This window comes from Chenopodium album, chromosome 13 (genome assembly GCF_948465745.1).
Source record: "Chenopodium album chromosome 13, dcCheAlbu1.1, whole genome shotgun sequence".
Taxonomy (NCBI): Eukaryota; Viridiplantae; Streptophyta; class Magnoliopsida; order Caryophyllales; family Amaranthaceae; genus Chenopodium; species Chenopodium album.
Window position 1 is genome coordinate 47963488 of NC_137846.1, and position 60948 is coordinate 48024435.

At 35.1% G+C, this 60948-nt stretch overlaps 3 protein-coding genes and 2 long non-coding RNA genes across 5 annotated transcripts; 2 read left to right on the forward strand and 3 right to left on the reverse strand.

Annotated features, from left to right (window-relative positions):
• Positions 1-4143: 4143 nt before the first annotated feature.
• Positions 4144-11798, forward strand: LOC145576760 (putative hexosyltransferase MUCI70). The gene is made up of 10 exons (XM_081634473.1): positions 4144-4316; positions 4632-5072; positions 5819-6082; positions 6511-6724; positions 6901-7010; positions 7091-7290; positions 9013-9116; positions 10522-10709; positions 10823-11022; positions 11327-11798. The coding sequence occupies exons 2-10, from the start codon at positions 4808-4810 to the stop codon at positions 11531-11533; spliced, it is 1752 nt and encodes a 583-aa protein (XP_081490599.1). The 5' UTR covers positions 4144-4316; positions 4632-4807; the 3' UTR covers positions 11534-11798.
• A 10041-nt stretch (positions 11799-21839) lies between these two features.
• Positions 21840-23286, forward strand: LOC145576761 (uncharacterized). The gene has a single exon (XM_081634474.1). The coding sequence runs from the start codon at positions 22434-22436 to the stop codon at positions 22866-22868; it is 435 nt and encodes a 144-aa protein (XP_081490600.1). The 5' UTR covers positions 21840-22433; the 3' UTR covers positions 22869-23286.
• Positions 23287-28567: 5281 nt separating this feature from the next.
• Positions 28568-29243, reverse strand: LOC145576762 (uncharacterized). Its single transcript, XR_014098546.1, has 3 exons — positions 29114-29243; positions 28958-28999; positions 28568-28858 (listed from the first exon to the last, which is right to left on the reverse strand). It is a non-coding gene; the product is annotated as an uncharacterized LOC145576762 (long non-coding RNA).
• Positions 29244-32459: 3216 nt separating this feature from the next.
• Positions 32460-33637, reverse strand: LOC145576764 (uncharacterized). Its single transcript, XR_014098547.1, has 3 exons — positions 33480-33637; positions 33049-33096; positions 32460-32769 (listed from the first exon to the last, which is right to left on the reverse strand). It is a non-coding gene; the product is annotated as an uncharacterized LOC145576764 (long non-coding RNA).
• Positions 33638-38741: 5104 nt separating this feature from the next.
• On the reverse strand, positions 38742-57525 carry LOC145576765 (vesicle-fusing ATPase-like). Its single transcript, XM_081634475.1, has 21 exons — positions 57251-57525; positions 56262-56357; positions 56088-56172; positions 55782-55832; positions 53702-53869; positions 53369-53523; positions 53174-53282; positions 48779-48878; positions 48553-48608; positions 47137-47202; positions 46973-47055; positions 46742-46875; positions 45351-45561; positions 45026-45157; positions 44885-44945; positions 44735-44794; positions 44256-44314; positions 44081-44168; positions 40550-40672; positions 39453-39518; positions 38742-39265 (listed from the first exon to the last, which is right to left on the reverse strand). The coding sequence occupies exons 1-21, from the start codon at positions 57406-57408 to the stop codon at positions 39122-39124; spliced, it is 2205 nt and encodes a 734-aa protein (XP_081490601.1). The 5' UTR covers positions 57409-57525; the 3' UTR covers positions 38742-39121.
• Between the last annotated feature and the right edge of the window lie 3423 nt (positions 57526-60948).

A 60948-nucleotide genomic window follows, 5' to 3' on the forward strand; every position in this document is an offset into this window, starting at 1 on the left:
TCTTAACACACCATGAAGAAGTTTGCTCCTCTCAATCATCTCTTTATCTTAAACCCTAAGAGTACATAAGAGCAACTATGTACAAAAGGCTGTTTCTCTCTCAATATCAATCTCTCGTCATGAGCTAATAATGAGATAACATGAATATACATATAGTGAATGCAAGATATAATAAGCAATCCTACAGGCGTGCAAAGATATTAAGCCACGAAGTAAAACTCATAAAAACAGATCAAGCATGTGCGCGAACTTGGGCTTTGCACATGCCTAAGTCCTAACCCTTGCGCGCAAGACGACCCCCTTGTTGCATGTGCAGGGCTCCTTTCAGGCTTCAAGTACCTCACTTTTGTTCTTGTAGCGGAAACATTGTTCGGACTACACGTGTGCATATTCTCTTTCGTGTGCAACACCCTCTCTTTCATGCCCTTTTGCTAGCAACCATATACCCAAATATGTGCACTAGGGGCTCGTGTACTGTTTGACCCTACGTCACCTATAGAAATTATGCGTACAAAGTTTTAGTGCATGCGCAAACATTAGAAATGTGATTGGGTTATTTTATTGAACCTCCATCCATCATATGAGTGAGGGTAGGGGATGATTGGAAATTTTGATGGCTAATGAGCTGATGATGGGAAAGACGCTCAATGCTCTTGTCAATGTTGTTGGTGGTGTAGGTGTATGACGTACATGCCCTTCTAAGTTCAACTCGAAATCCACTAGTTTTAAATATTCTATTTATCTCATGTTTATAAATTAATTTTTAAAAATGTGAAATTTAGTAGATAATTTAAGCAAAAAAATAAAATAAAATGCAATTATATTAGTATAATCTACTTTTACTTCTATTTATTTATATGTGATTATGTGTTGATATTCAAATTTAATTTGACCTCAAGAAGGTGAAATTTAAGACAATTAATTTGAGTATTAAGTTGGTGTGGATATTTAATTTGCTAAGACAATAATGAGTTGGGATAGTGATATTGTATCCATTTTGTAATAATTGCATTATGGCAACCATTTGACTTTTGTACTATTCATTCATATGTTTACTTTGACTATATATATATTATATATATATATATTGATTATTAATGATCAAAGTTATACAGTACTCTCTGTGCCAAATCGTGAAAATATACAATACAGAGGGTAGGGGAGAAAGTTCGGTATTCGGTTTGGATTTTGACCCAAATCGAATCCAAACCGAATTTATTCGGTTTTGAAATTTTCAAACTGAGCTAGATCTGAAACCGAATCAATCCAAACCGAAATTTAAAACCTTAATTCGGTTCCACCGAAAATCGAATTTCAGAGGGTTTTTTTCCAGATTTTTGAAGAATTATAATTTTTTTTTTTAAAAAAAAAAACAACCAAATTTATGATGAATAGATCTACAAAAAAAAAAGGTAAAAAAGAAGTAATACACTAACACAACTATAATAATTAATAAATTATATTGATTACAACAATAAAAACTACAACTATAGAGTATATAAAAGATAACCAGGAAAAAAATGTACAACGAAAACCTCGGATTTACCCCCTTCCCTTGGTCATAATTAGGAGTATTTTTGGCTCTTTAGAGTCACTTTTATTACTAACATGTGCTTTCTAGTGTTTTCGTAGTTTTGGTATTATTTTATAGAAAATTGCAGGTTTTGAGCATTTTCCCAGATTTATTTGGGGCCACTACGAGCATTAGAGAAGCACGACCACCTTTCATAGCCAAAGGCCGGTTATAATCATCTAACCGGTGATTAAGGGCTCGGCATAGAAGTCCCCAAGGAGGAGATACGAGTTTGGGCCAAGTTAGTAGCCCAAAACGAGAAGTCCAAGCTTGCTATGAGCTTTGCCTGACCGGATGGAGGCTCACCTGAAGGCGCGCCCGGCCGGGCGGAGCGGAAGAAGGAAAAACGTCTTTTCGCCCTGTCTCGTGCCCGACCGGGCGCGAAAGATGCATACCTCAAGAAAAAGGCGGGCCCAACCGGGCAAAGGTTCGCCCGATCGGGCGCGTGTTTTGGAGAAGCTTTCTTGATGATTTTTACTTAGATTTTAATTAGGATTTTTAAAGGTTTGTATAAATACGTTTTGTTTAGTTTTGATATAATTATCTCTTTTCATTAGCTAAATTCTCATACTTAGTTTTAAGCTTAGATTTCCTCTTGTTTTTCTCTCTACTACTCTTGGTTTATGCAATTCATTAATTTCGTTAATTTTGGTAACAATTTCTTCCCTTTTTATTTCCAGTAACTTAATTGCTTTGATTTACCATATTTGTTTAATTGCTTTGTTTAGTTTAGATTTTAATATATGTGAGTAGATTATTTTCTAGGGTTGTGAGGAACCATAAATAATATGAAAGGGTAATTTATTATTGTTGATTATCAATGCTTGATTAATTTCCTATTGATTGATTTAATGTTATGCAATTAGATTATGCTTGGTTTAATTGTATGAGTTTTGCAATATTGATTTGAGATTCGAGAGATGAAAATTGATGTTTATGCTTAGTTTCAATAGGCAGATTAATTTATAAATGGTTAAGTCAAGATTCGAGAGATGCGATTTACTACTGCTAGATTAATCCTGTGATTGTAATACGTAGCAAAAGCCCTTTATAATCTGATTAATTATTGCATTGGTGATTGATCATTATGTTTTACCCTGGAATCTAATATATATATATATATATATATATATATATATATATATATATATATATATATATATATATATATATATATATATATATATAAAGGGGAGTTTTTTCCCGAGTTTTTAGAGTGCCACGTATGATTTAATTTTTTCAGCACGCCATATAGAATAATAAATTTTTAGTGGTAGCCAATTAAATACGAGATTATAATTTCTTTTAGAATTAAATAATTTAAATGACACGTCAGCAAAATTGATGAATGAGATTTCCCAGTTTAAATTAATTAAAGATAAAATATTATCTTTTGATATTAGGAATTTTATCTAAATATGTAACAAATTTAAGCACATAAATATATATGTTAAAAAAATTATTTAAAAAATTCAAACAAAACGTGCATCGCACGGGGTTCATCAAGTATTGTTTATTGGTGAACCTGTACCCTAGGCTTTTATTTATTGATTTCTTCCTACTTTTATCTCCCTTAGTTTAATTCATCATATCTATAATTTAGTTACTTAATAATTTAGATTATTTTAATTAATTAGGAATAGAAAGACTTGTTTCCCTGTGGATTCGACCCTACTTCCATATCTGGTGATACGACTTTAGTCTGTCAAGTGGTGAGGAAGCGTGAACACGAGCGGTGGCGGTAACCCACGGTGAACACGAGCAGCGGTGAATGAACCCACAGTGAACACGATTAGCAGTGAAGGAAGGTGAGAAACCGTAACTGAAGTAGTGACGGAGGTGGTGACCAGACAGAGGGAGGTGGTGTCGTGGTGATGATGGAGGTGGTGAGGGAGAAAAGGGGGAAAATTTGCAGGATTAGAGTTTTGGTGAGGTAAGATCTCAGAAGAGTGAAAGAGAAAGTGGGAAAGGAGGGGAAATAATTTTGGGTTTTGGTATATACGTAGAGGAAATGGGCTTATTTAGGTTGAATTAATTTCGATTTGGATTTTTGGTTTTTGGAAGTCCTAAACTAAAACCGAACCCAAACCAAAATCCATATCATTGCAAAAAATTCAAACCGATCTATCGAAAAAAACCAAACCGAATTGTTTATTCGGTTCGATTTTAGGTTTTTATCCAGATTACTTTTACCCCTAACAGAGGGAGTAAATTTAGGTGGGGTTTTTGCATCTGCCCGCCTGCGGCCTGCCTGCCCATCACTAGTGACATGGTACCGGCTGGATCTACCATATAAGAGCCGTTGAACTTGTAAGGGAAATGTAGAGAAAGTGCAAAATAAAACAATAAATGACATATCATATGATATTTCATATCATTAAGATATTAATTAAAACTTCCCTTAAACAAAAGATTATAATCAAAACACATTAATTATAATATTAAATGAAATTATTCCCTGGCATACCTGTTTAGAATATCACGCCTATAAAATTTTGGTTTTAATCCTATCCAAATTCTATACTAATCTTTCTTCACCATTCTTATCATTTCCACCCCCAATAAAAAAAAAATAATAATAATAAAATTAAAAAAAAACCCTATTATTTCGATCCTTTTCGCAAGAACCCTAGAATTTATTTTGATTTTATTTTTTTTTGCCGAATTCGATAATCTAATCTTCCGAATATCCCTGGTTCTACTACTGATTGAGCGATTTGCTCATAATTCTGCTTATTTTGAGGTAATGTCGCAATTTTATGAATTTTTGATTGTTGTGATTTTTAGCATTGTTACTCAATCTGTAGTTTCTTTTGAAATTTTTGATGCATTGCAGCATTGGTATGAAAATTTAGCGTTAATTACTGAAATCGATTAATGTTTTGTGATTCAGATTACTGATTAAATTTGTGCTTGGAATTACATTGTTGACTTATTGATTTATTATTTGGTAAGTGATATTCTATCTTTGAGTTGAATTGTTGATTTGATGAATGTATTGGGTTGTGTAAAATGCAAGATTTTTTTGATGTTGTTGGATTAATTTTTTTTGGTTCAGATTATTGAATTGCGTAGTTATTTGGGATTGATTTACGAGTGAATAAGTTGGTGAACTATAGAAAAGTCGGAAGGCATAGCAAAATTTGCATAGGGGAGTTAGTGTTTTTCATTGATGTGAGAAGGGGTACTGGGGAATAAGGCAATGAGAGGTCAATTTGTGGGTTTGAAGATACAATGACCACTAAGTCATTGGGATTACGTACCGGAAGTAATGGATCACTGCAATTACAGCAATCGAATGGCGTATTGCAGAGTCATACCTCCTATGTCTTCTCACGGAAGTCATCGAAAGTGCAACTTTCAAGTTACCGGGAAAAGGAAAGGGAGAGGTGCATCCCATTTGTTTGCAGATACTTGTGTCGAGGAAAAATTGGAATGGTGATACTGTTTGTCTTTGCCCTGCTGATTTTTGCTTCAGGCTTCTTTACAGTTAACAAAGGTTTGTTAAAGTCTGCTTTATTTTGCTAAATTATCCTTCAGTAATCGTGCTATTTAGCGACTTGCGTTTGACCCCATTGTATGATCTCTTATACAGTATACAAGCTGTCTGCTTTTATATTTTACAGATGATTGAAAAGTTTTTGTTCTTATATTGCTAGAATATGTTGCTTATTAGGGCATGCTTGGACTGAGGGAAATGTATTACTAGGGTAATAAAAGTCAAACTAAGCAAAATGAAAGTAAATAGAGAAGGAGGAGATAGTGATGGTGGTGCTTGTAAGAAAAATTATGTAGTGATGGTGAGGTATGGAAGAAAGAGGCTCATTTTGGGGGTAATAGTTACACTAGGGGAAGGTGTGTAACTATTATGAGGGTAATAATTCCTCCATTTCTCTCTTTTCCTCATGGAACAACTACCTTACCTCCTACAACACCACTTCTAATTACTTATATTTTTTCGAGTTTGACTTTTATTACCCCTTAATATATTACCCCCAATCCAAGCATGCCCTTAGTAGTATTATTCTTCAGAAGGATTGAAGATGAAATTATTTTTGAGCATTTTATACATGATAGTTTTCCTGGCTTCTGTATCTCTCTCTCTTCCCCCCGTGACTTTTCTGTGCTCTACTATTTGAAGTTCTTGATTTTAGGACAAGATATTTTATCTGATGCAACCAAGATAATTATGGCATTACATTGTGTGTTTAGCATTGGTGTAACCTTTTGAAGTTCTATGTGTAGAAACAACTGGTAGCAACCATAAAGGTTTTCTTGAAGCTCTTCAAGAGACAAAAGTTCGTGGAATAAGTGTTATTAGTTCCCTATCTTCAACTCCTACATCAAAGAATCTTACGAAGGATGGTGACAACTCAACATTACAAATTACTGGGAATAGGAACAGTGGAAAATCTCTTGCGTTTATCATAGATCCTGGGGTTCATCCATGCAAAAACTTCACTTTTCCCCCTCCTCCTCCACATAGCACTAAACGGATCGGACCAAGACGTAAGGCTCATGAATCTATTGTATATTACCTCTGATTTTTGCATAGAAGTTAGATTGAGTTTCTTAGTTTTGATTGACCATATATTGATCGAACCTCTCTGGTCCGTATAGCTTAAATGTATGATTGATTACATTCAACAAGTTATGAAATTTTTTTCTTTACACTTAAAGTTGTGAATTGAGATAGAAAAAATCACTGCAAATTTGGCAAAAGTACAAAGTTTCTAATTGTTTTATTTTATTTGATTTATATATCGGCGATTGATGAAATTTGAATTTAACTAAAATTTATAGTGTTTTTTAAAAACAGAAATTAATTATATGTACTGAAAGAATTCTTCTCCATTGAATTCTCAATTGTCATTTTTTTTTTTCATTTTTTGATGTTGGTCCGTGGTTAATGTTACTTCTCCTTTTATATTTAATAGCTTGTCCAGTATGTTATCTGTCAAACAAGCAAGCTGAAGCAAGTATGCCAAGTTTACCATCAGAATCTCCAGTGCTTCAACATTTGACTTTTGTGCAAGGGGAGAACTCTACTAAAAGTGAAACTCATCGAGGTTCAGACTTTGGTGGATACCGTTCTTTGCAGCAGAGGAATGACTCTTTTGACATAACAGAGTCAATGACTGTACACTGTGGGTGAGTACTGGCCATTATGGATTATTTATAGAACTCGAATTCTACTATAGAAGAAAGTAGTCTTTCAATTGGCGACAAACACAGATAACTGATGTTGCTGTTTTGGTGTCGCTTAAGTATTAAATGTAGATTAGATGACAGTTTTGCTTTTTTTATGATGATGTGTTCTGTTGCAGGTTTGTTAACAGTAGTAGGCCTGGTCGTGGAGGTGGATTTGATATTGACGAAGAAGATCTTCCTGAGCTGGACAAGTATCATGATGTCATAGTTGCATCTGCAATATTTGGTACATATCTACATCTCCATGATTTGTAAAAACTGTGTGTATTATTCTGACTTTCCTTTGAAATTTGTGGTCTTATGTAGGAAACTATGACATTATACAAGAACCAGTAAATATTAGCGAGATTGCAAAGAAGCGTGTTCCATTTTATATGTTTATTGATGAGGAAACTGAAAATTACATGAGAAATAAGAGTATCTTAGATAGCAGCAAGATGGTGGGCCTTTGGAGAATTATTGTTGTCCGTAATGTTCCATACACTGATGCAAGGCGCAATGGAAAGGTAGAACATGCGACAGTGTATTCTTGTCAATTTTGTAGAACACTAGAGCATTAAATTGGCAAATGAACCTTTGAACAGTGATAGATTTTCGAGTATTGTCAACATTATAAGCCTTTTGTATTACCCAACTTATCTTTTCATTGCTTGTCAACAACAGGATTCTAACCTTTTAAAGCTGGCTTACCATAGCTAAAGCTTATATGATAACCTCTTGGTGAATTGCCTCTTTTAAGCATTTCTTGCATCTAGTCTTATACATGACCTGAAGCAAATAAGTGAAGTGTGGCCAACAAATCATATAGAACATGACATCTTGTCTGAAATTCTCATTAGAGGAGTCTTCTCCCAGCTACTTAAGGCTCAGTTAAGTGCTTCTTTGTGCCCCTCTTAATTGCTCTCTATCACATATTTTTCAATCTGAAATCCTGAATTAAGAAAGAAACTAGGAAGAAAGAGAGATAACTTGATGATTTTCTTTCTATGGTTAAATCTATAGCAATTAGAAAATCAGGAAAATGGGAGCTTGTTAAATAGATGATTGATGTCCTGGGATGGTGTTTCTACAAGGGATGCATAGCACAGTGTGTTGGCCCAATATTGTTGTGAAATTATATCACTACCATGAGTATTTCACTGCTACCCTTTTTTGCAGTCTTCGGTTAGGTGCACATGTTTAGCAGTTTACTTAGCCTGAGTAGCCAATCAATCAAAGCCTTAATCCCATAAGTGGGTTCGGGCCTCGGCTACATGAACCAAAAGTGATTATTCCGTATAGTCATTTACAAAAATCTTCCTCCTCCATCCCTTACAATCAAATACCTCATTCTCAACTACTTAACTTGAGTAGTCAATTTTTTTAAATTTAAATATTAGTTAAATTTTGGTAGACGCTAACTGTAGTCCACATATGAAGTAGTTAACGTAAAGTACCATTACTTATTTAATTAAGCCAGTTGCACAAGAAAGTTTGGCACAGGAGGCAGTTACACCTTCCATTATGACTCTCTCTCTCTCTCTCTCTGAGTTTTAGTATACTGTCAGATTTCCATTGGGTAGAATTCCTCTGGCAAGGTTCTGGACTTCATTTGCCGTTTGGATCTTTGCTGATAATTTATGGAACTGTTATAGATTTCATATGTCCATACTGTTTACAGTTGCTGTTTCACACTTTTGGATGAATTAGCTCTCCTTTTTTCACCCATTGCTACTGCTGTGTACTTGAAGTGAGGTCTTATAAAATGCAGACATTATTACCTTTTGATTGATCGCAGAGCCAGCCTTTTGATACTCTCTTACAATTATCCAAATCAATTGTAAATGCATACCATTATACATGCTCTTAATAGTGGAGCTTAGGCCATATTAGAAGGATTTAAATTACTTGCCCTTTGATTATTTGATGTCAAGAAAAGTTTTCAGGGATGTGGTGCTATTTATGAGCAGGATTTTGATTTTGTTTCCATAGTTTTAAAGTTTGCACAATTTTGATAACTTAGTTGATCATCCATTTTATGTTCAGTATGTCTATATTTACAAGTCAAATTGCTTGCTTCAGCCATAGTATGCTGTTCTTCCTCTAGTCAAAATAATTTATGCCCTCCTTCCTTGTCTTGCCCTTTCTGGGGTATGTATTACACAGAGCAGGGTGAGCAATACAAGTAGTAGACTATTTTATTTATATTATTTTATACTCTTGCTGATGATGAATATATTTTTTTGCAGGTTCCTAAGCTTCTGTTGCACAGACTCTTTCCCAATGTCCGATATTCAATTTGGATTGATGGAAAACTTAAGCTTGTACGGGATCCTTATCAAGTTCTTGAAAGGTAATTGTATCTGCAATTAAAGACTTGTGCATTGTGCCCACTTCATTTTCTGGATGATGACATGTAGACAAATAGTTTTTGGTATTCCCTGTGCTGTCATTGATGCTAAACGTATTTGTTAACCTCATCATAAGGGTATGTAAAATTTGCTATTCATTTTTTTATGTATTGGAAATGAAGGCTATTATTGACAATATGCCAGACAACAGTTGCTAAAAACAATCTACCACTCTCCGTACGATAGGCAGCATATATAAAAATATCAATACAAATTTTTAGATCCTGTTCTACATATGGCTTTGGGTCTTCTTGGCACCCATGTTATGGCTCAATCTTAACCATGAATTATCGTTGATGTAAAAAAAAAATAAAAAAAAAAAAAAAAAATTGATTTTCAAGGAAATTTACACATTATGTTATGTAGCAAAATAACCAGCTAATCAGACTAATCTCATAGAGAGAGACAAATTACTGAATCACAATAACATCAATTGATTGGTGGCTGAGAATGGGAATAAATTTAACCCTTTTGTTGATGGAATATGTTCCAGAAAGGCAGATCCCCATGAAAGATTTCTTTAGATGAAAAGTGAAAAGAAAGCAAATGGCCTTATAAGACTATTTGGAGTGCTGAAACATTAAATAATTTAACCCTTGTGTTGATGGAATATGTTCCAGAATGGCAAATCCTTGAGAGCTTTCCTTCTACAAAAAGAATAAGCATTAACAAGGATGTGTAGTTTGCTGGTTTTTATCTGAAGTTATAATGGTTTCATAGTTTCAGATTTTGTTGCATTCTATCCTCAATAGTAAATCAAATTACACGAATGACTTGCTTAAGAATAAATGGCATTTTATCAACACAACCCTTTTCCTCCTATTTTTTAGTGTTGCATTTTGTCAGTTTTTTTTTTTTTTTTTTTTTTTTTTTTTTTTTTTTTTTTTTTTTTTTTCATATCAGGAAAGTTGATGTTTTCTGATATAATAGGTGGAAGAGTGGTACTAGGTCATTGAGTACCTTTCAGAATAATATTAAACAAAAATATTGAGTTATCATCCCTTACTTCTAAGACAAATAGATGAGGCCAATTTGGTTAAATTCTCTTAAATGAGTTGTTTAAAATATGATAGGTTTTTTTTGTTTGGGGGGGGGGGGGGGGGGGGGGATTATCATTCTTTTTATGATTTCTTCTGTGCAACCTAGCAGGAATTCGCTCATTTATTACAATTAAAATCTGCCGACCCTCATCCAAAGATTTTTTTTTTATGCACTTGCATTTATCTCAACAAATGATGCAAAAGTAACTGGGTGCATTTCTTTTTCCATCACCTGAATATGATTTGTCTAAATACCCTTTGCCTATCTTACCGTCTCATGCTTTCAGTTAATATATGGCATTATCAGGTTCTTGTGGCGTGAGAATGCAACCTTTGCCATTTCAAGGCACTATACAAGATTTGATGTGTTTGTAGAAGCTGAGGCAAATAAAGCTGGGGGAAAATATAACAATGCCTCTATTGATGAGCAGATTAATTTTTATCGTGACGAGGGTTTGACCCCATATACTGAGACAAAATTTCCTATTACTAGTGGTGCGTAAGTCAAACTTGCTTTCATCTTCTTTTTCTAGTCTGGAGCATACATTGTTTTATTAAAAATTATCTACTAATTTTTGAGTAGCAATGTATTGATTGATTTTCTGCAGATGTTCCTGAGGGTTGTGTGATCGTTAGAGAGCACATTCCAATTACAAACTTATTTACCTGCTTGTGGTTCAATGAAGTTGATCGTTTTACTTCTAGAGATCAGCTAAGCTTTTCCACTGTTCGTGACAAAATAATGTCGATAGTTAACTGGAGTATTTACATGTTTCTTGATTGTGAAAGACGGAACTTTGTGATACAGGTAATCACATCATAATATAACATAGTCTGATCACTGTAGGAAGCATTGATATATGTTGGGCTGCTGAAGTGTGTTATCTATCATACTTGCCTACCAATTTTTAAAAATAATGATAAATAAACAATGTTAAGGTAAACCATCAATTTTTTTTGGAAGGTTTGCGTTGATGCAAATTTAACCAAGCGTTATGTTGGGCTCTCTTCCTGAAAACAACTAACATGCTAGAGTATGTGTTTGATTTTTAAAGAATGACTAGGGTCCAAATTCATTTTTTTGCTGATTTTATAAATTAATCAATGTGCAGGCATACCATAGAGGAGTTTTAAAAAATCGGCCCCCTCCGCCACCTCGTAGAATCATAGTACATCGAGAACCATCGATACGAATGTCACCAACTATAAATAGAGAAGTGGGTAGGAAAATTCCTTCAAAACGTGGAAAAGATAGGAAGTCTGGTTCAAGGCGTCACCGCAAAGTTGTTGCAGGTAGCAGGGACAGCAATTTTTCCTAAGGGGTTCTTCCATTTTATGTCTTTCTCTTGCTTGTTTCATATTTTTTAGTCCACTTGATCTCAATATAACCTTGAAATTGAAAATTTTTGCACTGTGAATCCATTACAACATGATTCATCAACAGTATAGATAGTAGAGTAGACATACTGCTTGTAGGACAGTTAGGAAGAAAAGCAAAAGAGAACCCATTTGGTTGAAATGTTGAATCGATTTGTCAATATCGAACTCACACAATTTTTCTCTTGTAAATACATTTTAATGAAAATTTTTCATACAAGTTTCTCTTATCTACTAAGTTCATGGGTGGTGGTATTGTGACTATTTGTTGCTTGGCTCTTTATTTATTTGTTTACGTAGTTAATTTTTAATACTTTATGAGACACTACTGCCATTTTTCTATATTTGGGTTCAAATCTAATTCTACAGTATGTAATCTAATTTGTACCATGAACCTTGGTGTGTTATTAGCCTAATTTAGTAATTTATACCATTCTACCAATGTCCTTTTCTAGTACTTTTTTTTTTGTACTTCTCTAGGATTTGTCATTAGCTGTGACAGTACCAGATGTTCTATCTAGGGATCAGTATCACCGAGGTTTATGTGTGAGAGTTGCCTCTGCTAGTATATGCAAGAGGAAGTATGGGCCAATACCTGGTATGGACACCCTCTACCCCATACCTGAATAAAAAAATATTTTTTTTATATTTTTTAAAGATAAATGAAAATGGCAAAGGTAAAAAGGAGTAGGGTAGGGTAAAAATAATCATAAGTTTAATAAAAAGAAAAAAGGGGAGAAAAGTAAAGGGGGTAAAAATTTGGGTTAACCGTACCATTTCTCCATGAAAAAACACTAGAGGATTAGAGGGAGTTCCCAAAATGGCATCATAGCTAGTGGCTATTCATCGGAGATCTGGAGGAAAATCCAAATATGGTGGCTATTAATCGGGAATCTCGAGGGAAAGTCGAGCTCCCTTGTGGAACGAAATTAAGCGCAAAGCTCAGATCTATTTCCATGGAATTTGCAAGCTTTTGTAGATAATATACAAATCAGGTAGGATGATTATTCATCTAAGCTTTGAATGTTTGGGGTTGAAGTCGACGACGGAAATTATTTGGCAGTCATATCTATTATTGATGTTACACGGTTATTGGGAGGGTTATTGTTAATTGTTATACTGTTATTTTTTATTAGTATACTGTTATTGGCTGATTAGTATAATTACAAGTTATTTTATTTATCTATGAATCTGGGTTTATATGCTTTCTGTTTTTTGAATTATCATGGGTTTGATTTAAATGTTATCATTTTATAAAACTTGGTTTTAGGTTAAGTTTGTACTGTTATTGTTAATTAATAAACTGTTATTGTTGATTGTATACTACTACTATTAATTTGTATACTGTTATTGGACATCCGATAGTGGTGGTGGTAAGGCGATGCAATAATCTAAACCATCATGTAATTGATGAAGAAGAAGAAGATGATAATGGTGATTTTCTTTCTCTGGTATGGTTGAATTACTGTCTTTGGTTGAGAGGAAAGCGGCAGTGACAAATTGAAAGTTTGGAACTGACAACAGTGGTGGTATCTTTTCCAAAAGTATGAGAGAGAAACTCTTTTTTACAGTCAACTCATGTGGTAACTATTAATGAAGTTACTATCCAATATATGTTGAATGACAAACATACCCCCAGGTATTAGGCATGAGAGTCCCTACCTGGTAGTGGTCCATCATGCCTCGTATATTCAAGGGGGCTGATTCTGTAGTCTGTCGCTCTCAGATATAAGTACATTCTCACAAAATTTGTCTCTAAAACCTCAATCTCATTATTCGACAATGGATGATGACAATCTCCGCTTTTGGATAAGTTTTGTGTCATCAATGACAAACTTGGCAATGTTTTGCTTGGTTATTTTCTCATCCATCTTCTTTACATACCCCTCTTAATTTTAACTTTGGGCTTGTTCATTTCAGTTTAATTTCAGTTCAGTTCAGTTCCAATCAATTCAGTTCATTTCCTAATTTCCTTCTCTTATAAAATATTCAATTTAGCTCAGTTTAGAAAATGTGAATAGGCCCTTCAGCCCAATACTACATTTGGACTTGACCTTGACCATGACCACGACCATTGCCTTAACGACATTACGGTTTTTAGTATCACTTCTGGCTTTGTAATCCAATTGTAAGCACCCTCTACAAGTCTACAATGAAGCCGATGTCTCAATGTTATACTTGCACCATAATGTCCATAAGCACCAAATTTTCGCTTTCTGCAATAGTCCTGCAATACATTCTTATCACCTGGGTCACTGTGTGCCTGCCACTGTTGTTTCAAATGATGGCTTGCACTGCTTTCTCTTCTATGGTTTCGGACGTCAAGTGCTGCCAGCTTAACCAAACTGTCAAGCTCACGGCGGACAAAGGTTGGACTATTACTTGCCCTCCAAGCTCGAGGTGACGTGCAACCACATTGTGGTCCGTCATCTTCTGGCTGGGCTTGGTGCTTCCATCCCTTAATAAGTCTTGGAAAGTCCTTTGAATTTAAGGAGTATTTGTTTTAGGAAAATTTGTTAAAAACCATCTTATAAAAACCAAATTTTGTTGAAAACCATCTTATAAATTTTTTTCTGTCAAAACACACCTGTTTTAAAAAAAATTTTGTCAAGGCACACCTGTTTTAAATTTTTTTTTTGTTAAGTCCCATCATTTCTTCGTGTTCCGACTAATTACTTATATTTCCGGCGTTGACTAATCTGTGCACCTCACGTGACCCACTTAACTCTACTTTTCTTTTATTTTTCCCCCCTTTCCCTCATTCATTCCCCTCTTCGTCAATCCTCTTCATCATATTTTGGTTTTTATAGCCTTTTATATAATTGCACGGAAACGTAAGTGACGAAAGGGGAATGAATGAAGGGAAAAGGGGGGAAAAATAATAGAAGAGTGGGGTTAAGTAGGTCACGTGAGGTGCACATGCTAATCAACGCCGGAAATGTCAATCGATAGTCGAAATCTGAAAAATGGTGGGATTCAACAAAAAAAAATTTAAAACAGGTGTGTTTTGACAAAAAAAAATTTTATAAGATGGTTTTCAACAAAATTTGATTTTTATAAGATGATTTTCAACAAATTTTCCTTTGTTTTATTTTATTTTCTACTTCACTTTTTTGCCAAATTAAGCCACTTGTTTTGTGAGGATATGTGGTTAGTTTTATGGATGGATTGATGAAGTTTAAACAGGGTGCAATCTAATTGTTCAAGTAGGATCCATTTAGGTCTATTATTATTAATTGTGAGTGAAACACTTCAAAGTTTTCAGCGCATTTAATTTCAAAGCAAGTCTACTCAAGGCTGTTCACTTTCATGTAGGAGTTAGACCTTTCAAATAGGTTCATTTTGTTAAGATTATCTGTATGACTCAATTTCTTTGAGTTAATCTCTCTTTTCGTTCAAGTCCATTCAGTTAAAAAAAAATCTTTCTCTTCAATCTCTTATCCCGCTATATGAGTCCACTTGGATAAACTCAATTTGGGCAATATCTCTACCTATAATACCTTATTATTATTTTTTAAAGACAAATATGACAAACTCAATTTATTAAGGATTGTCAAAGTTTGAAAATTTTAAGGGAACGAATTCATACATGTATGTTCTTAATTTATATCCGTATTCTACAAAAGCTTTATTTGTTTCTCTTGATAGTTTTAGAAAAATTGTTATGGTGAGTTTTTCTAAATAGGTAAAATATATTGAAAGAATGCAATGAGAAACTAAAAATAATAATGTTCGAGAAGCAATACAATATTAGATGGACCAATAATACCAAAATAGAAAATTGGTATATCTACCCGCAACCTTGAAGACTATATCATAAATATGTGGGATAGAGGATATGATACACATGTTTTTAAAGTTACAACTTTATCATTCCCAAAAAAGACTAATAAAATATCTACCATCATCATCTATACTAATATATTTATGAAATATTTAAAGTACAGTCACTTGTACCTTGCTTGGTACATACAAAAAACACGAAAAGAATATATAGTTGTTTTGTAAAGAACATACAACTGTTTTATAAAGAACATATAATTGTTTGGAAAAATTGAAAAGAATAATCCCACCTTTGGCACATCTACTCAAAATATCCCACATTTGCGCATTTAAGAAATAATCCTACCTTGTACCCCCATTTTTCCAAAATGGTTCTTTTTACTTTCAACCTGTAAAACAGGTTAGATTTTTTTTTTCTTTTAAATTTTTTTTCCTTTAATCCCTCCTATCTCACCTTACCCCTTCCATCACTGTCAACCACCTCTACACCACCACCCACATTCTTAATTCGACAGCACCACCACCGCACACCAACTCCCACGCAATCACCACCACACAACCACTTGTCCCTGCTCCACCTCCACGTTTAACAACAGCAAACCACAAATCACTGCTAATCCCCACCTTCTGCAGCCCCCATACGACCATACTCAACCCCAACACAGATCTCCAACTCCAACAGCCCTGCCTTCTCTTACCAACGTGCACTACTTGCGAGCTCAGCCACCACCAAAAGCTTACCCCCAACCGTCGCACAACCCCGACAACCGTAGCATTCACCTCGCCATTCACCCAAACCAACGGCTGAAATTGGGTTGAATTGGGCTGCAAATGCTGAAATTGGGTTAAATTAGGGCTGCAATTGGGGAAATTAGGCTGCTGGAGGTGTTGGATTGCCACAGCGTTGGCTGCGATTTTATTGTTGTTGGTTTGGGTGAATGGTTCATGGGGAGTGACGGGGAAGGGGAATTGATTAAAACTCCATCCCTATCCTCATCCTTACCCCCAAATCTGCTAACAACGTTCTCACACTTACCCCCACCACTGGTGACAGGCTAAAGTCATATCACCTAATCAAAAGTATTACCTAAATCTTCTAACTAAAGTAGATAGGGAAGTAGGGTCGAATCCACAGGGAAACTGGTCTTTCTACTCCTAATTAATTAATATAATCTAAATTATTAAAGTAACCAATTTGTTGTTTGTAATGTGAAATTATACTACGAAGATTAAGTTTAGGGAGAAAGTCGATAATAAGAAGGCCTAGGGTCATAGGTTCACCAATAATTAATATTCCGGGATAAAACATAACAATCAACAGTTAACATTGCACAAATAACATGATTAACAGGCTCTCGCAATTTATTAACCAACATAGATCTAACAGGCTCTCGCAATTTACTAGATCTAAGTTCCTATTGAAAATAGCCTTTAATATCAAATTAACATCTGCTCGATTCATCAATTCAATATTGCTAAACATTCACAATCAATGCTCGATTCATAATCTAATTGCAAAGAATTAAAACAATTCAATAAGAAATTACCATGCAACATCAATAATCAATAATAACAAATTATCCCTTCATATTAATTATGGATCCCCATAAACCCTAGAATTAAACTACTCAGACATAATTAAAACTAAACAGAACATAATAATTAAACAAGACATGAAGAAATTGAATGAATAAAATACTGAGATTAATTAAGAGAGAAATCGTACCAAGACGGCGGAATTACAATGGAGTTAAGGAACAAGAGAGAATAAGTCTGGAGAGAGAAAGTCTAAGTAGTGAGAGAAAGAATTAAAATCTAGAGTAAGAGAAGTGAAAAAAAGTATCTAATCTTGCCTAATAAAATCACATTAATACTAAGCAAGCACTAATCGCTAAACAAAGCTGAACGGAAAGTAAAAACTTCCTAAGCCATACTCGCGCCCGGTCGGGCAGTGGCTCGCCCGACCGGGCCCGTCCTATTCTTCAAGAAGCTCCTTCTCGCGCCCGGCCGGGCACGTGCTCCGGGCGCGGGAATTCTTCAAAGGCTTCCTCGCCCCGCCCGGCCGGGCGCGCCTTCGGGCGGGGCCTTGTGGATCCGGGCGGATCTCTTGGGCCTCGAATCTTCCTCCCTTGGGCCTCCGAACTTGGCCCAAGGCCTTGAATCTCCAAAACTGAGCCCTTATTCACCGATTTGCTACTTCCAATCGGTCTTGGGCTATCGAACTGGGTCGCGGTCTTCCAACACTTGTAGATGCTCCTTGAAAACCCGGGAAAATGCTCCAAGTACGCAAATTCCTACATAACTCAAGCAAAACTACCAAAGCACTGGAAAACACAAATTAGTAATAAAAGTGGCTCGTAGGAGCCAAAAACACTACTAATTACGACCAAGGGACGGGGGTAAATATATATATAAAATGAACACATCAACTGGTTTTAATGGGCTAGGGAAAGGGAGGGGTCGTTTGTCCGGCGAGGATAAGGGTGGAGGTTGCTGTTTGGTGGGGAAGGGGGAGTTGGGTAGGAAGAGGAAAGGGGGAAGGAGAATGAATTGGGGAGGGAGAAGGAATCGGGGAGGGAGAAGAAATCGGGGAAGAAAGAAGGAGGGAGGTGACTGCCATGTCTGCCAGGTTGTTTTAGCGGTGGCAGGCGGTGGCGGGCCGTTTCAGTTCGGCGATGAAAGGGGTGGTCGTACACGGGCTGGGGCTGGAGATTTTTTTTAATTATTTTGTCTTTTTAGTTATTTAAAAATAGGACCAATTAAAAGGTGATAAGTGTCAAGTCACCTTCTAAAACAGGTTACTGATTTCATAAATCGGTTGAAGAACCATTTTGGGAAGATGGAGGTACAAGGTGAGATTATTTCTGGAATACGCAAAGGTGGGATTATTTTGAGCAGATGTGCTAAAGGTGGGATTATTGTTCAAATTTTTCTAATTGTTTTGTAAAACACATCTAATTTTATGTTTTTTTTTTATTTTTATTTTTTATATCTAAAGAACATTTGCAATATTAATAAAGAACATGATAATATTATGTAATGTACATTATTTATATATATCCACCATAATTTAAAAATAAAATTCAAAGAACATTACACAATAAGTAATGAACATTATATCACAAATAAAAGTACATTACACTGGCAATCAAAGAACATGGACATATGTTCTTTTCACTCTTATTTGGTGCAAATATGTTCTTTTTACTTTAGGTATATGTTCATTACATTTTAATAGTTCTTTACATTTGTATAATATGTTCTTTCTACGAAACGTCTGTACGATGCAAGGTACAGACACCTGTAGGAACCACACACTGATATATTTAAGAGTTCCATTGCTATTGTTAGGAATTAAACATGTGACCATGCCAACAATATTTTTTACAGTTATAAATTTTCTTATGTGGTTGGATATATCGTGTGATTAGGGTTACTTATTTAGAGGTAATTTCTGACCGACCGAGTAACCCCTGACTAAATAGATCCCTGACCGACCTAGTAACCCCTGAATAAGCAACTCAAGTCACACGGCCAGCCAGATAGAAAACACACCGAAGGTATAGTTACAAACGATGCACATGTTTTAAAGTGTTAGACAAGTAAATATCTATTGTTGTAACAAGCAATACTGTACAGCACCTCAATTCATTGCAGAAATTATGTTAGTATAAACTATTTTTGTAATTCCAAAACCTTTAAGAGATTTTGCTTCGAATATCAAGCAGCTACTTATCATGTTATGATGTCAGATTTTCATTAACAAATATGAAAAAAAAATTAAATTCAGTAATTCACTATTTAAAAATTATATCAAGTTACGAAACACGCTCAATTAAATTCAATATTTAGAATTAAAGAGAAATCTTTAAATTATTTGGTGATATATAAGAAAAGATAAACTTAGGGTCTGTTCCCTTCAACTTAATTTCAGTCCAGTTTATCTCTAATCAGTTCAGTTCAGTTCAGCTCCTAATTTCATTCTCTCATAAACAATTTATTACAGCTCTATTCAGTTCAGTTCAATTCAATTAAACTCCAAATCAGTTCAGTTCAGTAAATCAAAACAGGCCCTTAGTCATAAGTAATTTGTGAATATTAAACTTGTAGTAGAATTTAACTAATACTTGTATTTGGGATCATAGGGCTTAAAGAGAGTAAGGAGAAAACTATTAGTCTATTATAAAAAATAAAAAAATAAAAAAATAAAAAATAAAAAAAAAAAAAAAAAAAAAGAGAAAAATAATACCGGAATAATTCATATTATGTGGACCCAAGTCAAAGGGAATGAAACTTTGTTTTTTTATAGGATAGGAATTATGTGAGATGAATTAGATGGTATCTTTTTATTTGTTGCAAGCAGTTGGTATTTTAATATTTTTAGCCTCTTAGGTCATTCATAATTCATGATTCTTAATTCGAGGTAGTGTATTTCTCGTGAGATTTTTTACCCCTTTAAATTATTTTCACCCTTGATGTAATTAGTTGAGATAAGAGTAAGATAATCCAATTTTAACAATTTAACTTCATACAAAGTTATATAAAGTGAAAAGGTAAAGTATAAGAATGCATATTTGTCTTTTAGGAATGGAGTAAAATTAGACTTGACCAAACCAAGCTTGGTTGAGCAAGACCCAATTTTTCAAAAAAAAAAAAAGGAAAAATTGCCACGATTAATCTCAACTTTGCTCCATCCGTCGATAATAATTCCAACTTCAGTTAATTCCTATCATTCCCAACTTTGCACCCTATTAATTTTATCACCCCAACTGACTTGCAACCTGTTAATCAAATTAACATTTGTGACTTAGATTTTTTTGCACACGTGTCACCACGTCAATGGTCAATTTTTTTTTTAAAAAAAAACCACCCTTAACGGCAGCCACTGTTAAAGACAACCGGAATCGAGGAGGGGAGGGGGTGGCCGGATTTTGACGAAGAATGTAGTAGGGTGGTTGAAATTGAATGGGGGGAAAGGAAGGAAGGGCGGAATCCGCGCGTGAAAGGGAATAGAAGGGGCGGAAACGGTGGGGGAAGGATTGGGGGATGTTGAAATTAGAAGGGGATGAGAGGGATCTGGTCGGAATTCGATGGGAAAGGTTAATGAGGGCGGAAATCGACGGTGAAAGCGGCGGAAACAGAGAAGGAAGGGAGATCAAGGGTGGTAGTTGATGGAGTTGGATAGGGATGAGGTGTTGGCAGAAACGGAGGGAGAAGGGAGATCGAGGGTGGTGCAGCATCAGCAGCAGTGGCCGTAGCAACTGCCACTGTACTGCCACCACCAAAGGCGACAGCCGCAGTAGCAGCAGTACGTGGCTGCAGCAACCGCCACAACCAGTAGGTTCGGGCGATTGCCAGAAATGGACAAGGGAGGGGAGAGGGAACGGAAGTGGGCCGGAGGAGGCAGGGGCTGCCATCTGTCGAAGGTGCAGGGGCTGCCACTTGTTGGGGTGGGGGGTTTTAATTTTATTTTAAAAAATTTATTTATTTATTTCGGACCTATCACGTGTTGACACGTGTCTGGTAACCTCATACATCAGTTTGGATGACCGGTTGGGGGTGATAAAAATTAATAGGGTGCAAAGTTGGGAGTGATAGGAAATAAACTGAAGTAGAGATTAATTTTGACGGATGGAGCAAAGTTCGGATTAATGGTGACAATTTTCCCAATAAATAAATAGGGTTTAGGCAACCTAAAAAATCCATTTTTAATTAAAAGTTTAGCTCAAAAAATCCGCTGTTTTACAAGTTTGGGCACAATTTTCCAGCTCAGGGCAAAGGATTTGCCTGAATTGAGCCTATTTTTCAAGGTAAAACCTTAGCCGACTTAGCCTGTAATCACCTCTAAGTAACATAGAAAGAAAAGGTAAAACATCATATTAACAATCAAGGATGATATAGTACTAATTCAATCTTTATAGGGTAGAAAAGGTGTGGATTTAATTATTGGTTAATCAATCCATGGTTGGTAGTAAAAATAGAGATCCATCAACTTTTTTACAAAGAAAAGACAATTATTGTCTTATTGCAATTTATTCTTAATGTAGGGTGAAATAACAAATTTATGGATCCAATGCCGACATACCAAATATACAAAAATCTTCTACGAGTACATTGTACATTTAATTATTATTTTATTTTTTTGACAAAATACATTTAATTATTTATATTTATTAAATTATTAAATTATTGTTACTACTTGTATAAAATTAATCAATAGCATTGTCTTCTAAGATCCAAAAGGCAATCGTTTTCTAAAAGAGGGAACCAAATAGCCAGTGCCAACAAATCAAATTAATATCAAAATCAAAGAGATGGCCCCTCAATCAATCTTCCGTCCTCATCCCTATATTTTAATATTATCATGTTTTATGTCATATAAATCTTTTTCTTTGACCCTAACTTAATAACTTATAACACCCCAACATTAATTAATTATTAAATCAATGTACTTAATTATAGTAAATCTCTTTAATTAGAAGTTTAGAACAAACACCATTAACCTTGATACCAAATCCAAATTCATTAAATCCCCAATTTTTTTCCTGATTTCTTCTCCAACCCATTTAACTTCTAACGTGCAAAAACTCTTTCATGCCCCCTTCAATTTTCTTAAATGCAGAAAATTTATTTGTGGGTCCAAGATTAAAGGTTTCAGTCTTTCCTTCTTCTCTCTTCTAGTATTATAAGTTGAATTAATGGTTGATTAAACTTGTTGATTTCATATTTCTTGATCAAGTTGTAATCTTTAGGTGCTTAATTTTTTTGGGTATTGATCAATTGGTTTTGAATTGCTCTTATTTGTGCATATAATTGTAGAAATGTAAAATTGATTTTAGGGTTTAGGGTTTTGTGATTATAATAATTAATTTTTGTTGGGATTGGTAATTGGAAAATTTGCAGTGAAATGGGTATATTTTAGGAATTCTGCAGATTAATCTTGGGGTTTGAGAAAGAGGGATTGAGTAATTTGTTTAGAGGTTGAAGATTAAGTTTTGGTGTTGTTGAATTAATTTGGTGGAAAGTTGGATAATTCAAAAATTGAAGGGTTTTTAGGAAATGGGTTCTTCTGGTTTTCCTGTAATATGTCTTCTACACTCAGTAATTGCTCTTGCTTGTGGAGCTATGATGATGTTTTATACGAAAGAAATCGCGGTATTTGGCCATGGTAAAGAAATTGGTAGTAAACTTCAAGGATCAACCCCTCATGATGAGCTATTAATCCAAACATCTGAATCATTTTCTGGGTTGCTTCTGTTTGTGATTGGCTTTCTTCTGTTTATGGTTGCATTTGTTAAGGACAATAAGTTTCAGAGCTTTTTTGCCAAGGGATGTGTGCTCTTACACCTTTTGATGGCTGTTTGGAGGGTATACTTTGAGATGAATGTCGAGGATCTTGCCCATGATTTACCTAGGCAGGTTGTTGGTGATGTTGCATTAGCACTTTCATGGGTTTTCTTTCTCCTCTATTCGTGGCGAGAGAAGTATGATTGAGTGTAATGGTAATGGGGGTTGTGCAAAGTATTTTTTTTAGCTTTTACAATGGAAATTGCTGATCACTACAACTATTTCACATTCTTTGGTTGCACTTTTCAGTGATCCAAAGAATATGATTTGAAGATCAACGTCAACTAACGAATTCTTCAAAGGTTTTTAATGCTTTCTGTGCTGCTAATTCAGTATTGAATTAGGGTCAAATTATTGTAAAAGCAGAGCTCAAATGCCAGTTTCATGTGCTACCCTGGTACCACATCCTGAATAAAATTGGCCTGTGTGTTATTGAGTGTCCTATTCCCTGTAAAAAAAATGATAAAGCTTGTCCAAAACTGCTAGCTTGTTATCTTCAAAATCTATCCAATCTGTTCAGCACACAATGTAAATTTCGTAAATTAATGTGACTTATCATTGTAAGTATTGTTTGGTTGTATATGATATGATCTTATACGCATGACCATCTGCAGTCTTCTGTTAGTTCTGCACTTAATGGTTGTTATTATAGAATCTTTCGATGTCTTATTACCAGTATAATTTGATTCCTCTGTTGATATTGGAAGACCTATGATCATATCAAAACTAACAGCTGAAATCTTGCTCTTTTAGCAAGTAGAAGGAGTTCATTATAGGCAGTATACGAGACAAATCATAATCTCCTTCTACTGCTAAAATAGTCTTAACTTCTAAACGAGAAGTTTTTCTGATGCTGAATTATGTATCTTTGGATGACTACTATTAAAGCTCAATAATCTTCGATGTTACAATTTGATACATCCTAATGTGGGTGAGATAAATTACCAGTTTTTGGTGCTAGTACTACTTTGGAAAATCGGATTTGTTCAGTGCTTTGTCCAGGTAGCTTACTTATCTGCATGCTTCAGATTGTCTTACGGAGTTTAAATCAAGGTTTGCACCCTGCAATTTGGTTTGCAAGTACGTTAGACATGTCCACAAGTGGCATATGTGCCATTTTTATCTTACACTAGTTCAGGGCTTCAGGCCACTATTTCATGGGTGACACAGCGAATGTGGAACACCCTCTTGTACTGATTATGCCTGTTATCTCATGGATGTTTAATAGAAGTTTGGGATGCTTATCGAACCGTGTGTTTTGGTTCCTCTGTGATTCTATTAAAACCGAGAGCTAGGCTTATAGCAAGCAGAAAGATAATTTTAATTTTCAACACTAATATTTTACCTTATAAATAAGAGTAGAGTGAACCATATTGAGTGGACACAATATAAGTGTGTTCAATATGCATGAATAAAGGCTATAAAGCCAATAGCGGAGCAATTGTCCTCAATACTATTGAAACAAAAATAAATTTCTATTATGGACCGGTTTAAAAACAAATTCCCAAAGTACCGTCCATGTAGGATTGGTCTTTGGTTCAACCTAAAACCACTAATGTCAGTAATAAAATTTAGTTTCTTCGAAATTATCAATCTAAATGTAGACGATCTCTCCTACAAGTACCTGCTTAAAATTCGTGCCCATTTCAATGTGTCAATTAAATGGGAACGGAGGAAGTAATTAGTAATAACTCTAATAAATGGATACTCCTTTATGATTCATATGAATATCAAAAGTCGTACTTGTCCCGGATAGGGTAGTCAATGAGTCCGGAAGCACTATATGTGTATGGGCTTGTTTGGTAAATGACTTTTCATTGGTTTTTGGTTTTTTCATTTGGTCAAACATCCAAAATTTGTGTTTGGTAAATGGGTTTTTCAGCCAGCTGAAAAGCTAGCTTTTAAGTCAAAAATAAAAAAGCTACCTGGAGTATCTTTTGGCTACCTAAGTTACTAATAACATCCAACAACCAATTTTACCAAACATGTTTTTAGACTAATAAAAAGTCAAACAACCAACAAAAAAGCCAATACAAACAGCCAGTCAAATTAGCCAATCAAACCAGCCGACAACCAACCGCCAGCAGCCAATTGCCAAACAAGGCCTATATGGGCTGGACTAGATGAATATCATGAATTGTTCCAATGATTGGGCTTTAAGTATATTTTGAATTATTGGGTCAAACCTTATTACGTAGTTACCCACAAAACAGTAGTACATACGGTATTACGGAGTACACCAGTACAATTTGTACAAACGCCCGAAAATAAAACACGTCGTTTCTGAATTTTCTTTCTCCTCTCAACAATTCATCCTTTTCTTTGCGTTCTTACACTATTCTGCTATTCAACTTCATCCTCATTCTTTTGCTGAATTCTAAGGTATCATCTTCTTCAATTCTTAATCCACTGTGTTATATTTTAGATTTTCAAATTCGAAAAAATAAAAACCAGCTAAATTATCCAATTTAATTGCTGCAACAATTGGGTGTTTCTTGAATAAGAAGAAAAAGGGTGTTTTTCAAACATAAATCCAATTTATTGTATGAATATGGTCATATTTATGATTTATGTTACTGAATCAAAGTTATATGTTCAACCCTTATGTTAGTTTTTTACTTTATTGTTGCATTGCTAGTGTTACATTAGATTGAAGTAATTTAAGTTTTGCTATTTTGATTTTTAGATTATTAGAGGAATTTAAATTGTACCCATTTCTTGTTTTTTTCTGATTGCAGTTGGGAATTTTCAGAATTTTTAGGGGGAATGACTGAATTATTATACAAATTTGTAAGAAATGTGGATTGAATGTTTTGTATGTGCTTTTCTGTTCAGGGTTTTAATCATGGGAGGAGTTGCATCCTCTAGTAATGGTGTGCCAGTAGAACAAAAGAACCCGGAAACAGTTTCGAAAGCTTCCGAGCAAGATCAAAAGCCGAAAAAGAAGATATGTTGTGCTTGCCCTGAAACTAAGAAGCTGAGAGATGAATGTATAGTACAGAATGGTGAAGATGCGTGTACTAAGTGGATCGAGGCGCATAAGCAATGCCTTCGTGCTGAGGGATTTAATGTTTGATGAAGAATTGGAATTGGATGTATCGAGTTCTTGAAATTTTGCCAAATAGGTAGTTCTTTTTTGGGTTATACACTTGTTGATCACATTTATGTGAATAAAAGGTATCAAACCTATCTGAGATGAGTATGCTGTCTTGCAGTTAGATATCATATTTTTGTGATAGAATCATTGAAATTGATCATATAGACATGTCATGATATTGTATGCTACAATTTGCATTCTTGTTGACAAATTTAACTGGATAGTCTGACTCTTCTATCTGATGATTGCTGACTTTGATATGAAGCCTAGCCCATCTTTTGCAGTTATTTTGCTATCGTAATTTATCGTGTGATTTCATTGTCCATGATTTATCTAACTAGGATTGCAGGCAGGGGTTTATTGCTGTCAATACAAGTGTGTTTTGTCTGTGTTTCATGTAGCCGAGCTTCCAAAGGGATTGATTGGTTACCGCTTACCTGTCCTTCTAGAAAGGGCACTTCTTACAGTAATAGGATACTGTTGTCAAATGTATGTGCTGTTTGTATGTGTTGTATAATGTGCCAGGTAGAACTGTAGACGTGTTAATATGGTTCACTGTAAAGAATTTGGGGGGCTGCAAGCTTATGAGAAAAAGCTCTTTTTTCAAGAGCCAATTCCTCTCAAGAATAGAGTTTATAGCAGTTTACTAGTGACTAAATTCAATTAGCAAATTGACAATGACATGATTCATTAGAGAGAACAATCAATAGATCTGAGGACTAATTATGGTTAGAGACTTAAATTGGTGTTTTGTTGGTGTCCAGAAGTTGGTTGCTTGATGAGAAACTATCTTATATAACCATAGAAGTTAGGATCTGAACAACAGCTCCGTTGAAAATGTGGTCACATCAATTGGGCCTTCTCACCCAATCATACTTGTTGAGTTGGCACCTTAAATATGAGAGACCAAGCATCCATATTAAGTTGCAAACAAACTATTCTTCAGTGGACACAGAGGAAGTATTAGGCATTTAATCATTTGGCATCAATATGAGTGTAATTTTGGCTTGTGAGATTTTGCATGATTTATAGTTCTTTTTTGGTTGATTCATTTCCTGAGATCACAATTATGTGAATATTAGGTACCTCAACAGTTTTAGATGAACATGTTGGTCTGGAAGCAAGATCTCAAACCTGTAGACTCTTGCCATCTTTGTTATGGATTTCCAGAAGTTGATGGTATATACATTTTAAGATGTAGTATGCTACATTACGTGTTGCTTTTCCTTATTATGATCCATGATTTAAATTATATGGTCTAAATTTTCTGTTTGACATTTGACAATTGCCATGAGGTCTAGAAATAGTTATGCAGTAATTATGGTCTCATTTCTTTTTAGTGGATAATCATTGCTTTGGATTTTCTTAACTATGGCTACTAGCTAGGGTAGTGGATAATCATTGCTTTGGATTGTCTTGACTATAGCTACTAGCTAGGGTGTATTGCTGTTAGATAATGTTTTGTTACCATCTTAAGTAGCTTAGCTGCCTAAGATGAGTGAAGTCAGATTATCGAGAATAAAAGCTTATACAGAAGTAGTATGCAGAATGGGAGGTAAACTACATAGCCACATTGGCTGTTATGTAAACTCTCCCTTTTATGTTCTTCCTTGATGAGAATCTTACTTAAGGCCAGAAACGAAATTAAGGAAAAGCTTTGTTGCAGTCTTGGTTATGTCAAGGAAAAATACAAAGATCTGAAAGCTTGTGTATTCTTCCATGAACACGTTAGTTGGGTTAGAACAAAGAAGTGATTTGGGATCTTCCTACCAGATCCGGATAAGATTTCATTTGTTGGACCACCATATATGTGATGTTTGATATTGTAAATCATCTTTTCTTCAATAACTCAGATTATATTGTTAGGTGAAAGTTCTTGGTTGTTTTTGTGGAGCATCACTACTTTGCTAGTAGGAGATGGAACTTTGTGAAATAGATTAGATGGTTTATAAAACACACTATTAGCCAGAAGATGTATGATAAGAGTTGGAAAGGTTGTGTTTGCTGCATCAGTTTAATAAGGGATGGAAGGAAAGTAATACTTGAGGTTTTCATGGTAGCTTGCCTACGAACTAAACATAATTAAATAATCTTTGGTTGAGACCGTTGAGTTTCGTAAATTAAATTGTACAATGTGCAATGATGATGGTTTTGTTTTCTTATTTTATCTATCTTTCTCTTTTTGCTCCTAGTCATGGGGCAGTTCATTTTGGGCAAGAATTATGGTAGCCAAGTCAGACACTTAGATGCGTGTTCATGTTAGACTTGAGTACCCGAGTGTGAGTAATATGAGTCCTAGGAGGTTCTTTCCCCTGGATTTTGATCTTATTTTTTTTGCTCCTGTAATTGTTCTTCTTGATATTTGTGGGTGACAAGATACAGAGCAATGAGGAAAGAAAAGCTACATGACCATCTACAACTGTCGTAGATCCATTGTTAAATTCATTATGTGACCATCTATCCCAATTCTTTTGGGGCCTTGGGAGCATCTCAAAATTTCCAGTCTTTTAATGCTAAGCTGCAAATAAATTATGTCATGTAACATTGAATAAAATTTAACCCTTCATAATTTTAGGTTTTGATATACTCATCTACAGTTGTGACACAGAGTTTGTTCATGATGACTAGAAGAAGAATGATTGTTTGGCATCGTGTTAAGTGTATAATATCCTTCTGTTTTTAGTTGAATAAGAGAGAGAGAAAAAAAAAAAAAAAAAAAAGCTGAAAATAGTTGTGTATTAGAGAAAAATTATAAACAGCAAAATATACTATAATGATATTAGAAGCTCATATGAGTACAGGACACAAATGTGATCCTCAGGTGTCGAAAACAAAGTTAAACATATCTCTGCAGAAATATGTCTTTTATTGAAGTACTATATCATCTATAAATAGCTTATATATATCCTAAGATCATATGAGCTACTATAGGTAAGTAGTAGGTGCTCAGTGAGGACCGCACTTGCAGTCAATGCATCGGCAGTTGCTGCCGCACTTGCAACCATGCTCGGGACCCTCTGTCATCATGAACTCCGAGTACCTGCAATGTGATGACCATATTGTTTGTTAATCGATTGGGGGGGGGGGGGGTGTTGTACACCTGTACATGGAAAAAACCGAATTAAGCCATTGAACTTACTCAGTCTCGGTGACCACAAAACCATATTGGTTTCCCTTCTTCCTGCAAGGACAGTGAAAGAGTTGTCAATCTTAATCTGATAGGAATTTCACTATGCTTTCAGAAAACTAAGTAAAATAGAACTAAAGTCTATGAACTCCATAAAACAAAACTTACACACACTGGCTCCTGTCAGCACAGTCACAGTTTCCGCACTTGTCTGCCATTGTTGATTGAGAGTGAAAGACTACAAGTTTTGGGATTCAGCGGCGTATGTCTGTGAGTTGCTTATAATTTGAATTTGTGCTACGCAGGTCAGTATTTATAGAGGAAGAGCTAGCTTACGTTTAGGTTCGATATAAGGGGTTGCTCTAAGAGGAGCAACACGACACGCAAGAGGGGCACCATTCAAAGGGAATCGGATGAATTGACGGATTTAAGAAGATGGTGGTGCCCTCCCAATGTGGGGGGTTTTGGCATTCTATTCTTCTCTCGAGTCTTATGTTATCTTTTCTTTTATGGGATCTATCAATCGTTTTCTTATCATCTCTTTTGTGAGTTCTAAAGCTTACACTTGGAGCTTGAGACGAACTAAACCTTGTCGAGTAGTGTTAATCAATCTCCAATAATCGACGAACCTTAATAATGTTAATTTGTTATTTTGGGGGTGTATGCACGATTTGCCTAAGTCTTAATTTACCAAAATTACCACTCTGTTTTCAATTAATGTTGAAATTCACCTATAATTGTATATTGAAGAAAAAACAAGTACATTCCTATACAAATAATTTATTTGGCTACATATTCTAAGTTATTATGCATAATTTCTTCCTTGCATATGGAGTTGCATTTTTAAATATAGTTGATAATTATATCTATCACCAGAAATTGAATCGTCTATTATGTTGCTATTGAAGCAGTTTTAAGAATCGATAGTGGTATTTCTCTTTTATTGAGAGAAGGCAAGTAATTTTGTCCTTCCAAAGTTCCAACTTAAAATTGGGAACAACTTTTGATTATGTATGTAATCGCCAATTACCCTCCATTGCATTTTTTTTAAACCAAGGATCATGTAAGAATTGATCAAAGCCGGTAAAAATTAACCAAGGAGGCAACTAGGGCATATAGACAGAGATGAGAGATTGAGAGCATTTACGCATCATATCATGAGCCATTGGCTAAACATCAAATTCATCACTACCCGTACTTATGTATGTTCGAGAGCTAACACTTCATAAAAACTAAAAAACTTGTACGTAACCTTAATCAACAAATGCTCTTTGGCCCATTGCATCTATGAGAGATCAAATTGCTGTAAAAGGAAAATTAGAAATGGACAATAGAATCAGAATAATTTGCTTTTTTTAACTAATGAAAGGATAAAATTTAAGATTGAAAGTAGATAACAAAAGGCCCCTTTAATTAATTTTGGATGGCTAGCATTACAATTGCTTGTTGCCATGACCGAGAATCTTTGATGTGGAAAGTTTAGTCTAGTCTACACTTTTATGGTCTTATTATTATGGTGCAACCTTTTTTATCCATGCAAAAACAAATAAAAACCAAAGTAGTACACAAATTAGGGATTATTGTCACATCTATTTTATCAAGTGCTCAATCTATAATATTCTTCCTATCAAGTCTATGTCATATTAAAGCCATTTGGATGTATGCTTCTTCATAAGAATCTAAGCTTTAGCAATTGTGGTTCGGCCAACTTGTTATCAAAGTGAGTCTAGATGTTGATGTCTTGTACTTCCTCGTTGCGTAATGGATTTGTTTGATTGTTGGTTCATTGGGTGGTTCGTTTAATCTGTTTAATTTGACTAGCTGACTTTATAGTTTAGTTTAGTATTTGCTGTCATCGATTTTTATATCACCAATTATAGTTCACGAAGAAATTTACTGATGTTTATTTTTTTATTTTTTTAAGAAGCATATAGAGTAATAATATCAATTAATAGACAAAGAGTCCGACTATACTATACATACAGATTAATCTCAGAAGGGCGGTCATGAGAAAAATTTCACCAGAAGGTTTTCATGAGAAATTTCACCTAGAAACTTTTTCATTTTGGCCATGAAGTAATGAAGCTAACTTTGTAACTAGTACGTTAAAAAACTTTATACCAAACTTGATTTTTTGGTTGTTTAATAAATTAAAATTAGTGCAAAAGCAACTAAGTGTTTTTTCTTTTTTAAATGAGGCCTCGCATTCTTAAACTAATTAAAATATACTCTGTATAAATCTATCTTAATAATATTAGAGAAATTTCTTCAATGTCATTTAAAGTTTATATTTTATAAATTGCAGTCATTTAAAAAAAATACAAATTACAACTCGAATGTACTAACAAATTGTAAATTGTCACCCAATTTAATTTTTTCACTGATTTACATGCCGAAAAATGTCTCGTCAAGGTTTTAGAGGTTATTTTAGTTCTTATGGACCGAATTGAGCTCAAAATTGGGAAAAAAAATAACATAAGTGTCTCGTTTTACGCATCAAAAAATGTATTGATTCGCGTGCAAATTTTTTTCGCCGTGAAAATGAGGCACTTTCGTTAATTATTTGCTGCTAAGAGCAACTCCAATGGTGGTAGGTAGGGACTTGCTTGCAATATTAAATAATCCCTAGCTACTAGCTTAACCATTGAGGCTAAAAAATGCAATTAGCTTAGCTAGACAAATTAGCTTTGTCAAGCTAATTTGCTTAGAAAAAATCTTGCTAAAATAAAACAAATCAAAATAAATAAAATGAAATTTATCAACGTAAATTAAGAAGGTGTGGTCCATTTAAATAGTAAGCTATTAGCTAGTCATTGGAGCTAAAATGACAATTAGCTTAAAAATTTATGTGACATAACAAGCTAATTTGGAGTTGCTCTAAGTAGCTTTAACTCTTTGCTCCTCTTGCATCTAGTTTTCACTTTCTCCCAATTTTTTATTCAAACGACAAACTTTCCTCTTTTATCAATCATGCAAATTACTTGCATGGCATCTATTAAATCCAAAATATTCCCCCATTCACTTTAGTTGTAACTGTTTATAAGGTCGATTACGGACTTACAGTAACTTGTAAAGTTGGCTGATTTATATATACTTTCATCGTTATTGTAAAGTGACTTAATTATGTTTGGATGACAATAGTGAAGTTTCTCTTATTTTAAAGATAGACAACATATACTATCATAATAGGCAACTATTGAAGATCAATGAGATTGAGGGATAGCTCAAGTGGTTAGAGCTTCCCTCCTAATTTCAAGAGATCTTAGGATCGATTCTCATGTGGCTCTAAAAATATATATATATATATATATTGAAGATCAATTAGGTGGGATTAAGTTATCAAATACTTAAGAACTAGCTAAAATGACGTACTTATATTTTCAGGCGTAAATTATGTGCCCTAACCAAGCACTTGTCGTTGAATTCTGCATTATTGCCTAGTTTTAATTTAATTGGGTTTTTTTCGGTTGCACACAACATAATCTCAAAATATTAACAAAATGAGACTGATCAATAGCTAATAATAAATTCGATGCAATAATATTGATAGCAAATATAATTAGGCACAGGGCCATATTACATAGCATACAAAGTAACAAATTATTCCAATAATAAATAAGTCTTCTTATACATAATGTATAAAGTGCATAATTAAGTAGATTAGAAGCTCATATTAAATACAAGTAGATAATATGATAAGGCCTTCCATCTAATGAGGTTGCTTTGCTTAGTGCGAGCAGCATGAGCAGCTGGTGCAGGCGCAGCTAGCGCCGCACTTGCAGCTGTCGCAGTTACCGCCTTCCATCACCATACCATCGTAGGAGCTGCATAATCGAAGCCAAAGAAGAAGCAAGTTAAACACCATCAATGATCTATTTGCTTTATAATATAATAGATTAGATGTTAATTAAGCGTTATTACTCTACTCCCACCGTCTCTAATAGTTCAACTAGTGTGTACGTTTTGACTATTATTTTAAGATAATCACTATTCAACTAGTTAAAACTTTTAGAGATACTAGGAGTAAATATTTTGTTACGTTTACGACTTTATATAAAGTGATCCCAATAAGAAGAAATAATCGTGACATTTTTGGAACTTACATGACTTCTTGAGCCACGGTGTCAATTCCATACTGATTTCCCTTGTTCCTGCAAGAGTACAAAATTGATCAATAATATTAAAAATATAAAACAAATTGCTCATTTTAAGACAAACAAATTGGTTTCCCTTGTTCCCTTGTTCGATCATTTTACTAAATTATTATTGTATTCTTTGTTAATACATATATTTTTCACATTATTTTATAATACAGAACAAAAATCATGTTCAAGACCTTAACTTTTCAAGTTGAGTAATATATTGAATGATATCACACGTAATTTTGTAGCTGCCATTCGTTTAACCCCTTAGATTATCTAAATTTGTAACACATCAATTTGTAACGAATTATTAACATGTACTAATTTGATATGTACAAAGTTTGATTAGGCATAGTTGAGCATGAATAGTTAGCTAAATAAAATGCACTTACACACACTGGGTGCTGTCAGCACAGTTGCAGTTTCCACATTTGCCAGACATGTTGATAAGTTGATGAATTTGAAGAAAACTCTTAAGAGGTTTTGAGCTTAATAAGATATTTGTAGATATGAGTTTGTTGTGATTTTATTTGATGTAATATGGCTTGCTATTTATAGATGAAGAAGAGTTGAACAATTGCTTTAATTTTCCTAACTTTAGCCTTTAGGAGATATTTATGCAATGTGTGGGTCCAATGGAATACATGCACATTTAGCGGATCCTCTTAATGTAGCGTTTTTACAAGTGAACCAACCAAAACGAATATTTTGATGAATTTTTCAAATGGTAAAAGTGGTCTACGACTCATATCCTCCTCCCATTTTTTATGCTCCTTTTCTTCTTATTATCTTTATCTATGATATTTGAATGTAATGTATTAAATAATAGGGTTTTAAACTTTTAATAGATACCTTCTTGGTTAATTCAAGGTGAGACAAAAATGTATATTGACACTAGTCTATCAAGATTTAGACCATATTAAACCAAACCCGGCCCTAATAAACAAATCAAAACATCTTATTACAAACAAACAGATCATATTACAGGTAATATTTACTCAAAATTTAAGTCGTTGGAGGAAAGAAGAGGATCGGATTAATTGGATCTCAAACCTGATTAGTATGCGAAAATATAAGGTACACCCGAAAGTTGTACCTATGTTTGAAAATATAAACAGAAATGGAAGTTTGTGCAAGGTGTAGTGGGTTGTGTACGAATGAGTTTTTTAGCTTATGATCACCTTGTACTCTCTCTATCCCACTTGCCATATATTCCTATTTTAATTGTCTCATCGAATTTGTCTCATTTTCTTTATGGTATAAAGGGGTGTTTCAAAGGAAAAAAAAAAAAAAAAACATAATGCCTCCTTTAGTGTTCTATGATTGATCCAATTATGAGCCTTTCTTTTTGTATAGATTGTTGCTACTGTAACGTTATGCTCTTAGGCTTTCGGCACATGAGGTATCCATGAAAATATGCACGGTGGAGGAAGTCAATGAGCTAAAAACCCTCATTAGAGTCTTCCCTATTCGCCCAAGCAGCTCATAGACCTAGCAAGCAAACTCCATGGATAGCAAACTCCATGGATCGATAAGCACTAAGGAAATCAAACATCTTGCTCGATCATTTATAACTTTCGACCATTTTCATAGCTGTCTGGACTCCTATACGTATCGTTTACTATTTCTCCTAGCATCGAGGATCAATGGCTTGTCATTTTTCCTAGGTGTTTAAATGAGGACAAGAATAAGGCTTATTAATGTCCTTGCTGATTGCTAGAATTGTCATAATTATACTAAGCCAATGAGCCATTACTAAGATCTTCAGTGCTGAAAGAGAACAACTTTGCCTACACTAGAACGCCGAAGAGCAAGTCTAGTATAACTAGCCTCGTCGGGGTAGGGGTGGCCATGGAAATTTCGTTAGCAACAATAATGTTTACCTTGGCGAAGAGTAAAGTCGGGTTTCTGCCTACAAATTGCTTCTTCAATATGATGCACAGTATACATTATGGTTTCTGTAGTTGCTCTTCATGCACCTGTTGAAGAAATTACAAGATACAGCATACCAATTGGTAAGATATGCATACATAAACATTTATTACTATGAGTCTACGAGTAATTTCAGCTATTGCCAAGTTGCAGAACTAATTTTAACCAACTCAAAAAGTTATAATCAGACAAATTGTTGACATATTCCAACATATAAAAAAGTTCTGTTAATATTCAAGAATTAAGGAGCTGCATGCCAGTAACATCAGAAATTAGCATACAATTGCAAGACTAGCTGATAAAGCTAAAGACAATTACAGCAACTGTGCTACTAGCTTAGTCGGCAACGAGGAATTCACCTCTAGCTTGCAGAACTTAACAAAAAATATAGGACAAACAAGTAGACATTAGATGCTACACTGCCTACCAATTCAGAAACATTGCATCTCCCATGTCGTGTTGTTCATTTGTTCACATCCCTGTCATTGTATAATAAATGGCAAAATGAAGACGGGTGGATAGGATGAGGGCCATGAAGTGTTGATCTGTTTTCAGGCTATCCAAAATCCAACCACGAACAAAGGATGAGAATGGACTCATGGGCATATTCAAGTCTTCTATGGTTGGATCGACCGACTTGAGCCTGCCGTTTCTGTGCTAATCAAATCCAAGTACGCCAATACTTTTGTACAATCCTAAAAGGCAAGATAGGTGAGATGAGACTCTCAACATGTTGATGTACCAAATATACACCCCCCATCAAAATACATTCCTGTGGCATGCTCAATCAACTTGAGCTGCCGCTTTTGTGCTACTTAGATCCAAGAATGCCAATATAGTTGCACAGTTTTAAAGGGAGAAATGGGTGAGATGAGACTCTCAACATGACGATGTACTGAGCACACACCCCAGCCAAAATCAATACCTTGGACATTTTCGAGTTCTTTTAGAGTTTGATCAACCAACTTAAGCTGCTGCAAATGTTTAACCAAACACAAACCAGCTGGAGAAAAAGCATGAAGGTCATCAGCAAGTGTGAAAGGTAATGAGAATACTTTCTCCCAAGAATCATTACCATCTTGTTGCTTCAGAATCCAAACACCATAGGACTGATCATGTGCACGACAAAGCAACGATAAACACCCTTTCATCTCAAAACAATCAAAATCAACATACTCACTAGGTGAAACCGTCGACTAAACTAAAACAAACAATCCGTTGCTCAAACAAACCTCCCGATTCATAAACATACCAATACAGAGAATCACCAGCATAAACTCCTTTCACAACACCCTGAGATTTAATCAAATCATCGGCACCACTCGAAAACTTAATCTCTTTCCACTTTCCCACTCTCAATGAAAAAACCCAAAACTGGGTACGCGATGTATCAGGTCTAGGATACTCAAACGGGCAAAATGCAACGCATATTTTGTAATCGTCGAGAGCTGATGCATAACCAAAACCACATTTACACAACCATCCACCAGAAGGGGTGCAAATTTTACGAAATTTACGAATACAAGGGTTCCACAAAGCAAAATTTTTGACACTATATATATCCTCAGTAAAATACAGACATACCAAACCATTACAACATCCTACATCTGTTGGTTTACTCATAAAAAAATAGCTCAATTGAGCATCCAATTGAACTAAATCTTCTAGATTTTTATTGTGTTCATCATAGGATAACAAATAAAAATCACGCCAATAAGCAATTTTATTGGAAATAAACCTAGTTAACAAAAATTGAGGAGAAACTGAAGAAAATTGAAGGTGGTATTTAGCGAATTCACAAGTAGAAATAAGATTATACCAATTCTTACAAACAGACTTGAATCGAATTAGGGATTTTACCGGGAGTCTGGGTAGAATGTGGTCGAAGATCAAGTCATCGGGAATGATTAGGGTTCGGAGAAGCTCGTGATTCATCTTCAAATTAGGGTTTAAGAATTGGGGTTTGCCCAATTTTGGTTGAAGTTGAAGTTAAGGTAGAGGGATGCTATACAGTTTTTTTTTTTTTTGGGTCTGAGAAAATTCTAATCTTAAGACCTAAGGCATAGAGAAAATAGGCATAGTGTTGTGTCAAAAAAAAAGGGGGGGCATAGGCATTGGGTAAAATAGTTGGACAACTCACAATTTTCAATAGTTAAGAAATTAAAAAAAAAAACTCGTAAATCGTAATAAATAAAATATCATAGATAACGTCTTTTTAATCGCCGTGAAATAGAAAGTTAACAGAGTCAACCTTTAAAGTTAATGGCGTGTTTTCTAAAAGATATGCAGATCCACAAAAATTCTATACTCAAAACAATGTGGAATGATCTCTCTCTAAAAGTGGAGAATTAAATAGGAATAAATGATTTTAAGGGGTTTTTATGTGAAAAAATTAGAGGGAAAGGGGTGCAATTAGGAGAAATGTGTGTCATGTGTAGCTCACGTGGGAGTCAACGCCGAATTCCGATGAGTCAATGCCTGAAAGTGCAGGTTGGTCGTCCTCAACAAAAAAAACTTTTTATTAGGGTCTGACTTTGCCAAAAAAAATTTAAAAGGTTATCTTAAACAAAAATTGTCTTTTAAACGGTTATCTTAGATAAATTTTCCTTAATAAAATATGAGTACTCCATGTTTTTACAATGCAAAAAATTCGACTTTTACACTCTTTAACTCTAAAGCATGTGTTAATAATATGAGAAAGCTTTGCACCAAATAAAATAAAAAATAAAAAAAGCCGAGTAAGGCCCCGTTCTTTTCACCTTATTTTTGCTGAACTAAAATTATTTTTACTGAACTGAAATTATTTTTGCTGATCTTAAATATTTTTACTAAACTGAAATTAATTTTACTGAACTGAAATTATATTTGCTGAACTGAAATTATTTTTACTGAATTTCTATTATATTTCTTTTTTGAAATTACTGAGTTTTATTGAACTGAAATTATTTTTACTGAATTGAAATTAATTTAAGAAACTAGGAACTAAGAAAGTAACATAAAAAATTACAATTTTTATTAAGAGCTGGACTAGCCTGCCTTTTTTTTATTATTATTATTTTTGGTGCTTAGAGAGCCACAAAGGCGGGAGTAAGAATCGATCCCAGGATCTCCAAGAATTGGGAAGGAAGCTCTAACCACCACTTGAGCTATCCCTCACTCTCGAGACTAGCCACCCTTCAGTATTAAGACTTGGCTTTTATTTACATGGCACATGTCATATCAAGTTTAAAGTCCTGACTACAAAATTTATAGCATTGAAGTGAAGTAGATAGGTTTTGGTGTACTTATATAAAGCACAAATGAAAGTCAAAGTGGTGTTTATAAGTAATGGAAAAATCAAGATATGACATTTAATTTTAAAACGAAGGTTGCGCAAAATAAAACATATAGTCATATGGGATATTTTTAAATTCCCTCGATATATACACACCTTGATATTTGAAGACTTGATCAGGGAACACCTTCATTATAGTAGCTTAAATCTTGTAGTATAAGAAAATTTAGATGGCATGTAGGTTAGTAGGTAAATGGCGATGTGTGGATTCCGTACTGCTTTACTTTTGAGCTAAGTGGGTGTGAAAATATGAAAATGATTTTCGTCGATAGTTCAATACAGTACCATTAACAATATGCATATCAATTACCTAACATAAAAATTAAATAAATAAACCCAGAAATGGGTAGAATATAAAAAACGAAGGTCTGCACCATATGCATATCAATTACCAGGTGAAATAAAAAGGAACAGCCATGAGTTGGAAACAATGGATTGAAAACTGAATCATTAACACTGATTTGACAAACTCAATATCTGCTCGAACTATAGATGTATATGTGATACTACATCGATTAAATAATAAATTTGCAAGGCGCCAAGGCACGATGCACTCCAGCTAAATCTCTACAACACCATAATTAGATTGCTGGGGCTCCAAAAAAAGCTTGAACCCGAGAAATCATAAACAGAGGATAAAAGATTGTATAATCCCATGTATAATTACCATCTGTTCAGAACTTTTGCTGAATGACTAACGAGGAAAAAATCACAGAACTAGCCACAAAGTAAGCAACAGTAACAGAACTCGATATTGGTATACTCAAATCAATACCGGACAAGGTCCTGAAGACAGTCATAGAAGTGAGATATATCAATCTTTTCTGTTCCAGAGTAAATGGCTTCTGCTTTGCCGCCATGCTCTCCTTGAGCAGCCATTTCAATTAGCATATACACTTTCTTGATTGGCATCTGCAAAGCAATATAATTAATTAATGACAGCTATAACGTTTAGGAGAACTTAAACTCTCCCTTTTAATTGTGCCCCACACCTAAAGCTTTCCTTGAAACACATCATAAGCCTTCAATGTTGACCATGTATAATGAAGTTTAAACTTTAATCAATACAGGGAAGGGAATTGAAAGAAGATAAACTTACATCGTTAAGGGCCTCAGCAGCAGAATCTATGTCATCTTCAGAGAATACATTGAGTTGTTGCAACACCTGAATAACAAACAAAGGAACAGAACTTAAAACCTGGGCAAAAGAAAAAATAAAGAAACAAACAAAGAAAGAAAAGCATAAAAAGAAAACTCCAACCACCCTTTTATTGATCAGATGTCAGTGGCACAAGTTTTAGGTTTAAGTAGTGACCTGCCCTAATAACCTCCCCTGATTTCATAAGGTTTAGGTTTAAGTAATGACCTGCCCTAATAACCTGCCCTGATTTCATAAGGTGGGAATACGTAAAACTGCAAAAGTTTGGTTGGGGAGGTGTGGGGGTGGGGTGGGGTGGCGATTAAAACCATACCCATGGGTGGTGGGGCGGGGGTGTATTTTTAGGGCATACCCGCCCACTCTGAATTTCACTGGTTATAAAAATATATCTCCAATTTCATATGTTGAAAAGTATTTATCAAAAATTTTAAATAAGTAAAAAAATATAAACCATAAATACTCACCTATACTAGAGTATTGTATTTTTACTTTTATTTAATTATATGTTTTGAAATTAAAATTTAATCTGGCATTCGAGGTGGATCTGGGCAATGTAGGTGGTGGAGTGGGTTAAGTGGGTGTGGATACTCAATTAAAGGGTGCGGTAAAAACGGTTTAAATTTTGTGCACGTTGGGACAGAGATGAAGATGAAATTTATACCAGCCATGGGTAAAGGAGAAGAGATGGGTTTAAATATTCTAGATCTACCACAAAGATAACCTAAATTTCATTCATCAGAAACACAAAAGACATCTAAAACAACATTTTGCACCACAACTGTTAGTCTCACACATCAGCCTAGGGAGGTGGATGACTAACTAAACATAATCAAAGAATAATCCATTTAGTTAGTTATGACACTATTATAAGCCATGAGACCCTAAGGCAGGCCTAAGCAATAAAAGATTACTTCAATAATAGCATGCTGAACTCTGAAGACTGTAGGTATACACAATCAAATTACTACTTAAGCATACAGACCTAGATCTCTTTATAGTAATTATTTGAACATGGAGATGGAGACTAATTAGGTTACCTTTCGGGAATCTTCAGTTTTCAATGTTGGAACATTGTACGTGACTGAGAATGCATCACGAATGCCAATAGAATCCAAGAAACCAACTTCACTGGTAGTCCCAATCACAAGAAGTTTCTTCCCCTGGAGAAAGACAGATATTAAGACTAGATACGGAGATTTTACTGTCATACAATACAGCAAATATGATTCTTTCAGAAGAGTCTACACATTCAACTAAGTGGTTTTATTTTAAAACATTAATTAATGCCTACTAAATATGAATTTCATGAGCAATGCCAAAATGTACAAATTGTAAACATCCTTTGAAACGCATACATACCCAACTAATAACCCAAACCATTACCAAACTGACAAGTATTCAGTACACAGGACCAATAAATGTAAGATAAAAAGAAGGAATGAGTAACCAGGGCTTCCATCCTAAGTGAAAGTGTCAAATTTAAATATACAGTTACCCGCATGGTACAGAAATGTTAGCAATTGCCTCTCACAAAATGTGGAAGCAAAGAGATCAAACCTCTCTCTCCCCCCCCCCCCCCCCCCCCCCCCCCCTCTCTCTTTTTCTTATTTCTCCAGCAAAACTCCAACAACACCAAATTTGATCATTCATCAAACTCTTTCAGCACTACGTTCCACAAAATATTCAACATCAATCAGCAATGCAAAACAATATAAATGGAATTTTGATCTTAGGTTTGAAACTCCATTATGTTGCTCATCATTACTAGAATAAAAGAATCAGTTACAAAGCTAACAGGCTAGCAATTTGAGGGAAATCACAATACAAGGAAGATAGTATTAGAAGAAAGAACCCGATGATGCTGAAATGCTGTTCAAGTAAATCGAGAAAAAAATGAAAATTTCATGGGATAAGATCAAATGTAATACCAATGGAATTGGATCACAGTACAATGCTGGAAGAAACAATGTTGACTAGAGCTTCTCTAGAGATAGGAGGAAATCAAAGCAGAATCAAAGAAACTCTTTCAGCTACCAAACCCCTCATCAGAAGGGCAATAAAGGGGTTAAATTGCAATTATCGCACAGACAATCATTGCTCACATTATAAGATAACCTTAAAATGAAATGCTGATGAGTTTGTTACCAAAACAAGTCCATGTTCACACAGCATATTCATTACTGTACATTTGAGCATCTAGTATACGAATATTGACTGGATGTAAGAACATGTCATTTTTCATCTCAAACTTCAATTCCTCAACATATCAAGAAGCACAATCATCAAGGCCCAGTTCTATCTAGCTCATATAAAACCACACTAGTAAAACAACTTTGAGCGGGATCAACATGTCATTTTACCAGATGCAGCCTATGAAGCAGAGCAAATGGATCATGTAACCAAACTAAGGTCATCTAATACAGCTTGTCTATTCAGTGTCTTTTACAACCACTACAATAATTATACATACACCTATGGAAGCTATTCTAATTCACAAGATAACATTATTAGAGTTTAGCAATGGATGGGCATTTAGATGCTCCACCTCTTGCGACTCTCAAGGACAAGTAGAGCGCAAAGGACTAAAAGAGGCTGAGTTGGGTGATCAACCATTAAAATGTTTTATTTATTTTGCTTGTTTTTCCAGATGTTAAGAAGCTCTCCAGGAAGCACTATATAGTGCGGCTCATTCTGTGCTGGAGACTAACATCTGAGAATTGGAAGAAGAAAATGCTGCAGAAGCCATCACTTTCTCAAGAAAGCTCCCAAAGCCATGAACACCAACAAGGTATAAATCTCACAGGACTTTCTAAATGATTTGGTGACTCAAGCAAGTGCATATGTAGTGAGACTGATGTTCCGTTTTATATAATGTTCTTCCCCCATCAGTTTTAAGCATTTTATGAGCTTATTTGCACTCTTCAGAACATGTATAACATTTTCTCCAGTTGTGGTTTTTGGTTTCTTCCTCTATATGTAGGTTTTGACAGTCCGTTATTCTACCCATTTGGATCAACCATGGAAGATTTTTGTGAGTAGGAATCTTGTGACTCCAAATAATTCATGCATTACTTGTGAAAGAAGGGCTTTTTGAAGAGACGAGTTCAGCTTGGATCAAGTGAAAGCAAAAACTGGCTTAAAGCACAGTTGCTCGGTCCACCAGGCAAGGTGGCCTGACTGGTCGAAGTTCCAATCATTATCAAGAGCAGTATGGCCCGGTCCACTGGGCAATGATGCAGCAACATTCTGACAAATTGCCACTTCATAGCATTTGACTCACACCCGATCAGGCGGGAATGCTTTGCTGACCTGTATTTAACTTCTTTTTTTTTTTTTAACTATTCATGTATTAGGCTTATGTTTATTATTACTACTTATTAGAAATCCATTTTTTATTAGAACCCTGATTTAGACATCTAAGGTTGCAGTCTCAACTTTTGAAATTGTATTAAATGTTATTTTTCAATTCAAGGCTTTGTTTCCTCCTCAATTGATATTGTCTTCCTCTTCTCTTTCAATAGTATTATTTTAGACTATCTATTTATTTCTTATCAATTGTCTTTAACATGTCTTTGAATGTTAATAATATAGTTTCCTTTAATTTCATTACAAGTGAGTAATTGTTTCCTAGGGTAGGGGATCTGTCAATGCATGAAGGGGGTTTGAATGAATGAAATTGGAGTTTAATTTTAACATAGAGGATCTGTTAATAATGTATGGAGGCAGAGTTTATATGGAGTTTCCCCTTTCTGTAAAAGAAATTGTTACCCCGACATTGTTTGTAATTAATGTTATTTGATGTTAGTTTATATAATCACTTGAATTGTCTTATAGAATAAGATTGGGTCTTCAACGGACACGAACTTCAGAGTGCATCAAGGTTGTGATAATGAAGTACAATTAAACTTAAAATTCACCCCAACGCCCCCCCCCCCCAAAAAAAAAAAAAAAGGAATATCTTTTATCATTATTAATGGACCCAGACTTCTTAGTTTGAGATGAAAGTCTCCAAAGTTGGGCGTACACAGCCTCATCCTCACTACCTATACATCTTTATTCATTCAACACACAAAACAACGAGGTTATCCTTAGATTAAACGCAAGATAGGCAACAATCATAACAACCTTTGTTTGTGGAAGACAAGCTACATACCTTCCAATGGAAGTCAAGACACAGACCTTTCAATCAGTACAGAAAAAAAAATTGTACTTCCTCCGTTTTTTTTTTTTTTAATTGCACCATTTTCTTTTTTTGGCAAGTTGCATATTAATTGCACCATTTCTTTATTTGATATGTTTATTCACTTTTTTCTTGTGTTCACACACAAAATACCCCAATTACCCTTGTTCACATGTTATAACAACAATTATTACCCCACCTTTTCTCTCTCTTATCTGTTTTTTTTCACATGAGCACATATGACATTCTCTAGTCTTTACACTTTTCCTTAAAGCTTGTGCCCATTCCAAATGGTGCAATATAAAAAGAACGGAGGAAGTATATATTAGAAGTAATCAGAGAGTTGTACGAGGAATTAATTTCAAGGCATGGGAATACAAGCACAAACCAGTGGAGGAAGTCGTTTCAAGAGGACCATCAGTGTTTGTGAGATAATATTTGAAAACCGTGGGCCGATTGCCACATACTCAACAAGCCTGCAGGAAAACAGTTGAGCTATATAGATCCACTATAGCGAGAAAATAAAAGAAAAATACAATAGAATAGCATTTTGTCAGTGTCACCTCTCAATATCATCAAGTATTATTATGCTCAAGGGTGACCTGTAAGCATCCTCAAAGACCTACAAATAAAAAAAAAAAAATACAAAAAAAAACAAGGGTTAAACTCAAAATAACCCAGATTGCAGTAATTGTGCACCTCAAACATATAACCACATGGATAAATAAAGGGAGAAAGAAGCACGTATGCAATAATGCCACATGTCTAATGTGGCAGTTGTATGCTTGTCCATAAATAACAGTATAGCAAGTATAGAATGATATGTGGTAATGGAAAGAAACATATTATTAAAACATGATAAACAAGACTCTCTACTCCTCGCCTTATACTCACTACGTTCGGGAAAAAGAAAAAAAAATGATCAATGAAGTTCAAAAATAAAATCAAATTCAGATGAGTACAAATCAGGTTAAGAGAATACACCCTAAGCTAACTTTTCACAAAATGTTATAACTACAAAAGAAGAGTAGTAGTAATAAACCTTGACAATATGTGCACATTTTGTACTCTCACTGAGACCAATCATGGATTCCGCTGAAACCTATTCATTAATTACAGAAACATAAATATGATATGTTTCAGTTATGGATCTTGAAAATTGCATGATCAGATCAACAAGCTCAGAACTTACAATCTTCACATAAGGAAAATCACTACAGATACCAACTGTAGCAGCCATTGCAGTCTTCCCACTACGGAAGTGAAAATTAGGAACAATTAGTTATGCAAAAAAGCAACATAAGTTACAAATGTAAGAAGATATATTTATTACCTGCCACTTTCACCTTCCAGAAGACATGTCAAGATTGGGCTACCTTTGCTAATTTTCACTTGTTCAGCTAGTAGCATAGTCCGTTGCTGGATATGCTCATGACGAACACCACAATCCACCATGCCATTTAACCTACAAGTTTTAGCAGAGATGTGATATAAAACTCAGACAAGGTAGGTTCTACATGATGAATAGGAAGCATGTGAACTACAACAAAAGGATCATCTCATAAACTACCAGATGGAAACGCAGTATAAGCCAAAGCTAATTAACACTTTTATATCAATATTGCATGTTATAGCACAGTAAACCCTTAATGCCCTACCTGCAACGTTCAAGATCACTAGTAGATGCTCCAAATGCTGGTTTAACTTCATCAACTGCTTCTAAAAAGTCCTTCATGGTAACTTTTATGTTCTCCTCATCCACTGGCTTATTAAGATCATCCATGTTTAATTGTCGGTTCAAAGCATATGATACAGCACTCTTTACAACACCTTCAAGCTCTGCTCCACTGTAGTTCTTTGTTCTAGCAGCTGCTTTAACGTGGACAAGTGTAAACACACTTAGATTAGTTTAGAAAACTTTCATAAAGGTCTTTTCCAGTATACCTCATACACCACAGCACTGGACTCATTACATCATGAAAAAAAACCAAGTTAAAAAGATTTAATTTCTTATCGAGCATTTTTTTTTTTTTTTTTTTTGTGCCACAACACATCAAAGGTTTGAAATATACTTGGTACAAAAGCAAAATACCATTTCTATTTATAAAAAAATTTGCAAGAAAAAAACAACCTTAAGTGGGGCATCAATGATACTTCATACTAAGGGGCGCTAAGAAATCCAAATCAAAAGGGAATGAAATTAAGAATGGCACAGAAACAGAAAAGGGGAAAAAAAAAAAAACCCTATTATGTAAGTCGTTTGAGTACTCTCACTACCTTTCCTTCTCCCACTATGCTCCACCATCCATCACTCTTTCACCACCATATTCTCCCTCTCTCTACATGTCTGTTCTATAGCCCCCTCCTCGGCACCGAATCAAATCACCCATTCATGGTGGTGTAAGTAGAGGTGGGTGGGATTTTGTGAATGTTGAATGGGTTTTTTTTTCTCTCTCTCCCTTATATCTAATTATTGTGGGTGTTTGGGGGTTATTTTTGGGGTAGATGGTGCCGGGGGAGTAATTGGGGTATGTTGTTTTATTAATGTAAACAGCACTGAAATCAAGTTATTTAATGGTTATTAATCTTTAATGAATATAATCAACCTTAGATAAAGGTTTTGGACGGAAAGTATAGATGGATCTACTAAGAGTACAAACAGGAGATAGTGTAATACCTTCCAAAAATATGCAACAGGTTGAATACACACTGCTTAGATGGATACTTTATACTCCCTTCATTGTATAATACTGGGGGGAGGGGTGGGTAAGGCCTTGAAATAATTAGCTAAACAATCATTCGTCAACGTTGCAATTACTCTGGGAATAAGCCATACGGGAACAGCAGCCAGGTGAAATTCAAAATTTTGCATTTCATCTCTATTCCAAATGCTCATTTAAAATGCAAAACAATAATTGTTACATGCATCAATGCCTCATAACATGACAAAGACAGTAATTTCCTAGTGGAGTGTCCAACACCAAAATTCAACATACGTCAACAAGAAGGGCACATGTGACTTCAAAACATTCACAACTAAACCACATACCCAGTTCAGCCAAATTAACATCTGGTGCAAGAAAGGAATTTTCTTTCATCTTGGTTGTATGAATTTCAAGAATTTGAAAACGACCAGCTTCATCAGGGAGGCTTATCTCCACCTGAACCTCTAAACGTCCAGGCCTGCCCAGAAGTAACTATGAACATGAGTATTCAACAAATCCTAAATTAGCCTCCCAATGAGGTACCACTTATTTATAAATGAATATTAACAGTTCACCTTAAAAGTGCTTCATCAAGCAAATCTTTTCTGTTAGTCATACCAATCAACAAAACATTATTGAGGGCCTCCACACCATCAATCTAAAGAACAAAAAGCTTTTAGTAAAAGATTTTCTGAACATCATCTATTATACACAATGAAACAGCCAATTTGTAAGATACCTTTGTTAGGAGCTGGTTGACAATGCTATCATGAACACCTGTACCATCCCTAGTTGAGCCTCTTGACTACAAATTCCATCAAAAGAGCATATTATATGCTTGAATAAACAGACACACAAACACACGAAGTAAGAAGTCCCACAAGGGCAATAAAAGATCATAGTGTAAACATAAAGTTGCAAAGAGGACCTATGCCAATATGATGTTTTAACAATATCAAAGCCTTAGTCCCAAAATGATTTGGGGTTGGCTAGCATGAAATGTCAAATGGAACCATCCGCAAAAAATGAAACAAGGAAATTACAGAGATAAGTTAAAAAGAAGTAATAAAGAAAAGTGAGGAAGTTAAAATAAAATAAAACAAGAGAAAACGTAGGGAGCAAGAAAACAAGGGAAGTGTTAAGTGGAAACCCGGAATCACGGAAAAGGCAGATCACAAATGAAATTTAAAAATTTTTGGAAGTCTTACAAAAAAGTGAGCTAAGAGGGGATGTAAGGGGAGGGGGGGGGGGGGGGGGAATAATGATGTGATGGAGAAGTGAAATTAGATGGAAAGGTTTGATAGAATCTTAAGATAGAAAAAAATAAACACTCCCTATGTTTCTGAAAGTTTGACTCACTGTAGACCCTTGTTTCTAGGACAATTTGTAACAAGTGAGTGGTTATTATAAGAAAAGGGTGGAAAGGTGAGTGGGGTAAGAAAAAAGTGAATTAAGAGAAAGTGAGTGGAAAGGTGTAAAGAGTGTGGGGTAAGACCGGTAGGTAGTAAAAGTGAGTTGAACTTTCTGAAACACCCAAAATAAAAAGTGAGTCAAACTTCAAAAACGGAAGGAGTATGATGTTTCTCAACAACAACAACAAAGCCTTAGTCCCAAAATGATTTGGGGTCGGCTAACATGAATTGTCATAAGGAATCGTACGATATAAAGAAACGGAAATAACAAAACCATCTAAAATAGTTTGAAAAAAGGTGAGTAAAGTGAGTAAACGAAAGAGCATTTAAGAAAAATTAAGGGAGTTTTAAAGGAGAATCAAGAATAAAATTCAAGAAAGTGTTAAAAGAGTGGTTAAAACATTCAAGTTGAAAACATAAAGGTTTGAGAAAACTTTAGCAAAGGAAAACAATACATTTCATAAAACATTGGTGGGCTAAAAATAAAATTTAAAACAAAAATAAATTTAAAAGTATATATAATCACGACACGTCATTGACGTGAATTTTCGCCCTCCACACTACCTAGTACCCTGTGTGTGTGCGCGAGCGTGCATGTGCGTGTGCGTGTGTGCAAGTGCACAAATATGTTTTGCCAGGAACAAAGCAGTCAAAATCTGAAACAATCCTGACTTCCTGAGGTGATGACCTGTCTATAACAGAAACAAAAAACTATGAAGCTGTCATTGCACTTGCTGTTTTACCTTACAGATAGCATCTATTTCGTCAAAGATTATAACATGCAAATCACTTTGATCCCCTGAAAAAGCACAAATTAAAAACTTAGCAATAAAAAAATATAAAAAAAAATAAAAAAGAAAAATGTTCAGCTAATTACATCCATTACTTCCTTTGTGATCAAAGTCAATAAAACCAGCACAGGCAGCTCTAAGTATAAAAGCCACATACAGAGTATATATCCCACATTACCTCGAGTTCTTTGGTCTTGCTCAGCATCAGCAAATAGATCCCTGATGTTCTTCTCAGTCTCACCAACAAACTTGCTCAATACTTCCGGCCCATTGACAATCTGAAAAATAACAAAAAAATATAACTCAAAAGTCAAAATGTACTGCAGCAGAAAAATTATATGGTATCTCAAATGAAACAGAAAACTCCAGAAATAGTTGCAAGAACATAAGCTAAACATAATCTATTTAATATAGAGAGATAAAGCAAAGGCAATATGTTTTTTAGGCATTTGACTGTGGCTCAGTGTCCATGAAACAAACACTCAATAAATCACAATCACAAGTTGAAGTAGCAATCTCTATCACTTCATTTTGACTTTTCTTTTTAAAAGAATAGAGATTCCAGAAACTCAAATTAGACAAATATAAAGTAGTTTGTCACATTTAGTTTCCAGATTGGTAGTTCCAAAATTCAAACTCAAACCAATATTACTCATTCATTCAACGTCTCAACAACCACAAAGGATTGCATTTTCAAATTCTCGGAACTCATAAGTCATAACAGTTAATACCAATACAGATCACTTAAATTAGTTAACCCTTCCTTCAAGAAAAGAAAAGAGCGTCCCAGCCTTCATATGCCACAGATCAATTTTCAAAAAGACGGTTGACTGCCTAAATATTAACACCTCAAGTCTGGGGTTTGATTTTTTTTTTTTTTTTTTTTTTTTTTTTTTTAAGGGAGTCTGGGGTTTGGATGTGATTTATGGATTTTGCCCAATCATATGATTTAATTTTGGCTAATACTTGGTTTAAGAAGAGGGATTCACACTTGATAACTTTTCGGAATGGAGCAAATGCAACTCAAATAGACTTCCTGCTCACAAGGAGCATAGATAGACAAAGTTGCATAAACTGTAAGGTTATCCCAGGGGAGAGTGTGGTCACCCAACACCGGCTATTGGTAATGACTATTCGTCTGAAAGAGAAGGCGAAGAAAAAAGTTAGACAAGAAGAACCAAGGATAAGATGGTGGACCCTAAGGGATGCAAAAGCTAAGGTTTTTACAGAAAAGGTAATTGAAGAAGCGGATTGGGATGGAGAGGTGGATCCGGACATGACCTGGTTACGAATGAAGAACTGTTTCCTAAGAGTGGCCAAAGAGGTCTTAGGGGAAGTAAGGGGAAGAACTTCGGTACAGAGAGATACTTCGTGGTGGAATGAAGAGGTGAAAGCAGTAATTAAGCAAAAAAGGGAATGCTATCAAGCCTTAGGAAAATGTAGGAGTGATGAAACCTTTGCAGCGTATAAGGAGGCTAAGAGTAAGGCAAAGGCAGCTGTTCGCCAAGCAAAAGAAAAGGCATATCAGGAGGTTTATGAAAAGCTTGATTCCAAGGAGGGAGAAAGGATCATTTATAAGATGGCAAAGAGAAGACAAGAGGCAAGGAAGGATATTGGCATGGTGAAGTGTGTCAAAGATAAGAACCAAATGGTCCTAGTGCAAGAGGAGGGCATCAAGGACAGGTGGAAGGGGTACTTCGATGAATTATTTAATGGAAGTAATGGAGTTGTGATAGGAGATACCTCTATGAGTGATGAAGAAATCAACATGGAGTATGTGCGAAGGATTAGGAGAGTAGAGGTGGAGATTGCACTGAGGAAGATGAAACCTAAGAAGGCGGTTGGCCCTGATGGGGTACCGATAGAGGTGTGGAGGTGTTTGGGTAAGATTGGTATTGATTGGTTAACAAACCTTTTCAACAAGATATGGACGGCTACAAGGATCCCACAAGATTGGAGGAAGAGCACCTTGGTCCCGGTTTATAAAAACAAAGGAGACGCTCAAGATTGTTCTAACTATCGAGGAATTAAGCTTATGAGCCATACTATGAAGTTGTGGGAAAGGGTGATTGAACAAAGGTTGAGGGCATGCACAAGCATTTCAGATAACCAATTTGGTTTTATGCCTGGGAGATCTACTATGGAGGCAATCCATTTGATAAGACAAATGATGGAGTTTTATAGGGTAAAGAAGAAAGATCTTCATATGGTCTTTATTGATTTAGAGAAGGCATATGACAAGGTGCCAAGAGAGATACTTTGGTGGGCAATGTTGAAGAAAGGTATCCCACGAAGGTATGTAGACCTAGTTAAGGATATGTATCGGGATGTGTCAACAAATGTGAGGACATGCGGAGGGTTGACAAAAGATTTCCCTATTACAATCGGATTGCATCAAGGGTCTGCATTAAGCCCTTTTCTTTTTGCAACGGTTCTAGACGAATTAACTAGACCAATTCAAGATGAGGTTCCATGGTGTATGCTGTTCGCAGATGATATCGTTTTGGTGGATGAGACTAAGGATGGGGTTAATGTCAAGTTGGAGCAATGGAGGCAAAGGTTGGAATCTAGAGGGTTTAAGCTAAGTCGGAGTAAGACTGAATATTTGGTATGTCGTTTTGGCACTCAGAGGGGGACAAGCAATGAAGTGGTGAGTTTGGATGGAAAGGATTTGACCATGAGTGAATGTTTTAAGTACCTAGGGTCGATCATCCAGAAGAATGGTGACATTGATCAAGACGTGACCCACAGGATTAAGTCAGGGTGGCTTAAATGGAGAGCGGCCACGGGAGTGCTATGCGACCGCAGCATTCCCTTAAAGTTGAAGGGAAAATTCTACAGGACTGCCATAAGACCAGTGTTGCTCTATGGTACAGAATGTTGGGCTTCTAAGAAAGAGCATATTAAAAAGATGGAGGTTACGGAAATGCGCATGTTAAGGTGGATGTGTGGAAACACTTTAAGAGATAGAATCAGAAATGAGGTTATTCGCAAGAAAGTAGGTGTGGCGGGCATTGTAGATAAATTAAGGGAAAATCGTCTGCGTTGGTTTGGACATGTAAGACGGAGACCCGAGGGTGCACCGGTGCGAAGAGTGGAAGAGTGGGACCATGGAGGGATTAAACGAGGAAGAGGGAGACCAAAGATGACTTGGTTGGAAGGAGTGAGGAAGGATATGAAGTGCATGGATTTACGTGAGGATGAAGTTTTGGATCGTAAGGGATGGAGGAGAAAGATTTATGTTGATGACTACACGGAATAATCAAATTTGGTTCATGTTAGCCGACCCCACTTTTGGGATTAAGGCTTTGATTGATTGATTGATTGATTGATCTGGGGTTTGGATGTGAAACTCCTCAATTCACCAATTGCAGGGTGAGAATCCCAAAATTTGAATATTTAGAAAAACAATAAAAAAAAAAAAAGGAACTAAGACCTAGGTGCTTTAGTCCAAGAATAAAAGTCACATAAATTCTTTTATTTCCTATAATTGGGGTAGTGACAGAGCTTGCCGGAACATGAATTAGCACAATTTCAATTAAGCCTAGGCCTAAATATGATGAAAACACACAGTTTTCATTCATCGCACACCTCAAACAAGCCATGAAAATTCATTGGTATTCTGCTACTCTCTTATTTTCAGTGTGGATACATCTCTGCCCACTATTTTCCTTTTTGTTTTGCTTTTTGTACCTTTTTTACTTTTAAATTTTTTAAGGGTATGTTAGAATAGCCTCTAATTATGAGATTCTGAATGGTCAAGATCAAAGGTAACATGTATATTTTAAAAATATACTCACTATATAGATTTAAAAAAAAAAAAAAAAAACGTAAAGTTAGTTACGCCTTCTCTCAAACTTTTAACCTAACTTATTTCTTTTAATTATATTGCTACATATACACAACTAGAAACTTGGTATCTATACATATGAAAGGACACTGTTTTAAGGGCTCCTACCCCAATCACCCAGTTAAGTGCACAATTAAGAAAGCTGAATAGTGTCCTCCATTATTTTGATTGATTGATTAGACTATTAGAGATCCAAATTATGAGTACCAAGTTGCTCATGAGCCAAAAAAAAAATGCAAGTTCAAGCATTTGGCTAAGCTACATGTCAGGGTTCCAGCTCTTCCATGGTTTCATCTACCCTCTCTCATGTTATCTTCAGGCAGCATGTTATCAGCCAACAAGCTCTAATCCCCCAAGCAAAATGAAAGTTCTTCTTCCTAAGTCAACCAAGAGTTAGGCACTTCTAAAGAGCATAACAGCAAGTTCATGAGAAGTATAATTTCCTATGTCCGATGGAGCTACTTTAGCATCACATAAAAGACAAGTCAGCAAATGCGCTTCAAGTTCTTTCAATCACATAACTCCAATACTCCATCCAACATCAACAGATAATGCAAAACATGTAATATGCCCACTAGCCAATTTTGCAGATCTCATTTCCTCGCAACCAATACAAACTCCAGATATATATATGTTTCAAAGATATAAGTCAAAGAATAAACTGAACCAAAATCATCACATGCACATTTGAAGCTACAAAACCCCTCCAAACATCAGACATACCTTTGGATCCTTTCCATTCAACATTTTTCCAATCTGGCGAGCCATCAGAGTCTTGCCAGTACCAGGAGGCCCAAAAAGAAGCATTCCTTTAACATGCTTGATACCCAATCTACAGTAGCCAATACGGAATACAAATCAATGATACATATATTCATCATTCCAACATCATAGTAAATAAGGTATAGAAAAAATTACTTGCTAGTAACATGGGAAGGGAAAACCCTGGAGGCAAAAGCTCTTCGAAATATATCTGCAAACTCTGTACTCAATCCACCTATACCAAGTTCCTTCAAATTGAATTCTTTTTGTTTAAACAGGTTGCTGCTAGCAGATTCACGTTGATTGATAATCTGAAGAGCAAAATAAAATAGAGTCAGTTCTACAACAATTTCAATAATCATATATACTTCCAGATCTTCCACAATTTCAAAATATAGTAAATTGAAGAAGAAGAACAATCACATAATTTGAAATTGAATTCTAGAAAAGTCCAGTATATATACTCAAGCTCCAGAATGGAGACCTTACCTTTATTCCACTGCCACCGGCTGCCTCAAAAATTGTGTATGTGTCATCTGACAGCATCCCTCTTTCACTATCTGACTTTTCCTGTCCCTCAACAACAGCCTGGTTGACTGTGAAAAGAAAATTATTGCCTAGGTACTCAAAGACTACCTTTTGGCCTACCGTCATAACCTGCAGAAAGTAAGTCATTGAGCAAATTGTTAAGAGGTACAACAGAACAAATTACATCACTTCACCTATTCATTCTTCAACACCAATTAAGAAAAAACAGCATTTCCTGAAAACAGACCATTAATAATAAAAATATAACACCTCAGTCTCAATTTGTAGGCATTACTTCACAAAAACACAATTGTTAGAAATTTAGCCAATTAAAGTGTAAGTCATTTCATTTAGAGTCACATAATAACTATTTTTTTGTCCCCGACTAAGAGTACCTGTTCACTAGAAGGTTATTGACAAACATCATATGCTATAGTACCTTGGTCTTTAACTCTTGATATGAATGCAAAATTAATTAGGGGCATACGTGGGATGGTTTGATTCATTAACTACCAGCTAAGACTCTCGACACACACACACACACACACAGGTTTACCTTGACAAGTGTCAGATGAAGAGTTTGATCTCAGACACACAAAATTAGTTTACCTTGAGTCTCAACTCTTAGGTGTGCCTCTCACAATGGTCCGAGTAATACAGCTAAAGTGATGTGATGGACTGTGCTACCAAGCCACCATTCAAGGTGTACGCAAGAAGAAAGAAAGACAAAGAAGGTAATGTCCAGGTGGAAAGGGAAGAGAAGCAACAGCCAATAAGAGAGCAGCACACCAAAGCACAAGAAGACAAATACGTTGAATGATCCACTATGTTGTTTGCAACAATGCTGATACTCTATTAAGAGTGAGGACAAAAGCCATTAATGTTAGGTTAATGAAATGGCTTGTAATGCTTGAGTATAAAAGCAAGTAGGAGTAGCTGTAGTCGTAATTTTTCATCCAGAAATTGAGTGACATTTGAATGAGAGATTAGTATCCTCAAGCAACCATTGAGAGTTATAGCCTAAAGCTATACTTGCCCTTGTAACTTCAGCTTATTTTCAATCAAAGACTCAAGCTTTCAGCCTTTATCCTACCTTGTTTGTGTTTACTGTTACATTGACTTGCTTGTGAAACCAGTCTGTAACAAGTGAACCTTAGATTGGCAGCAAGACCAAAGCTTTTACGATATATTTGTTTGACAAAAAGGTCCAAGTAATATAGCTAAAGTGAACCTTAGATTAGCAGCAAGGCCAAAGCTTTTACAATATTTTTGTTTGACAAAAATTTGTCAATTAGATGAAGAGGGTGGATCAGTGGAATGCCTGCATGCTTTCTTGGAAAGTAGGAATGTGGGCACTTTGTTTGATAACACTGACTAAAAAATCCTTGATATTCAGTTATAAAGGCCCATGAAACCGCAGTTAGGCCCTGTTCACTACACCTTAAAAAAATAATATTAAGTAAAAATAATTTCAGTTCAGCAAAAATAAGTTCAATTCAGTGAAATTAATTTCAATTCGGTAAAAATAAGTTCAGTTCAATAAAAATAAGTTCAGTTCTGTAAAATTCAGTTTTCTTAAAGGAGAAATATAATAGAAAATCAGTAAAAATAATTTCAATTCAGCAAAAATAATTTCAGTTCAGCAAAATTAATTTAAGTTCAGTAAAAAATAATTTAAGTTCAGCAAATATAATTTTGTTTCAGTAAAAATAATTTCAGTTCAGCAAAAATAAGGTGAAGTGAACGAGACCTTACTGAGAGAAGAAGGGGGCTTCTGTGTTAGTCCTTTTATTGATTTGCGTAGTAGCCGTAAACAATTTATAAAAAGAAAAAGAAGAAAAAAAAAAAAAAAAAAAACATGAGTAATAAAGAAAAGAAAGGGCTAATTCCTATTTGGAATTCCTATTTTTTCAGTGTGCAGATCCAGCACCACAGATTCGAAGCATGCAATAATTTTTCCATGCATGTATATTCACACATAAACTAAAGCAAACAGAACAAAAAGTAAAATAAAAAAAATAAAAAATAAAAAAAAACTTGCCTGGTCAACAAGTCTCCTCTTTATAAGTTGAGCTACAACAACAGCATCAACCTGATAACAAAGATATTTCAGCAAAAGCTTCATGGAAACAAACTGTATGGCACCAGAATTAATATGCCCATGAGGCTACAAAACAAGAAGGGTTATCTAATACTTACTGCAACAACATTAAAGAAAGTGGAAGCATGGGGTTGCCAATTAGGAAACAACCTTTTTCAAGAAGTAAAAACGTGCAACATTGAAACATAACCCAGGTATACAAACCCAAAATGAATACAGTTTCATAGGAAGTTAAGGCGAACAAACCTGTTCATCTCTAGCTTTTGCTCTTGATAAATAGTCCAATTCAAGGGTAAGCACTGCAAGTTTAAATTCTTGAGGAGGTACGAATCTACAAACAAGAGAAAAGTTAAGGTGTCAAACACGAACTTTGAAAATTATCAATTGGATGGCAAGTATCAAAAGATTAAACTACCAAACCTTTTGACAGATATTGGATCCCCAGTAGAAACCCTCAGATACTTCCGTTGGACAGAATTAAGACCTATGCTCCCATTGGGTATGTCATTATGTGCAGTGTCAACAATTAAGGAGACAACAAATTTAACTACAAGGATCATCAATAACCAGCACAAAATAACCCACATCAGAAAACCAGGGACATGATTTTGCAGATTCACTGTGTTTTGCGACTTGAAAGTCGAACGATCCCAATTGGTGGCAAGTCTACTCACATTATGCAATTCAACAACACAAACCCCAATCCCACCCCATCCTAAGCAACTTTAAAGACATAACTCACGAGCACAAAATGCCCCACTCCACCCACCTCGTTAAGATCGTCCAGACACATGCCCCGCCCAACCCTGTTCCATTTCATTAATAACTTGTCCTGTGCAAAACCCGGCTCATTGAACAAGTCTAGCCATAACTACTCACCATTGAATTATGCAATTTAACTACAAAAGTCACAAACTCAAAATTACTCAACCCAAACCCAATCAAAGTGACGTACATGACAGAAATACTCACAATCAACTATTGCAAAAGTAATTTCATTAATGCCTGAAGCACTTTCACTTTGTTTACTTGCCCTACTTTCCCTTTGGCACTCTACTGTGTATACATGCTTAAACGATTTCTACTCCACTTTCCCCGGATGGTTTTGGTTCATGTTAGCCGACCCAAAACTCTTTTGGGATTAAGGCCTTTATTGATATTGTAATGCCTAGAACATTTTGAAACAACATTTAAGCAAGTAACTAAGAACAACATGATCTACCCTTCATACATTTCACTTGCACTAATTCACACCCAGATTCAATCGTCACAATGCGATTAATTCGTACATAAATTCACAATAATCTAAGAATAATCCAATCACATAAACTAATTTCACAGCAAATTTAGCATCAATAAACAAAAATGACAATCATTCAAAAATCAAAATGCAAGAAAAACAAGGATATCCAATAGAAAGAACCCATGAATCACCGACTAAAGCGAAGACGAGGCGCGAGCCAGGGGAGGAAAAGCGGCGAAGATCGGCGAGAGAGCAGTAGACGAAATTGGTGTTGACGAGTTCTTTGGCCGGTGTATTGGTGACGATCATAGTATCATTCGCCATTTCTGGAAATTACAAAGTTTGAAAAAGGGAGAAAAATGGCGGATTTGATGAAATTGAGAGCACTGGATTTTGTTATTACGTAGGTTTTTGGATGACAGAGGAAGGACGAAGAGCTATCAATTAGGACTGTCAAAACGGGTTGACAGTTCGGTTTCGGTTCGGTTTGAAATCGGTTCGGTATTTAATCGGGTCAGTTTGGAATCGGTTTAATTGTCTCACGGGTCGGTTTTGGTTCGGTTTAAATGGTTATCGGTTCGATTCGGTTTCGGTTTATTCTTAAGCGGTTTTAAGTCGGTTCGGGTTGTAAACAGTCCAGGTAGTAAACGGTTCGGTGCAGACGGGTTGCGATTTGTTAACGGTGCGGTGTAAAAAGTTTTTATCCCGATTCAAACAGTTTCGAGTTGGAAACGGTTTCGGGTTAGAAACTGTTCGGTTCTTTTTTTGTTCAGTTTATAACTGGTTCGGTTCTTTTTCGGTTCAGTTTTTAACTGGTTCGGTTCTTTTTCGGTTCAGTTTATAACTGGTTCGGTTCTTCGATGGTCTAACCACTTTAACGTTATTCATATCGGTTCCATTTCAAGTTTACTAAATTACAGTTCGGGTCGGTTTTCGGTTTCAAAAAATAAATTGTTTATCGAGTTGTTTGGATTCGGGCAATTAAATGGTTTTGGTTTGAAATTTGATAGTACTTGCTAACCTTTTGCGTTCACAAGTTTTATATAAAGTCGCGAATCATTTCATATTTAGGCATCATATTATAAACAAATTCTCATTGATTTTATAAATACATATTATGTTCTGTTTCAAGTTTAGTCATACTGATCTTACTAGTTATATTCCCGTCAAAGAAAAAAGTGTGTAAACGGTTCGATTTAATTATATTCCCGTGAAAAAAAAAAATCCATTTAATTATATAAAAAAGTTTGTAAACGGTTCGATTTAGAAGCGGTTTGGTTCATAAACGGTTCGGTTTATAACCAGTTCGGTTCGGTTTATAACCAGTTCAGTTTACAATCAGTTCGGTTTTTAAATGGTTCGGTGCAAACGGGTAGCAGTTTGCTAACAGTTCGGTGTAAGCGGTTTTTTTGCCAGTTTAAACGGTTTCGGGTTGGAACCGGTTTCGGGTTAGATACGATTCGGTTCTTTTTCGGTTCGGTTTTCTTTCAGTTCGGTTTATATTTGGTTCGGTTTGTTAACGGGTTCGGTTCTTATACGGTTTAACATTATTCAGGTCGATTCGGTTTCGGGTTTACTAAAATACGGTTCGGGTCGGTTTTCGGTTTCAAAAAATTCGGTTTTTAATCGGTTTGGTTCTCATTTGGGTCGGTCGGTTTCGGGCAGTTAAACGGTTTCGGTTTGAAATTTAACAGCACTACTATCAATTGATCACCGTGATTTTTGCCAATTTTGGCCGAAGGGAACAAATCACATCCTACAAGGGCAAAGTCGTATTTTGACTTGGTTGTAAACTCAAATGGAAATGTCTATTACGAATGACTTTTTTCACTATTCATATATTAGTATGAAGGCTCTATTCACTGCACTTTAAAAAAAATTAAAATTTAGAGAAAATAATTTCAGTTAACTAAAAATAATTTAAGTTTAGCAAAAATGGGTTAGTTCAGTAAAAATAAGTTCAAGGTAAACTTTTTGGTAGAACGGACTCACGGTGAGTCCACCATCTTCATTCTCTAGTTCTCCTTCTTTCCCTTTCTCTCTCCTCAATTATCTACTCCTCTACTCTCCTCTCTCTCTCCTCCCCTTTCTCTAGCGACCTCTCCCTCGATATTCACACTCTTCCCATCACCTCCATCATCGACCCTGATATGAAAGCCTTGAATTTCCGAAATTGACCCCATTAAAGGTGCTCTTCTCATTGTTACTCTTTTTTATCAATCGAAGTTTTCGATTTTTTTTTTCAAACTTTGCCTTACTCTTCAGATCTTCAATGGTTGACTCCTTCTCAGACGTTTAAGAAATTGTTGCCTTTTGTTTATACTCGAGGTCAGGCGATTCATGAGAGGTCGGTTTTTCCTTGTCAGGATACTCTGGTGGCCAGGATTACGTATTTAATTTGGGGAAGATTATATTAATATCCCTCGGGATCTGTCTGTTGTTACGTCTGCTCGACATGTCGAGCCGCCGTGTTCCTATTGCTGATGAGATCATTGCTTGTTCTTATTGTTATGAATTTCTTGTTTGCTACAGTAATAAGAAAGAGAATTCTCTTCTTAAAGCTATTGATATTAAAATTTAAATGTCAGATATTAAGTTTTTAATGTCAGGTATTAACCTTTTAATGTTTGATATAAAACTTATAATGTCAAATATAAAACTTTTGATGTCAGACATTAAAATTTTAATGTTTGCATGATAGTAAACTTGTAAGGTTTGATATTAGAATATTATTGTCATATATTATAATATCATTGTCAGATATTAGAATATTATTATTAGACATATTTTAAATGTCAGATATTAAGTAATTAATGTCAGATATTTGGTTATTATAGTCAGGTATTACGTTTATTTTGTTTGGTAAAAAATTAGTATGGTCAGGTGTTAGGAATCTTTTGTTTGGTAATAGATTAGTATGGTTAGATGTTAGGAATATTAGTGTCATGTATTAGAATATTATTGTCAAATATTAAAATATTAGTGTCATGTATTAGAATATTATTGTCAAATATTAAAATATTAGTGTCATGTATACGAATATTATTTTCAGGTATAAGTATATTAGTGTCATGTATTAGAATATTATTGTCAGATATTAAAATATTAGTGTCATGTATAAGAATATTATTGTCAGCTATAAGAATATTAGTGTCATGTATAAGAATATTATTGTCATGTATTAGAATATTAGTGTCATGTATTAGAATATTATTGTCAGATATTAAAATATTAGTGTCATGTTGTAGGGAATATTTAAAGCATCCCACACTTGAGCCCCACTGTGATCATACACTTAAGTATGGTGGCGTCCAAAGAAAAAGAAGTTAGAGTAAAGGAGTCGCCAACAAGTTTTAGGAACTTGTAAACCGTTCACAGAGTGAACATTACACCCCTTCACGATCCATGAGATCGCTAACTCCATAGTGTTCTAGAACCATAACTGGATATTCGGGGATGAAGATACAAATCCAACCTAAAAGAGATTGAACTTGCCGTAAAAATAGGCCTTTACTTTATTCTTCTCATATTCATGTGCGCTTCCTGACTAACATACAATCAATATATTAACCCTAAACCTGTTTAATCTATGTTGGTTGAATTTAATGCACAAGCAAAACTATTATTGGCGATCACTTGAATTATAATCACATTACCTAAACAAGATTATTAATTATCTTATTAAGCGTGATTACAAGTACAAATTCCCTTTAAACATGCATAAAAGACGTGATCAAGCAATAAAAATAATATTATCAAGCAACATAATAATATTGACAACAACAAATCATCAATCATAATAATCTCAATCTCATCAAAGCATAATAATATTATTAGCAAGATCCTAGGCATGATACTAACAAG

Coding starts and splice junctions, on each gene's coding strand:
- LOC145576760 (XM_081634473.1), top strand. CDS start 4,808: ATGACCACTAAGTCATTGGGATTACGTACCGGAAGTAATGGATCACTG. Junction 6,083..6,510: donor TAAACGGATCGGACCAAGAC/GTAAGGCTCATG, acceptor TATATTTAATAG/CTTGTCCAGTATGTTATCTG. Junction 11,023..11,326: donor GACGGAACTTTGTGATACAG/GTAATCACATCA, acceptor ATCAATGTGCAG/GCATACCATAGAGGAGTTTT.
- LOC145576761 (XM_081634474.1), top strand. CDS start 22,434: ATGGGTTCTTCTGGTTTTCCTGTAATATGTCTTCTACACTCAGTAATT.
- LOC145576765 (XM_081634475.1), bottom strand. CDS start 57,408: ATGGCGAATGATACTATGATCGTCACCAATACACCGGCCAAAGAACTC. Junction 47,056..47,136: donor TCAACCAGCTCCTAACAAAG/GTATCTTACAAA, acceptor TTTGTTCTTTAG/ATTGATGGTGTGGAGGCCCT. Junction 40,673..44,080: donor TGAAACGACTTCCTCCACTG/GTTTGTGCTTGT, acceptor GTCTTTCTCCAG/GGGAAGAAACTTCTTGTGAT.